Raw genomic sequence first — 57675 nt, 5'->3', positions numbered from 1 at the left:
ACAAATACATATCTATCAACAAGTGAATCTAAAAATCAAGTGAATGAATAATCTGATGAACAGAATAAACTGGTGAATATAATAGAATCAGGGGGATATAAAGGGAGTGTGGGGGGGTGGGAAGAGACTGGACAAAAATCGTACTCCTATAGATGAGGACAGTTGGGGGGTAAGGGCAGAGGGTGGGGTGCGAACTGGGTGGAGGGGAGCTATAGGAGGAAAAAAGAGGAACAACTGTAATAATCTAAACAATAGAGAGTTAATTTTAAAAGAAAATAATATACCCCATTCTATTTTATTTCATTGAGATCCACTATAATGTGTTTTTAATAGGTTGTTACAGTTGATAAAACATTGATTTAGGCCATGACTGAGACTGAGGGAAATGTGGTGATTAGGACACATATATCAATGAATTTGAAAACACTTAGATAAGAAGAACATGTAAGTATTTATACAGGGTGCATAAAAGTCTGACAGTGTAACTTGAAGCTACTTTACTGTTACTGGCATTATTACACTAAGAATTTCATATTCTTTCAGGGGCTTTTGCCACTAGAGTCATCAAATACAATAATGTAACAAAGACAAATATGTTCAAATTCTAGCTCAACATTTTTTGGCATCTATTTTTCTCTTATTGCCTGATCCCAAATTGATGTCCAGGAAATAAATTATGTCAAGGATGTATACGGGCTAAGTTAACTCTCAATAGTGCAATAGTACTCATTATAAATCCCATTCCATCACAACATTACTCAGCACTCTATAGCAAGTATAGAGCAAACATGTGTAAATAGAGTCATAAAGACCAAATTAGGATATTGGGATTTTACTCACAATTTAGAGATGTTTATAGTCTAAGGTTTCATCTAGTCATCTTGAGTTATTTTTATGTACTTTGCATTTTATGAAATACAGTGCCTACACTTTAGGACTCAGAAAGTACCCAAGTAAACCTGGTGCTCTTGTCACCATAATGATGAGGATAAACTTTAGCTCAAAACAAGTCCTTCAATCCTATCTGTAACCTGAGAGCAAAATTAAAGGCAAATATCAAATCTGTATTAAACAAGGTCACTGAGGAATTCTTGGTTTAACCATTTAAGCTCTCATGATTGAAAGTCAGCAGTAACACCTTGTGAAAACAAGAACAACATAGAATTTCAGCCCCATGCTCGGTGCATTAATAAAGATTCTGGATGAAAAATGACAAGGTATTGAAGTATAAAGGTGTTTGAAATAAATGTATGTTCATGACTTCAACCTTCAGGCTATGGTTTTAGGTATCCTATTTCAATTCTCATTATTTCTTCTTTTTAAGCATGCTCATAAACACAGTCTGATATTTTTCCCAGTAGGGAAAGCTTTGTGTTTTAGCAGTGTAAGGGTCAATTCAGTTTCAGTGGAGGAGATATTCAAATAGTATTTGAATTAATGGACTCTAAAGGAAAGTTACATACACACGGAGGGTAAAATAATGTGTTACTGAAAGAAATGTGGAATAAATGGTAAGAACAGTTATATGAGTCCTCTGCGAATTTGATGGGTAAGTTTAGATTAAGAACGGAAGCCATGCTAAACTACTTAAGATGTAGGAGCTGTGATAGTTGAGAATGAGAATGCCATGCAGATCATAGCCTTAGTTTGATGGCTTATAATTGAAGATGAGGTGTAAAGGTAAAATAAACTGAATAGGTTGTATAGGTTGTCCACATACTTGCTAAACACAGTCAGAATGTAGATAAAATAGCAGAGAAGAAATTTATAAATGAGACTTCAAATTCTTCAAGGTTTGTGCAGATTTGATTTGGGAGTTGCTGTCAGAATAAGAAAGACAGGGACATAGTGGTTAAATGAGATGGCCACCAGGTTAGTGGTTCAGAAGTGTCCTTGGTAATCAAACAAATTGGGACCAGACATCTGGTCAGTAGGTCAAGGGAAATTTAAGACTGGAAATCTTCCTCTTCTGGGTTTCACATTGTTGACACATAAGTTTTAGGAGAAATACGTAGGAATAAGGAGGTTTCCATGAAAAAGTGTAAGTAGAGAGGCAGTTGTTGCTTCTCATGAAAGGAAGTAAGAGGAAAATTATGAGAGAGAGAGAGAGAGAGAGAGAGAGAGAGAGAGAGAGAGAGAGAGAGAGACCAGGGACACTGAATGAAAGTAGAAGAAGAAGTAAGCAGAAACATATAAAGCATCCAGGACATGGTAGTTCTACTCTTAAATTTTTGAGCAACCTCTATACTGTTTTCCACAGAGTCTGCACCAATTTGCATTTTCACCAACAGTGCATGAGTGTTCCCACTTAATCTAAATATTGCTTAACTAAGCATATTTTGCTATAAAAATCCTTTGATCTATAAACCTTTGTGATGTATCAATTTTAGTACGTATTATACTTTTAATGAAAACTTTAAAAAATAACACGTTGTACCCAAAGTCTTGGACATTGTGGAAAAAGAAAGTGTTTTAAAACAAAATCTCCTGAAACCTCTTCCCTGTGTGTTTCATGGGAAAGCTTTACTGCTCCAATCTCATGCCTTCTTTTGGGTATGTTATAAACAAAACAAAAACTTCATTTGTGATTTTAATACAAAGATATGTTTTATTAGGGTAGGCAGAGACTTTTGTTTGTTTTATGCCATCATGTATACATTATTTTCAATATTAAAATGAAAGGTATTAAAAAATAAATGGGGGAGAAACCAAGATGGCGGCATAGGTAAACACGGGAAAAATGCTGCCTCCCACAACAACTTCAAAAATACAATGAAAAGACAGAACTAACATTATCCAGAACTACAGGAAGGCTGGATGAGTGGAAAATCTACAAATAGAAGGAAACAGAAAAGCACACTGAGACTCAGAGGAGCTGTGAAAGTTAAGTGCAGAGAAACGGAGGCTCCAGTGCAGAAAGAGGCTGGCACCTGAGGACGACGCGACTGTCTTTTTGAATCAGGAGGGAGTCGCAGGCTCCCGACTGCTCTGAACTCCAGTTCCGGGAAGTCTCTGGGGACCCAGGACTCACATGGGGAGAAACTGGACATTCTGGCAGCAGGCAGAACTCGGAACTTGAGGGTGGCTTTTCCTCAGAGGTGCTTGCAGCAATTACCAGGACACTGAGACTCAGGACCCCTTAGGGCAGGTCTGAGGATCAGCCATAGCTGTTTGCTCCACCCTGTTGATTCCCTGAGACCCCGCTCCACCCAGGCTGCAGCAGAGGCTTTTGCATATGAATGCCCTGGCCCTTTGCAATCTGAAAATTACCTAACAAATTTCAGCTGGGCCAGACAGACCCAGAACTTCCAAATGAAGGCCCAAGGCCCCACAGCAGCTTCCATTTCTTCACAGCTGGGCCTCATCTGGGCACCTCCAAACACCAAAAAAGGAAGGGGAATCTGCAGATCTCTTCATAGCTCCTTCTGGGTAGCCTCAGGCAGAGGCTAAATTAGAACCTCCTTAGAGATCCAAGAGCCAGTGTTCCCAGTGGTCAGAGAGGGACCATCAAGATTACAACTCCTCAGATCCATAAGGGACACACTCAGGGGGCAGACTCAGTGAGCACCAAAGCCCCACTGAAACAAGTCTTGCCCCAGAAGGGTGTCTTCAGCACAGAAGTTCTCCCACTGCAGACACAGCTGATTCTCACAGCCAATTGACCTGGAGGTCAATTCCTCCCAGTGAAACCTACAACAATCAAGGCTTAACTACAACAAGACTACAACAAGACTGTACACAAAGCCCTCAAAGGGGTGCACCAAGAGTGTCCACCTCAGGTATTTGGGGAGGCTGAGCCACTGGGCCCTATAGGACACCTAGTACACAAAGCCACTCTACCAACACAGGGAAGCATAAAAAATGCAGAGACAAAGAAACAGGTCACAAATGACAGAAATGGAGAAAAGCAAACGACCTGATATAGAGTTCAAAACCACGGTTATAAGGTTTTTCCAGAATTTTTTAGTGAGACCCTGGAGGTTATGAAAAAAGACCAACTAGAAATTAAGCATACACTGACTGAAATAAAGAATAATATACAGAGATCCAACAGCAGACAAGAAGATCCCAAGAATCAACTTAAAGATTTGAAATGCAAAGAAACTAAAAATACCCAACCGGAAAAGCAACAAGAAAAAAGAATCTGAAAATATGAAGATAGTGTAAGGAGCCTCTGGGACAACTTCAAGCATACCAACATCTGAATGATAGGGGTGCCAGAAGAAGAGAGAGGGCAAGACATTGAAAACCTATTTCAAGAAATAATGACAGAAAACTTCCCCTACCTGGTGAAAGAAATAGACTTACAAGTCCAGGAAGCACAGACAACCCCAAACTAAAAGAATCCAAAGAGGACCACACCAAGACACATCATAATTAAAATGCCAAGAGCAAATGACAAAGAGAGAGTCATAAAAGCATCAAGAGAAAAAAAGTCAGTTACCTACAAGGGAATACCCATGCGACTGTCAGCTGATTTCGCAACAGAAACTTTGCAGGCCAAAAGGGAGTGGCAAGAAATATTCAAAGTGATGAATAGCAAGAACCTACAACCAAGATTACTTCATCCAGCAAAGCTATCATTCAGAATTGAAGGTCAGATAAAGAGCTTCACAGATAAGAAAAAGCTAAAGGAGTTCATCACCACCAAACCAGCATTATATGAAATGCTGAAAGGTATTCTTTAAGAAGAGGAAGAAGGAAAAGGTAAAGATAAAAATTATGAAAAGCAAATACATATCTATCAACAAGTGAATCTAAAAATCAAGTGAATAAAAAATCTGATGAACAGAATAAACTGGTGAATATAAAAGAACCAGGGGCATGGAAAGGGAGTGGACTGACAATTCTTGGGGCAAAAGGGGTGTGGGAGTGCAGGAAAAGACTGGACAAAAATCATACACCTATGGATGAGGACAGTGGGAGGGGTAAGTGTAGAGGCTGGGGTGGGAACTGGGTGGAGGAGAGCTATGGGGGAAAAAAAGAGGAACAACTGTAATAATCTGAACAATCAAAATTTAATTAAAATAAATAAATAAATAAATAAATAAATGGAAGAACTAAGAAAAAATAGTAAAACAATAATAAAAGTTCTTTCAGAGAGTGAAAGTAAATCTAAATTTAGACATATAGTTGGAACTGCGATAGAAAGTGCAGAGGGGGAACTTGTGGATATTCAAAAGCAAATGCCTCTTTCAGTTATCAGGATTTGAACCTAATTAATAGCACTGATATTTTGAAGTAAAATTAAGATTGACTTGGGGAAGTAGTTATTTATAAAATGTAATTTTTCTCATGATTTTAAGATCATTTTTGTTTTATTTAAATAGAGGAAACTAACCATCATAGAGTACTCTGGCAATTAATAAATCTTATTTGTTCTAAATTCAATAATATTAACAGAAGATATTAATAGCACTGTTATTTACCACAAATCAGTACAATTACCACACAGTGACTTAGTAATGTACTTATATAATGGAAATTTCATCAGGAAAATTAGAAGGAAACAGAAGCTTTAGTATATAACTATCATCAAGTGTGTGAACACTAAGCAAAATGTGAAATGAAAATTCAATAATTTCCACACTATTTGTCTTATGAATATGCTTACCTCAAATCATAGCTGCCTAATCAATATATTAATCTAAACTTTTTCATTGGTTTATTATACTAATAATATTATTTAAAAACTTTTAAATTCTTATTTTCCTTTTTTTATTGTCTAAAGTTTTACATATGTCTCCTTTTTACTCAATTGACTCCCCTCCCCCCCAGCCATTCCCACCTGGGGTAAGCCCCCATCACCCCAGTGTCTGTGTCCATTGGTTATGCTGATATGCATGCATACAAGTCCTTGGGTTGTTCTCTAATCCCCCCCTCCCCTACCATTTGTCTCTGGATCTATTCTTGTTCAGTCATGCCCTATTAACAGCTCCAGTCTTTACAAAGATAGTAGCTTTAAGTCTGCACATTGTTACTATATACAGCTGGGGTGGGCAAAAGTAGGTTTACAATTGTTAGTAATGGAGTTTATTTTTACTATTATTATTGTTCTAGAGGCCTGGTGAACAAAAATTTGTGCACTGGCAGGGGCGGGGGGTGTCCCTCAGCCCCACTTGTGCCCTCTCACAGTCTGTGACTCCTCGGCAGATAATGACCTGCTGGCTTAGGCCTGCTCCCGGGTGGCAGAGGGCAGGCCCAATCCCTAGGTGCAGCCCCTGGTCGGGCTCAGAGCAGGGCTGATTGGGGAGTTGGGGCGCCACCCACTGTCATGCACAGAGCAGGGCGGATTGGGGAGTTGGGGCGCCACCCACTGTCATGCACAGAGCAGGGCGGATCGGGAGGTTGGGATGCCACCCCCAGTCACGCTCAGGGTAGAGCCCATTGGGGGGTTGGGACGCCGCCCCCTGTCACACTCAAGGCAGGGTCGATGGGGAGGTTGCAGTGCCACCCCCTGTCACGCACAGAGCAGGACCGATCAGGGGGTTGGGGCGCTGCCCCATGTCACGCACAGTTCAGGGCCAATCAAGGGGTTGGGGAGCTCCCCCCTGTCATGCACAGAGTAGGGCTGATAGGGGAGTTGGGGCACTGCCCCCTGTCACACACAGAGAAGGGCGGATCAGGAGGTTGGGGTGCCGCCCACTGTCATCCACAGAGCAGGGCTGATCAGGGGGTTGGAGCACTCCCCCCTGTCACACTCAGGGCAGGGCCGATGGGGAGGTTGCGGCTCCACCCCGTCACACACAGAGCAGGGCCTATGGGGGGGTTGGGGCACCACACCCTGTCACACAGAGCAGGGCCGATCACGGGGTTGGGGAGCTCCCCAGTATCAGGCATACAGCAGGGGTGATCAGGGGGTTGGGGCGCCTTCCCCTGTCATGAACAGATCAGGGCAGATAGGAGGTTGTGGCCCCGCCCCCTGTCACACACAGAGCCGCAGGGTGATCAGGAGGTTTGGGCGCTGCCCCCTGTCACGCTGCTCCAGGGGCCAGGAGGCCTCATGGCTCCACTGATCCCAGTGCTGGGAGGCCTTGTGGCTCCGCTGATCCCAGGGCGTGAGGCCTCCCAGCTCTACTGATCCCAGTGCTGGGAGGCATATTACCCTTTTACTATATAGGATAGAGGCCTGGTGCACAGGTGGGGGCTGGCTGGTTTGCCCTGAAGGGTGTCCCAGATCAGGGTGGGGGTCCCACTTGGGTGCCTGGCCAGCCTGGATGAGGGGATAATGGCTGTTTGCAGGTGGTCACACCCCCTTCAGCGTGGGGGTCCCCACTGGGGTGCCTGGCCAGTCTGGGTGAGGGGCTGAGGGCCGTTTTCAGGCTGGCAGGTGACTGAAGCTCCCAACCACTCCTTTTTTTCTTTTTTTCTTTTATTCTGGGATTTATTTAACTTCTATGGCTGTCACTGGAGCTGAGAGCCGGCTTTAGCTCTGAGGCCAGCTCCAGCTTGAGGCCTCGGCTGCTGAAAGCAGGTATCTGGGTTTTTTTTAGCTTCTATAATTGCAACATTTTCTCTTAGAGAGCAGCTCAGAGGACGGCAAGGCAGGCAGGGAACCTTGGCTTCCTCCATCACTGGAACAAGCAAGCTGCCTGTTCGCTTCAGCTTCCTGGCTGCTGGCCGCCATCTTGGTTGGCAGTTAATTTGCATTTTGCACTGATTAGCCAATGGGAAGTGTGTCGGAGGTATGGTTAATTACCATGTTTATCTATTGTTAGATATGATTAGTTTCCATTCCAATGACTGTAAACCTACTTTTGCCCCATCTCTATATATAATATGATAATTATAATTTCATACATGCACATATATGAAACAGCACTGTCAGGCTCAGAGATACTCTCTCAGATGCCAAGCATGCTACCCTAAGGATTTAGAGTGTCAGATCTTTGAGTCCTTCACCAACTCCCATAGGTTTTAGTGCCAGGTTGGCTAACCTTCTCAGCTTAAAGTCTTAGATCCAGTGGTCTTATTCCAATGGCTAAGGTCCCAACAATCCCATCCCTTCCCTTTAATCCCCAGTCCTAGGAGCAATAGCTACATCTTCTTGCTAACAACTCATGGTTCTCTCAGTGGTGTGGTTTCATTTATGGCAGAACTCAATTGGTACAGCCTTAGCCTAGTATAATGGAGAACACAGAAAGGAATCTGACACCAGAAGCTTTTAATTTTAATTTTAATTTATTTTTTACATCTCTGCCCTGTAACATCTTCTGGACATAATTTACTCTTGGACAGAATTACTTCAAAATCTGGAAATACAGAAAATACACTTGCCACTCAACTCCTTTGTACTTTTCTTAATAAAATTTTGTTGTTTCAAAAAAATACAATTCTCTGTAGGACATATAAATCTTCACAAGCATGTTTTCTCTGGTAGGAAAAGAAAATAAAAACTAGAAAATCCAAATTGATTTCAAAATATATTTCAAAAAAATCCAAATTATATTTCAAAAATCCACTATATTTTTAAGGACATCAAAAAGCTGAGTGTGCAATGTGTAAATGAACTAAAAATATGAAAAAGGGCCCAGACCAGCAGAGGCAGCAGCTGGAGCAGCCAGCCACAGCCTGTGCCCTCTCCTGTCTGCCCATGTCTATTGTTCTGACCCCTAGCATCCCACCCTTCCCCTTCCCTCCTTTCCCTTTTCCCCTCAGTCGCCTGGCACCTGCAGTTTTGAGCTTTCAATCTCCCACCTACAGTGACCACAGACTTGACCACTCAAAGTCCAGCTCCCCAGAATACTGCTCAACATGGACACCAGTGTGATTGAAAGTGGATTAAACATCACTCTCACCATCCATCTACTTATGCATGGAAAGGAAGTTGGCAGTATCATTGGAAAGAAAGGAGAACCAGTTAAGAAGATGTGCAAGGAGAGTGGTGCACTTATCAACATCTCAGAAGGGAATTGTCCTGAGAGAATTATCACTTTGGCTGGATTCAGTACTGCCATCTTCAAAACCTTTGCTATAATCATTGACAAACTGGAAGAGGACATCAGCAGCTCTATGACTAATAGCACAGCTGCCAGTATACCCCCACCACCCTGAGGCTGGTGGTCCCTGCTAGTCAGTGTGGCTCTCTCATTGGGAAAGGAGGTTGCGAGATCAAGAAAATACCCGAGAGTACAGGGGCTCAAGTCCAGGTAGCAGGGGATATGCTCTCCAACTCAACTGAGCAGGCCATCACTACTGCTAGCAATCTGCAATCCATCATTGAGTGTGTGAAACAGATCTGCGTGATCATATTGGAGTCCCCTTCCACGCTCCAAAGGACATGACCATCCCATACTGGCCTAAGCCATCCAGTTCTCCAGTCATCTTTGCAGGTGGTCAAGCCAAGCTATAAACCCATAAATAGCCCTATCCCCTTGTGGACAGGGCTAAAGCTCAGCTTGGCCTTGCTCATGACAGTAGCAAGATTATTGTAGGGACCAGAGAGGAATCAACCTGTCTGTTCCCCTGGAAGTTAGGCCATAGAACTCATTCTGACTTGAATGACTTGTTGGATCTTGAAACAACCCTGTAACTTACCTCCAAACCATCCTAGTCATGGTCTAGTAGCCCTGCCTTTCCAGAGACCTTCTAGGAATCATGCTTGTCCATGTTCTCAGAGGATGGGCTGCAGACCTCAGCTTACCTGTGAATCTGGAAGAAACCCTATAACCTGGATCTTGCTCCCCAGGGAACAACTGAGAGGCATGTCTGTCTATGCACCTGGAAAAAGAAAGAATCCATGAATTTTTCATATACAAGCTATTTAATATTAGCCAGTTAGTAGAACAAAAAAGAAAAAAAAATGAAAGCATATAGGACCGTTGTAATAAAAGGTACATATTATGGGAGACTCAAAAGGAGAAGAGAGAGAGAAAGGAGTAGAAAGTTTATTTAGAGGAATAATGGCTGAAGCTTCCCAAACCTAGGGAAGTATATTAACATTCAGTTTCAAAGAGCTTTGAACAGCTGAAAACAAGATCATTCAAAAGATTACCCTGAGACTCATTATAATCAAATTGTCAAAAATCAGAAACAAGGGGAGAATTTTGAAAGAAGCAAAAAATAAGGGATTCATCACATACAAGGGAAATCCCATGGTCATTTGCAGATTTCTCAGCAGAAATCTTGCAGGCCAGGAGGGAGTGGGATGATATGTTAAAAGTGCTGAATGAAAAAACTGCCAAAGAAGAATGATCTACCTGGGAAAAATTGCCCAGAAATGAAGGAGCGATAACAATAATCCAAAACAAAAACAAAAAAACAACAACAAAGACAGTTTATCACTACAAGAACTGCCTTACAAATAATGGTAAAGTTGAAACAAAAGGATGCTAAGTAAAACAGAAAACATATGAAAGTATAGTTAGTATTCACCAGCAATGGTAAATATGTGGTGAAATTCAGAATAGGTTAATATTGTAATGGTGAACTATGAATCAGTTTTAACTATTATAAAAGTTAAAAATCCAAAGTATAAAAATAATTATAGCTACAATATTTATTTTATTTTTTTCTACCTGGAGAATATTTTGGCTATTCTCAAAGAGAAAAAAAAAACAGCTAATTTTATGGGCAAAATACTACAGGGTGCATGCAAAATAATTGTGTCAAATAGAAACATCAAGGTTTACCTCATTCTCCAGAGATCTAAGAGAATTTTTACAAAGAGCTGATGACATTTTAAATTCAAACCTATCCAAGTTTCAAAACAGCTAAATCAGCCTTGATCTAAAGTTCTATTATTATCTGTAATGAAAAAAATACAATCAACACTTGAAAAATTGCTATAAATGCTTGCTACATGAAATTGTTACAAAAGACTCAAGTTCTTGGTTTTATTTCTGCCATGACATATCCCACTTTGGTACGTTCTTACCTTGTCACATACTCTCAGAAAATTAGAGTATTGTTCATAGTTATATACTCAGGGGATAAGGTTTCATTTCTAAATGAGAAATACAGTCCTAGCCAGTTTGGCTCAGTGTATAGAGCGTCAGCCTGCACATCAAAGGGTGCCAGGTTTGTTTCTGGTCAAGGGCACTTAACTGGATTGCAGGCCCCTCCCAGGCCTGGCCCTGTGTCAGAGCACTGGCAGAGCCCTGCACAAGCACTGGTGCTCTGAGTTGTTCTGGGTGGCTGTGAGTCTATGTATTCTTCAAAATTCTCCTATCCAACTACACCAAGGCGAGTTCCTGCTTGAACCCTGTCCACTGTACTAACTGTTGGGAACTTAGTCCAAGTTCCTCCTTTATCCTCTGCTCACTAGTAACAGGTGTGGGGTCTGAGCCCCTCTGCCTGGGGCTGGTCCTCCTAGGACGCCAGGTCTTACACAGAGAAGCAATGAGAGGTTGTGGGTATAGAAGAATAAGTCTTTATTGCTGAAGCCAGTGACCTTATAGCCATCAGACAAGAACAATTCTCACAGCAAAGTCCATGCAGGCAGGCAGCCAGACACCGGCTGGTGAACATATATCTTTCCCATTAAGCAGCATCAGTCTCTGTACCCACAGCTATTAACTGAGCAGCCTCATGCTGCCTCCTAGACTCACCGCCTCACATCGTAGTGGTATCTGAGCTCTCTGGCTCCGCAGCTTCTACTGTCTCTCCTGCCCAGCTGCTCTCTCTAGCAGACTTCTTCACACAATCCATCCTAGCTGCAATCGATCCATATTCCTGCAGACTTCTCACTCCATCCTCAGCCAACTAGACTGGTCAGTAGCCTACTTTTATACCATTTAGACAAAGAAGGCTTCTTGGCAATAGTCACATCAGCCATATTGCCTACTGAAGGGCACAGTATACCATGTGTCCTTGCACCCGCTTATGGTATCGTGGCCTGATTAGGATTCCCAGGCTCAGAGTCCTTGAACATTCCATTTAGGCTCATGCCCAGAGTGGCCTTTGACCATTCTGGTGTATTAATAACACGGCCTCTGTGCTCCCACCGGCCTTGACCATCAGGGACCTGTCATCATTCTGACACCCTGGCTGGGGCTTGTGCAGGAGGCAATCAATCAATGTATTTCTCTCACATCGATGTTTCTCTCTGTTTTTCCCTCTCTCTCATGTATTCCCCCTAAAAATATCAGCAGATAAGGATAAAAAATAAAAAAGGAACAAAGATGAATAATACTCTATATTATATGTAACTATGACAGTGAATGAATATATTGAAGGAGACACCAGAAAAATGTCAAGTGCAGAAGAACTCGGCCTAAAATTACTATTTCAGATGTTCTTAATAATGAATAATGTTTTAAACTCCAGGACATCCTATGTAGTAAAAGCCTAATATGCTAAGTGTCCAACCATTCATTCGACCATTCAACTGTTCCACCAGTGACTGTGATGCACACTGACCACCAGGGGGAAGACACTCTGACAAGTAGGTTAGCTTGCTGCTGGGGTCAGGGAGATTGGGACTGGGCGAGACAGACCAGACACATCCTGGAGCTCTCCCATGGTCCATCCCCTGCCAGCCAAACTCCCGTGGCCCCTCTCCCATGAGTTGGCCCCTATTGGCCACGATCTGGACTGGGCAAGATGGCCCCCATTAACCTCAGTCACCGGCCAGGCCAAGGGCCCCCCACCTGTGCATGAATTCATGCCTCTATAGTCACATCAGGTTTGAAATGTTTCCTCATTGTTGTTTTAAGTGGAATATTTTGAATTATTAGTGACTTTAAACATTTTTTATATGTCTCTTGGCCATCTGTAAGTCCACTTTGGATAAGTGTCCATTTAGGTCCCTTGTTAATTTTTAATTGGATTGTCTGTCTTCCTTTTGTTATGTTGTATGACTTCCATATATATTTTTTGGAAATTAACCCCTTATCAGATGTATCATTGGCAATTATGTTCTGCCATGCAGTTATTCCCTTTTCACTTTGATGATGGTTTCTTTGGCTGGGCAGAAGCATTTTATTTTGATGCAGTCCCATTTGTTTATTTTCTCCTTAATTTCCTTTGTTTTAGGAGATGTAACCACAAACATCTTGCTACCAGAGATGACTGATATTTTGATACCTATGGTTTCTTCTAAGATTTTTATGGTTTCATGACTTACATTTAAGTCCTTTAGCCATTTTGAGTTTATTCTTTTGTTTGGTGTAAATGGGTGGTCTAGTTCCATTTTTTTATATGTACCTGTCCAATTTTCCCAACACCATTTATTGAAGAAACTGTCTTGACTCCATTGCATGCTCTTGCCTCCTTTGTCAAATATTAATTGAGCATAATGGCTTGGGTCGATTTCTGGGTTCTCTGTTCTGTTCTCTTGATCTATATGCCTGTTCTTGGGTCAATACCAGGTTGTTTTAAGTATAGTGGCTTTGTAGTATAACTTGATATCTGGTATTGTGATTCTTCCAACTTTGTTCTTCTTTCTCAAGATTGCTGAGCCTATTCGAGGTTTTTTTTGTTTCCATATAAATTTTTGAAGAGTTTATTCTAGGTCTGTGTGTTGGTATTATAAAACAGAATGCATTGGATATATAGATTGCTTTGAGTAGTATGGACATTTTAATGTTTACACTACCAACCCATGAACATGGTATATTCTTTCACTTGTTTATATCTTCCTCTATCTCTATTTTCAACATCCTGTAGTTTTCAGAATACAGGTCTTTTACGTCCTTGCTTAAATTTATTCCAAAGTATCTTAAATTTTTGTTGCAATGGTAAATGGCATTGTTTTGTTTTTTTTTAGTTTCTCTTTCTGAGAGTTCATTATCGGTGCATAAACATTCCATGAATTTCTGAGTGTTAATTTTGTATATTGCGATGTTGCTGAATTCATTTATTAAATCTAGTAGTTTTTGATGGAGTCTTTTGCCGGGGTCCAGCCCCAGCGGTCCAGGGGTTCCCAAAGGTGTGGACAGAGTCGGTGAAGAATGAGGGATATGGAAACAGCATTCAGATGATCAGCATAGTCAGGTTCTCTCTGTATTCTCCTGTTACATCTGTATTTATACCATTTGATCCTATAAGCATGCCTCTATAGTCACATCAAGATATGTTTTGGGTCCTCCCTTGACCTTCTACAGTTCCTTGTTTCATGTCCATAGTTTCTTATCTGACCTTTGCCAAAAATCCCATCTTCATCTAGTTCTGTTGATTTTAATCCTATCCATTCTATTCCAAAGGTTAGGGCTAGTTTGTTATCTCCATTTCAAGGTCAATACTCTACTGTTCTGTTAAACTACAAGGAAGTAACTGAAGGAGATTATCCTAAGTAATGATTATGTAGCTTAAGCGTGATTGTTCATAGTTAAGATAATTAGCTACCCACCTGGCACTTAGTTAAGGGGTTTTACTGATTTATTCCCTTCCTTAGTCCTGTTAATCCCTAACTCCAGGAAAAAATCCCCACCTGGGGAAACAACATTTCTATGGGAGGTGGCCCTGGCTAGAATACATAGCACTAAGAAGGGGAGCAAACATATTAAGAACAGTATGCCAGGTCCCTTAAAATATATGCTGTGCAGATGTTTCTTCCCTGCAGCGACTGTGTCAAGCAACAAGGATGGACCGGCCTCCAGCAGTCTTTAGGGATTTCTATGTAAAATATAATGTCATCTGTGAAAAATGACAGTTTTACTTCCTCCTTTCCAATTTGGATACCTTTTATTTCTTCTTCTTGTCTGATCACCATAGATAAGTCATCCAGTACTATGTGGAACAAGAGTGGTGAAAGTGGACATCTCTGTCTTGTTCCTGTTCTTAGGAGAAATGGTTTTAGTTTCTGGCCATTGAGTATGATGTTGTCTGTAGGTTTGTAATGTACATGGCTTTTATAATGTTGAGGTATGATCCCTCTATTCCTACTTTGTTAAGAGTTTTTATCGAAAATGACTGTTGGTTTTTGTTGAATGCTATTTCTGGATCTACTGATATGATCATTTAATTTTTGTCTTGCAATCAGTTTATGTGTTGTATCACAATTATTGATTTGTGAATATTATGCCAGCCTTACGTTCTCAGAATACATCCCACAAGGTCAGTGGTTCTTAACCTTCCTAATGCCATGACCCTTTAATACAATTCCTCATGTTGTGGTGACCCCCAATTTCATTGTTAAAAACTGAACAAAATTAAAGCATAGTGATTAATCACAAAAACAATATGTAATTATATATGTGTTTTCCATGGTCTTAGGCAACCCCTGTGAAAGGGTCGTTCCACCGCCAATGGGGTCAGGACTGACAGGTTGAGAACCGCTGCACTAGGTTATGATGTATGGTCTTTTTAATGTATTGCTGGATCTGATTTGCTAACATTTTGTTAAAAATTTTAGCATCTATGTTCATCAGGATGTTGGCCAGTAATTCTCTTTCTCTGGAGTGTCTTTATCTGTTTTTGGAATTAGGATAATGCTAGCCTCATAGAAAGAGCTTGGAAGTGTTCCTTCCTCTTGAATTTTTTGGAATTGTTTGAGGATAGATGTTACTTCTTCATTGAATGTTTGGTAAACTTGAGTACCTCAGAACATGTTCTAATTTGGGAATAAGCTCATTGCAGACAAAAGACATACTTAGTTAAGATTAGGTAATACTAGAATGGGGGGTGGGGAGAACTAATTCAATATAAAAAGTGGAAAATTTAGGCAAGGAAAAAGAATCGTGTCCAAACTGAATCATGCCGCACAGGGCCAGGAACAACTGGGAGTCAAAAGAGAAGCCCAGAATAAGTCCTTCCCTGGTATCTTCAGAGATTATGACATTTGGGACACTGATTTTGGAATTCTATCCTCTGGAATATTCAGGCAATCCATCTCTATGAAATCACTCATCTTGTGGTACTTTATTATAGTAGCCCTAGGAAAACACAAGGGAGAATTTAACATAGTCGTAGTTTTCAGTAGATTCTTTAGAAACTAGTTGTGATTAAAGCCAGAGAAAAAGTGAAAAATTCCATGACGGAATAAATGAAAATTTGTAATGGACTTACTAAACTGGAGGGAAAATAGAAAGACACTGACAGGTATCCAGCAGGCAAACATTACCAACCACCCTGTCCCAGAGGTAGGATACTGAATATGGGTCTGCCCATGTTGGCGATTTTAAACTGCCAGCTAGTCAAATTACGTATTAAATGTATTCCCACTCTACTGTTTACTCACCTCTCTCCTAAATATGCTTTTCCTACTGGAAGTGGTTTTCTTCACAAATGAGTCATATTTATGTGCAGATATGAAATGTCTCTGTTAATTCATTGACATTATAGAGAAAGTTAATGATGATTAATGATGTCTGGAATCCTTGTAAAACATTCAAAATTGGGTTAAACCTTTTTCGGGAACTTGATATACTTGAACAACAGAATAGTTCATTGTTGAGGAAATAATCTGAGACAAAGGCAACAGTGTAATCAACATTATTGAAGCTAAAATGTTTATACTGTAAGAAGCAGATAGAATGGGACAAGTCACATTTATTCCTATTGAAAAATAGTTAAAATGAAAGTTTAATGAAGATGGTGGAGTCACAATGAGGAGGAACTTTAAGCAGTTGCCATGGCTTGTAGAACTGGGAAAGTCTTGCTGCTAGGTAACTACATCCAGAATATATCAATCCAGAGACAAAAAGGAGGTGATCTCAAATGAAAATACAAACTATCAATGGGTATGGCTATAGCTAGAAAGCACCATGGAACCATTAAAGTTTCTGCTGGTAAGTACCTCAAGAATTTCATGTAAAGGAAAGAAGCAGTTAGATTTGTGTATGCATGAATATAAACAAACACACACACACACACACACACAAGAATCTTTACCAAGTATTCACCTCTTTAGGGGTTTCTATGACACTTATGATTTCCTATTCGAGTACCTTTTACTTGGTTGAAAGGTACAAAATGGTGCTTTAACTGAGAGTTACTCATATTTTCTAAAACTGTGACTTAATACATTGTGCACCAGTATTTATTGCTAACTTTACCCAGTGGCCAGATAAGTTTCTATTGAACAAATATAGAAAATGTGTTACAAAGTATCATACTTTAAAAAGATATTAGCTTGTAAGAACATGTAATCAATAACTTCAAAATGCAATGGGTATTTAATTTTAAGGCATGTCTTTAACATTTAGGTAAAACACTGTAATATGAAAAGATGAGAATGCTCGTGATCTGCCTGCAATGTGTTCAGCTATCAATAAGAGTGAGAAGGGAGGTGTTAATTAAGGTACAGAGGTTGGTCAATTTGACAAAACTTTGGGGATATAAAAAAGAATTTTTCAATGTCTTTTACATATTGTATTATGTACCATAATGTCCAGTCAACAATAGGCAATGTTGGTATTTGAATGGTAGCATAGTTTATATGGATATTACTTATATGTGTTTATATCTTACTAGAGGCCCAGTGCATGAAATTCATGCATGGGGAGTGGGGGGTTGTCCCTCAGCCCTTGCTGCACCCTCTCCAATCCAGGATCCCTGGGGGGATGTCTGATTGCCAGTTTAGACCTGATCTTTGCAGAATCAGGCCTAAACCGGCAATCAAACATCCCTCTCACAATCCAGGACCACTGACCCCTAAGCACTCGCCTGGCTGCCTGCCTGATTACCCCTAACCCCTCTGCCTGCCTACCTAATTTCCCCCAATCACCTCTGCCTGCCTGATCACCCTACTCACCTCTGCCTGTCTTACTGATCACCCCTTACTGTTCCCCTGCCTGCCTAATCACCCCTAACCACCTCTGCCTGCCTGCCTAATGGCCCCTAAATGATCCCCTGCTGGCCTGTTTGCCCCTAACTGCTCCCCTGCCAGCCTGATCGCCCCTAACTGTGCCCCTGTTGGCCTGATTGAGTTTAACCACCTCTGCCTCGGCCCCACACCCGGGACCCAGGCTTCCCTCCTTCTGGATGGCCTCAGGTACCTAAACCCGGGTCAGCTTCACCCAGGCACAAATTTGTCAAGAAAGACATCCAGAAGGTCATCTGGAAGACATTCAGTCTAATTAGCACATTACCCTTTTATTAGTATAGATTATATTCTTAAGAACAACATTTTTAGCACGATGTAAAATGTAACAAAATCAAACTAGAAGGGCAGCAATTGGAGATGGGAGTGCACTGAAGATAAAATAAAATACCTTCAGAAATGCCAAGGAAATCAAAAGGATGGAGGAAAGCTTTGTAGGGGGTAATATTTTCTCATGAAACAATAACATCTGAATCCCCACAGTTTTAGGATGGCAAGGTAATTCTCAACTTCAGCCTTCATATAAGTGTATTTATATCATAAGCAAAAATACATATCTTATATGAGAAATACAAACTATTTGCCTCAAAATTGCAAATATTTGTGCAAATGAGAAATCTGGTACAAGCCTTTCTGACAATACTGATTTATTACTTTCTTCCATGAATTAAAAAAAACATGCATAATGTGCTGACACTGTACTACACATTGGGAAAACATAATTGAATGAAAAATGCCTAATTAAGGAAATTTCATCTCCTGGATTATGTATTCATTTATTATATCATCATTTAACTTACCTTGACATCTTTACTCTGAAATCAATTTTCCAATTATGTATAAAGTCTTCCTTTCTATGTTCACACTTTTTCATGGAAAACTATTTTTTCCCCACTTAATTCTACTGAACCTACATGTTAGAAATTTGAAGGCCAATTGATACTTTGACCCTTGCAATTTGGCACAATTAGATGTAAAACGGAACACAGGAAGGAGTTAGGACAAGAAACAATTTGTGGTATGGACGTAGACAGTAGTAGGCAAAAGCAGTGATAATAAATAAAGCAGTGATAATAACTAATACACAGTAAAACGTATGTAACTACTAATTTGGTTGAGGGAGTGTCTGCTAAGGCCAAAATTCCACTACATAACAAAGTTAATATTCTAAATGTTTATGTAAAAAATTTGACAATTTTATTAGTTTACTTCTTTTTGCTTATATAGACACATTTGTGTAATTAAAATTAAGTATGTATGAAAAGTTTAATTTCACAGAAAAGTTTTCTTTATGCAGTATTTTAATTGTAAATTTATACTGAATAGGTCTAATGCATGCATTCATCAGTCACCATGAGTTAACAAATGCACACAACTGGGTTATGGCTTAGTGCATGTTGGAACATTGGCTGGCATGCATTAAAACTCCTGCAGAAAGTCAGCCACATGCCAATAGAACCAAGTACCTCATGTAATATAGTGAAATCATTTGCTAATCATTCATCAAACACTGTTTACCACCAGTGACTCCTGGATTTCAATATGTAGACTATCTACTTATATAAAAACCATGGGTGGTGTTCATCACATACAGATGAACTGCGACCGAGCAGAAGGAATTCAGTCCTACAGGGGTTGTCTTGGCAATGGCTGCGCCCTCCCCCAAGCTGTTTCCTGTAAAGGTAGAGTTTGAGGCAGGAACCCTCCCTGGGAGTGTGGAGGCAGATCTTTCTAAAGTGTGCTGTGCAAGCATGGGGTGAACCTGAGTGGGGCGGCTGAACGGCTTAGAAAAAACAGACAAGAGAATGAAAGCTGGGTCTCTGTGGGACGCTGTTTCTCTGAGAGACAGCCACCACGCCTACAGCCATGCCTTTAGTTTATAGCAGATCTACCAGGCAAAGTAAGGGTGTGACCAAGATGTTTGCAATCATTCTCCTGGGTTTCAATCCTACTCAACTACATGCACCTGAACTCTATCAAGCCCACATTACTCAGGCACGTGGGGCCACGTGTTCGGACCATAGGTTCAAGCTTACAACTACAGCTGTTGGCTATAATTGTGCCGGGAGGGCCCTGCCCGCCAAGCTGGGACTTGCACGTGGCAATGAGAGGACTGTGCCCTCTCATCAGTCCAAGGCTTGAACCTATCCAAAACACTGTAGCAGCTCCCCACAATAAAGTTTTAATTCTGTTTCTTTGTTACTAATGTTGTGGCCCCACCCCATAACAAAGAAACAAAGGAAAATTTCCCCATCGAATTTCTGAATAGTATTACTCCTTCAGGAATGCCTTGTCATGAATAAAATTGAAAGTGAGTGCAATCATCATGCTATTGAGAAATCTCAATAGTAAATGGGGTCTTTGTAATGGTACCAGATTTATTATCAAATGATTATGACCTAACATTATCGAAGCTGAAGTATTAACAGGATCTGCAGAGAGAGAAGCTGTTCTGATTCGAAGAATTAATTTGTCCCCATCTGACACTGGCCTCCCATTTAAATTGATTTGACGACGGTTTCCCGCGATGCCAGCATTTGTGATGACTATTAATAAATCACAAGGACAGACTCTAGACAGAGTAGGCATATTCCTACCTGAACCCATGTGTTTTTGCACATGGTCAGTTAGTTATATGTTGCTTTCTCTCGAGTTTGAAGAGCATGTGATGTTACAGTTAAAGTTCTAAGTACTTCATCACAAGGGAAATTAGTCAAGCACTCTGAAAGCGTTTTCACTCTTAATGTGGTATACAGGGAGATATTAGAATAAGTTTAATCACTTTATCAGTTATTGTTTGCATCACTGTTATTTTCATATCATGTATTTGTTGTTTTCATATCATGTTTTCTTGTTTTTATATCATGCCTCTGTTGTTATATCATTTTGTTACTGTTTATTTATTAATAAATTTATATATGATTTTCATATACATTTTACTAATTTCCTTTCATCTCTCACGGTTCTATTATAGAGAAAGAGCAAATAGCAATATTAAAATATCCCTGCTAATTAGTTCTCTTTTTTAAAAGAATATATTTTATTGATTTTTTATAGAGAGTTAGAAACATCAATGAGAGAGAAACATCAATCAGCTGCCTCCTGCACACTCCCCACTAGGGATGTGCCTGCAACCAAGGTACATGCCCTTAACCGGAATCGAACCTGGGACCCTTGAGTCTGCAGGCCGATGCTCTACTGAGCCAAACTGGGTAGGGCAATTAATTCCCTTTTAATGTGCACGAATTTCATGCACCGGGATACTAGTAGTTTTGGATATGTAATATTCATTTCTTTTCTTGAAATTACTATAGTGTTTTTTCCCAATATAAGGCCTATTCAATAAAATTGTTAAAAATAACAGTGAGCCGAAACCGGTTTGGCTCAGTGGATAGAGCATCGGCCTGCAGACTGAAAGGTCCCAGGTTCGATTCCGGTCAAGGGCATGTACCTGGGTTGCCAGCACATCTCCAGTAGGGGGTGTGCAGGAGGCAGCTGGTCGATGTTTCTCTCTCATAGATGTTTCTGACTCTCTATCTCTCTCCCTTCCTCTCTGTAAAAAATCAATAAAATATATTTAAAAATAAAACAAAAACAGTGAATTAGTAACAAACCTTAACCTATTAAGTATAAGCAAATTTTGGTTTAAAGCATTTAAAAATTAACACGGTACTAATGTTCACATATGACATATAAACCAGAAATTTTCTCTATTAAATCTGAAATCTATAAAATCAAGGTCTGCAAAATTGAGGGTTTACTGCATTTATCTACTCTGTTATCTGATGGGAAACCTTGATTTTAATTGCTTATTGGTACAATTAGATTTCCTTATTATTTTAAATAATAAGTTATTTGGTCACATTCCACAAGAAAAAATTTTAAAACACTTCCATTGTATTATTCTTTTTCTTATTGTCTTTAATATACAGGGGGGCAAAAGTCGGTTTACAGTTGTTATTGCAAAACACAGAGTTTATTCTCATGTAGGTATATCAAGATTTAATTGTACTCTCATTCTCCCACATCCACATCATAATACAACTAAACAAAAGAACACCAATCATTCCAAAACACATGAAATCGAGCTTAACAGAAGTCCTACAACTAAGGTTATAAAGAAAAAGCCACTGAGACACATAGGAGAGAAAGAGACACTGAACAGGCTGGTTGAAAAGACTGGTCCCACATGCACATGTGGCAGATAAAACTTCCCTAACCTCTTAAAGGAAATAAAATACATATCCAGGAAGCACAGAATCCACAAGATGAACCCAAAGAAGCTTGCTACATAATAAAATAGCAAGTGGTTAAAGATGGAGAATTTTAAAAGAAGCAAAATAAAAGCAGTTAGTTACCTACAAGGGAAATCCCATAAGACTGTCAGAAGATTTATTAACAAAAACTTTGCATGACAAGTGGATTGGCAAGAAATATTTAAACTTATGAAAAGCAAGAACAACATCATTTAGATTTCAAGGATATATAAACAGCTTTCAGTAAAAGAAAAAGCTAAAAGAGTTTATTACCACCAAACCAGTGTAACATGAAATATTAAAGAACAAGAAGAAAAAATATATATATGAACAAAAAATGGCAATAAAGACCAAGTGAGCAGCACCTGGGCCATCTTGTCCCCACTCTACCAGCAGAGCAGCACACATGCTGGCCTGCTGAATATCCACATGGAACTATACCTGGCCTGGCCTGCCACCCTGACCAAGTGGAGCAGCAGCTGGTCTGGACTGCCAACCTCACCAGTGGAGTAGCACTTGGCCTGGCCCACTTCCCACCCAGAAATGCAGCAGGTCCCAACCCACCACACTCCCTACACAAGCAGAGCACCAGGCCCACTCCATCACCTTAACATGTAATTTGCCAAAACACAGGGACCTGCTGACCTAATTCAATTCACCCAAACCGGTGCCTCTAAACAACTGGCCCCACCTCCTTGAAGTGGTGTGCGTGGCCTTACCACCATGACCCAAAGCCACCAAACACATGGAACTGTCACTGTGACACACTATGCCTGTCCCAAAGTAACTGGACCTGCCACAACAATTTGATTCACCTAACCTGGTTTCATAAGATCAGACCCACAGCTGGACTTGGTGCAACCAGTTACTTCGGGACACCTGAGCCCACTTCTGTGACCCTGCCTGCCTCACCCCATGGCCCAGACTACCAGACTGTTAAAATAGGAAGACAGCCCTAACCGGTTTGGCTCAGTGGATAGAGCGTCAGCCTGAGGAATGAAAGGTCCCAGGTTCGATTCCGGTCAAGGGCATGTACCTTGGTTGTGGGCACATCCCCAGTAGGGGGTGTGCAGTAGGCAGCTGATCGATGTGTCTCTCTCATCAATGTTTCTAACTCTATCCCTCTCCCTTCCTCTCTGTAAAATATCAATAAAATATATTAAAAATAAATAAATAAAAATAAATAGGGAGACAAAGAAATGACCACCAAATGAGAGAAGAGGAGGAATCAACAGAAAATAACTAAATGAAATAGAGGCAAGCAATACATTAGATAAAGAATTCAAAGTAATGGGTACAAGGGTGCTCAAACAATTGAATGATAACTTTAAGAAACTTAATGAAAATTATAAGAAACTTAATAAGAAGTACACCAGCATGAAAAATGAGATTGTAACAATAAATAAGAATCAAGTGGAAATGAAGAATGGCATAAATGAAATAAAGAATAACATGAAAGAATTCAATAGCAAAGTGAAGAAGCTGAAAAACAAATCAGTGAATTAGAGGACAAAGTGGGGAAAAACACCCATTCAGACCAACAATTGAAAAAAAAGTTAAAAAGCAGGAGGAGAGTTTAAGGGAGTTTGGGCCAACATGAAACAAAAAAACATCCACTTATTGAGGGGGCAAGAAGGGGAAAAACCTGAGCAAGGAATAGAGAACCTTTTTGAAAAAATAATGACAGAAAACTTCCCTGACCTGGTGAAGAAAAAAGTCACACAAGTCAGGGAAACACAGAAAGTCACAATAAAGATGCATCCAAAAGACCCACAACAAGACACATCATAATTAAAATGGCAAATGTTAAAAACCAACAATCTTTTTCTTCATATCTTTATTGTTGATAGTATTACAGATATCCCTCCCACTTTTCCCCCATTTTCCTCCTCCACCTGTATTCCGCCCTACCCCAGGCATTAACCATCCTATTGTCTGTGTCCATGGGTAATGAATATAAGTTATTTGGTGAATCTCTTCCTGATCACCCTCCCCACACTCCTCTGAGACTCATCAGTCTGTTCCATGTTTCTATTCCATTTTATTCATCAGTTTATTTTGGTCATTAGATTCATTCTTTGTTTTGATTTTTTGATTCAATGATTTATAGATATGTACTTATTGCCATTTATTGTTCATATTTTTTATCTTTATACTTCTTCTTAAAAAATACCCTTTAACATTTCTTGTAATACTAATTTGGTGGTGATGTACTCCTCTAGCTTTTTCTTGTCTGTGAAGGTCTTTATCTGATCTTAAATTCTAAATGATAACTTTTATGGGTAGAGTAATTTTGGTTCTGGGTCCTTGCTTTTCATCACTTTAAATATATTTTGCCATTCCCTTCTGGCCTGCAAAGTTTCTGTTGAGAAATCAGTTGACAGTCGTATGGGAACTCCCTATTGGTAACAAATTGCTTTTCTGCTACTGCTTTTAGGATTCTCTCTTTGTCTTTAAACTTTTGCATTTTAACTACAATATGTCATATAGAGGGCTTCTTTAGGTTCATCTTATTTGGGACTATCTGCGCTTCCTAGACTTGTATGTCTATTGCTTTAACCAGTGGGGGACATTTTCTGTCATTATGTTTTTCTTTAAATAGGTTTTAAATTTGTTCTCATTTTGACATCCCATGATGAGAATGTTGGTATTCTTGAAGTTGTCCCAAAGGCTCCTTACACTATCTTCATATTTTCTGGATTCTTTTTTCTTTTTGCTCTTCTTATTGGATGATTCTTGTTTTTTCCTTCCTCATTATTTAAATCACTGATTTGATTTTCAAAATCCTCTATTCTACTGTTGATTCCCTGTAAATTATCCTTCATTTCAGTTAGTGTATCCTTCATTTCTTACAGGTCCTTTTTCATGTCTTTGATATTCTCATTGATTTCCTTGAAATTCTCACCATGTCCCTTGACATTCTCACTAAGATCCTTGAAGCTCTCATTAAGTCCCTTGAGCATTCTTATAACCATTGTTTTGAACTCTGTATCTAGTAGTTTGGTGCTTTATATTTTATTTAGTTCTTTTCCTGGAGATTTCTTCCCTTCTTTCATTAGTGACATGTTTGTTTCTTTCCACATTCTGGCTATTTCTATGTATTCTGTAGAGCTGCTATGTCTCCTGAAATTGGTAGACTGGTATTGTACAGTAGCTGTCCTATAGGACTCAGTGACTCAGCCTCTCTAGTAACCTAATCTGGGAATTCTAGGTACAGCCCTGTGGGATCACTTTGCTGAGCCTTGTTTTCTAATGGTGTCACTGGGTGGAATTGGCCCCCAGGCCAACTAGCTGTGAGGACTAGGTACAACTGCAGTACAAGAGTTGCTTTGCAGGAAACACCCTTATGGAGCAGAACTTGCTTCAGTGGAGCTTTGATGCTCAACAGTCCACCCCTTTGTCACTCATGGATATGGAAGTGTTGTAATCTGGTATGGTATGAAGCTCTCCACAAGGTGCACTGGCATTGGAGCTTCCCTTAAGTTGAAAAGTCAGCCATAGCCTGTGACCTGCCTAGGGTTACCCAGCACAAGCTACAGAATGATTTGGAGATGGCTATTGCTTGTGTTGGCCCAGAAGGTCCCCAGGAGAGGCCATGCTGTGAACCTTGGCAAGCTGTTGCTTGTGATAGGCATCAAGCCACTTGTCAAGAGGTATGGGTAAGTCTGATTCCAGCTGCCGTTTATGTGAGAGCTTTAAGGAAAATTTGAAATCTGAGCCAAACATGCCATTCATATGGAAAAGCCACTGCAAACAGCTTGGGTGGGGCATGATCTCAGTGAATCACCAGGGTGGGGCAAGCAGTATGGGCCAAGATGATGGAGACTCAGGTATTGTGCCTGGGGGCGGGGGGGGGGAGACCCCAGCACTTTTTTCTAGGACAAAGCTGCCCCCAAGTTCTTGCCTAATGCCATAAAAGTAAGTTTCTCCTTGTATGTCTCTGGATCATATCAATTTCCTGCACCAACACTGGGGCTCAGAGAGAAGGATCCAAGTAAGTTCATGTGTGGAATCTTTCAGAGGGACTCAAGCAGCTCCATGTCACTCAGCCACAATTCCCACTGGTTTTTACAGCCTGAAGTTATGGGGACTTCTCTTTCAGGCTCTAAAACCATGGACTGGGGGCCTTTTGTGTGGCTGGCATCCATGCTCCACACAGGAGGTTTCTTCAGCCAAGATAACACTCCCAATTAAAAACACAGGATATGTGGGTGTCAAACTAGCCCATTCCATTCTTCCTACCCTCTACCAGTCTCAATGTGCTCTCTTACTTTAACTCTCTAGTTGTAGGACTTCCATTCTGAAAGATATCATGAGATTCTGAATGATGCTTCTTCCATATCTTAGTTGTAATTTTGATGTGGTGCAGTAACAGCATTTACTCCATGTTGGTTCCTGAATTCTTCCAACACAGAAGGAATCTTAAAGACTGTAAGAGAGACAGAAAGTTACCTACCAAGGGAGCTCCCAGGATACTGTGAGCAGATTTCTCAGTAGAAAGACTTCAGCCCAGAGAAGGTGGCATGAAGTATACAGAGGAATAAATCCAAGACTACTAAACCCAGTAAGGCTATCACTCAATGTTGAAGGTAAAATTAGAAGCTTTGCAGTAAAAAATAAAAAACACACACATGCAACACTAAAAGTATTAATTACCACCAAAACAGCAATGCAAGATATGCTAAAGGGAGTGTTGTAACAAGAAGAAATGGAGAGAGAGGGAGGAACACAGACATAAAGAATAACAATTGCAACAAATATGTACCTATCAATAATAACCTTAAATGCAAATGTCTTAAATGCTCCAATCTGAAGACATAGGCTAGATAAATGGAAAAGATGAAAAGGTGCTCAGCAAAATATCAGAAATCTCACGTAGAAAAATTTTCATTGATACAATGCCTAAGGCAGGGGTGGAAAACATGTGGCTCACGGGCAGTATAAGGCTTGTGAAATCATTTGGTCTGGCCCTACCAAGGCAACCGCTGACAGGACTCAAAATTCAATAAATCTAGGAGCATTTTCATAGCAACATAAATTTATTATAAGTGAATTATATTAAGCGAATGAGGTTATATATATCTAATTGTCCCTTGGCAGAAAAAAAGGCTCCCCAAACCTGTCTTAGGGCAAAAGAAACAAAGGAAAAAATATACAAATGGTACTACATCAAAATAAAAGATCTGTACTGCAGCAGATGAGTGGATTAGAAAACGATGGTACATCTACACAATGGAATACTACACTGCTATAAAAAAGAAGAAATTCCTACCATTTGCAGCAGCATGGATGGAACTGGAGAGCATTATGCTAAGTGAAATAATCCAGGCAGTGAAAAAAAAAAAAACCAGATGATCTCACTCATCGATTTAAAGGCACAAGACACTGGGGGTTGGGGTAAGGGCATGTGCCTTGGGGTAGGGGAAGTCAATGGGGAAAAATGGAGACATATGTACTATTATTTGTAATATTTCAAACAAGAAAATAAAATTTTAAAAAATAAGAAAATTAAGGAAGAAGCAAAACAGAAACAAACTCATACATACAGAGAATATTTTCAGGGTTGCCAGGTGGGAGGAGGACTGAGAACTTTGGTAAAAATTGGTGAAGGGATTAAGAAGTACAAGTGGTAGTAACAGAATAGTTATAGGAATATGAAGTACAGCAGAGCAATTACAGTTAATAATATTCTAACAACTATGCAGGTATTTTATTAGATAGGGCCTAGATTCATTGGGATAATTACTTAGTAAGTTATATAAGGTCTATTCACTAGGTGTACTCCTAACAACAATATATAATATTGTATGTCAAGTGTAACTGAAAAATTAAAAAGAATATTTTAAAAAATAACAAAAATAAAAAATTGAAAAGAAAGTCTATATATTAATATTTATACCAAGTCAATAAATATAAATAGGGACTCCTTCTCAAACATGATATATGTTCACCTTTCCAATAAGTCCATTTGTTTTATAAATTTATTGTGAAAATCTTCACTCATGTTCATGTAGTTAAACAACAGTATCATTAAAACCTATGTACCATTCATCTAGGTTCAAAAGGTGTCAGTCTATGACCAATCATCATGTTTTTATACAGTCACACACTGCCTTGCATTTCTCCTTCTTTAAAATGTTTTCATTGATCTTTAGAGACAGAGGAAGGGAAAAGGAGAGAGAGAAAGAAATAACAATGAGAGAAATATTGATCAGCTACCTCATGCACACCCCTACTGAGGATTGAACCCACAACCCAGACGTTGAACCAGTTGTCCTCTTGGTGTATGGGATGACACTCAACCAACTTAGCCACATGAACCAGGTTGCCTTAAAATTTCTTAAGGGCAAATGCATGCAGTATTCTGAGTCATGTCTTTAGCCAAACACCAATCCATATTAACTCTTATGTTTCTCTTCCTCCTCCACATTGGCCTTCCTCTAACCCTGTCTTTACTCTTTATTTTCTCTTCCAGTGTGCTACTCTGATGGTATGAGCCTGCCAGAGAACATATTCAAAGTCAATGCTGAATACCCAGCTCTGAGGGAACAGTGATGCTTCCTGCCCGTCCTATTTTGCTCTCACCAATGGCTGTGTGTGGTGGCTCCATAATGGCAGTGAGTGAGGCCCTGGAGTGTGTGAGGAACACTCTCCTGCCACTCTGGCTGGGGGTGATTCTGTTCCCATATGGATGGTTCCAGGTTGTGCTCTCCCAACGCCATGGTGCCCCAGAAGTGGTGATTCCCTTGAAGGTAACAGGCACTGGCATTGGCATGAAGATAGGAGACTGGCTCTCTTACAGAATGTATTTTGGGGGCCAGAGGCACATTATCCACATGAAGGTCAACAAGCATTTTCTATCCAGACACTTCCGAGTGGTTACCTACTCGGACCAGGGCGCTCTCCTTGAGGACCAGCCTTTTGTAAAGAATGACTGCTACTATCATGGGTATGTGGAGGGGGACTCAGAATCCCTGGTTGCTATCAGTACCTGTTTGGGCGGTTTACAGGGCATATTACAGACAAATGACATTGTTTATGAAATAGAGCCCAAGAGACTTTCTACCACATTTGAACATCTCCTGTATAGGATAAAGAGTGAAGAGACACAGTTGCCACCCATTAAATGTGGATTAACAGATGAAGAAATAGAAAGACAACTGAACTTTCCAGAGAGTGCTAATTTCACTTTGATGCAGAGTGGGTATGAAGGCTGGTGGACTCATAGGCGGCTTCTTGAACTGGCAGTGGTGGTCGACCACAATCGCTTTCTTCATCACCAAAGTAACACCACAGCTGTGCAGTATGAAGTACTACTTGTAGTCAATGCAGTAGATAATGTTTTGCATTCACTGGATGTTGATGTGGTTTTAATGGGAATTGAGGTCTGGACTGAAAAAAACCCAGTACCAATAGATACCATAGAGGGTCTCCTGAAGGAATTTTGCAAATGGAAGAAAACTACCTTGAATAACCGCATTCCCAATGATGTTGCACATCTTTTTGTAAAGCATAGCTATGGTACCACTGCTGGATTAGCCTATATAAAAACCGTATGTAAAAGCTATGCTAGTTGTGGAGTTGATAGTTTCATGAATGATAATGTGTATTCTTTTGCATACATTGTGTCACATGAGATTGGTCATAATTTGGGTATGGATCATGATGGACCAACTTGTACATGTGGACATAAAACCTGCATAATGTATGAAGGTAATGAAAGTGCAACTAGATTCAGCAACTGCAGCTATGCTGACTTCATGAACATGATGGGCACCATAGCAAGGAAAAATTGTTTGTACATTTCATCAAATACAGGAAACATCTTCACACTTGCACGGTGTGGGAACAGTGTGGTTGAAGAAGGAGAAGAGTGTGACTGTGGCGCTTTACATTTGTGTATGAAAGATCCGTGCTGTGAGTCCAACTGCACTCTCAGCGCTGGGGCTGCTTGTGCTTTTGGGCTTTGTTGCAAAGACTGTCAGATCCTGCCCACAGGTGGAGTTTGTAGACAAGAGGAAAATGACTGTGATCTCCCAGAGTGGTGCAATGGGACATCCCACCATTGTCCAGAGGATGTGTATGTGCAGAATGGGATGCCATGCAAGGGTGGTGGCTCCTGCTATGAAAAGAGATGCAATAACCGTGAAGAGCAGTGTAGGAATATTTTTGGCAAAGAGGCCAAGAGTGCAAATCAGAGTTGCTACACAGAAATTAACACTCAAGGTGACCGTTTCGGGAACTGTGGTTTCAAGCACTCTACATATGTAAAATGTGACATCTCAGATACCTTGTGCGGGAGGATTCAGTGTGACAATGTAACAGAACTTCCCCTTCTGAGAAATCATTCTACTGTGCATTGGACTCAGTTCAATGGCGCCACCTGCTGGGGTACCGACTACCACTTCGGGATGACAGAACCTGACATTGGTGATGTGAAAGATGGGACAGAGTGTGGGGCAGAACATGTCTGCATCACAAGGAAGTGTGTCCATAGGTCACTTCTGGTAAATTATTGCTCACCTGAGATGTGCAGTATGAAAGGAGTCTGCAACAACAGACAGCACTGCCATTGCAACTATGAGTCAGATCCTCCCAACTGCATAAAAGAAGGCAGTGGAGGTAGTATAGATAGTGGGCCACCCCCACGGAAAAAAATTAGGAAAAAAACCCATTACCTGCAACTACTTTGGTTGATTCCTTTTATCCTTTTATTATGCTCGTCAGTTTTGTGTTTTCTGACACGAAGAGGAACAGATAAGAGTGAAGAGCCAAATGTGTCACCTTCAGCTGAGTAAGAAGAACAAAATGTCAAGATTTTACTTAAGGAAAAAGAGCAAAATGTTGCAATTCCATCTTAGGAAGAACAACGAAATGTTCTACTGCATTTTAGAAAGAAAAGCAACAATTTACAATTTCAAAAAAGAAACCAAATCATATCCAATTTCCCATGTACTAAGTTTTATTCTCCTGGCTGTAGAAATGTTACAGAAAGTGCCACAGACCATTGACCTAATCGCTCCAAATTTTTATTATGTCAGATCATAAAACACTGGCCATTAAACAATTATTGAAGTATCCTAATTCCTAGAATATTGCTATTTTAGATTATTTTAAAGTGTTAGTGTTCAATTGTTCGTGCTACTAATCTCTTTGTGTTTCCTGAGCAAAGGTACAGCCAATGGATAATGTGTATTTGTGTGTTTTTTATTGTGTCTCTATCCTTACCATCCTTGCCACTCGTACTCTTTGTCACACAGAAAGTGCAAACATACAAATTAAATGTCTTCCTTGCCAGTCCTCTCATGATTAGTTTCTGTAATAGTTGGCAACTGGAGGGAGCCTGGAAACCTCGAAAAATGTTTGATAAAAACTCATGCCAGTCTTGCCTCATTAGCTGCTCTAACCTTTACAAGGATAGTAACTTTCAGTCTGCACATTATTACTACATATAATACAGGAGTGGACAAAAGTAGGATTACAGTTTTCAGTCCGCAGAAGTTTATTTATTATCATTTATTTATTACTGGAGACCTAGTGCATGAATTTTTGCACAGGTAGGGACAGGCTGGCCATCATGGCCAATCTGGGCCATCTTTCAGCCCCTACGGGGGCGATCAGGGAAGCTGGTATGGGGGGCGAGGGGGGCACGGGAGGGACTGTATGAGGCTGGTGACTGGTGGCTGGTGGAGGGGAAGGGGACGATTGGGGCCAGTGGCCAGAGGGGAGGGACCATGGGAGATTGGCTGTGGGAGCACGCTGACCATGCTGCTCCCCTGCTAGCCTAATTGCCCCCAACTGCCCTCCCCTCTGGCCTGATCATCCCTAAGGCTTTTATTAGTATAGACTAGAGGCCCGTTGTAGGAAGATTCCTGCAAGAATAGGGCTTCCTGAGACCAGAGCGAAGCAGAGAAGGGAGTGAAGCTTGCCTTGCTCCCTCACTTCGCCACTTTGCCCTCAGCTCCCTCCCTTCCCTGCTGCCTCAGCTCCCTCCCTTACCTGCCGCCTCAGCTCCCTCCCTTCTCTGCTGCCCCGGCTCCCTCCCTTACCTGCCACCTCAGCTCCCTCCCTTCTTCTCAGCCTCGACTCCCTCCCGTGTGCTCTGCTTTGCCTCCCTCCCGTGTCCTCTGCCTCGCTCCCTCCCTTCTCTGCCACTTCGCTCCTTCCTGTGTCTGCTGCCTCAGCTCCACTCCCGTCTCTGCTATCTCCAATCCGTTACCTTCTCTGCCACTTGGTTCCCTTCTACAGTGCTTGGCTTCCTTCTACACTGTCTTCAGTCTTCACTGGGCGCTTGTGTATGCAAATTAACCGCCATCTTTGTTGGGTTAATTTGCATACTCTTCTGATTTACTGGTGGGAGTAGCGAAGGTACAGTCAATTAGCATCTTCATCTTTTATTAGTGTAGATATGACCCTTCACAGAAAATTTCAATAATCATGCTTTACAATAAGGGCTTGATGATTGAATCATTGGGGCCAGACACCAAGATTTCCTTTCTTTGAATAGCAGAGGGAATAATTATCTTGACTTTAAGTTGCCCTGAACATCAAATGAGATCATGACTTAGAAAAGTATAAAAGCACCATATAAAGACAACTGTCTATTTCATGTACTGAAAAGATAATAAAGTGGTAAAATGAAAAACACTATTTTTCTTCTCCCCCTTCCTTCCTTTACAGCCTCTATTTAAGCTTTGATATTTATAAAGATTTCACTCCTATTTTCATTTCTTTACATTCAATATTATTTTGTATTAGTTTCAGGGTTTATATTAGTTACAGAATAGTGGTTAGACAATCATATATTTTACAAAGTGTTCCCTGATATTTCCAGTACCCACGTGGCATCATACTTTCATTACAATACTATTGACTATTGACTATATTCCCTAGTAACGTGACAGTAGTTTAGAGGTTCCTTCCAATCTTTCTTTTCTGTTGCTCGTCCTTCCTTTCCTTTCTCACTTCTTTCCTCATTTTCTTTATATAGTATCTCCATTGGCCCTCCAAGCTCAGCCAAGGCACTGGGACACACTTAATCCATTTTACAGACCAGGAAACTGAGGCCAATTCCAGTTGGCTGCGGAACTGGACTCAGAGTGCAGGGAGCCCTCACAGCCATGCTCTCTGCCCTTCCTAAGGGGCAGCCACGGGCAAACAGAATAAACGTCCCATCAGGCCTCTGAGCCTCTTTCTCAAGCACCTCTTCATCGCCCCACCTCCACATTCTTTCCTCTCCCCCACCCCTGCCCCCATTCTTTACTGCCCCCCACCCCTTCTCCAGAGCAGGCAGTAGGAGTTGCCACCTCTGAAGTGCAAAGGCGGCCCTGGCCCGGTGCGGTTAGCGACCGGAGTTTATCTGAATCATGTCAGTCATTTGGGCACCCAGCAATACGGCACCTCTCCACTGAGGTGGCATCGCCTCTCAACCCCCGCCTCAGGGCTGCCATCTGCGCCCCTCCACCCTAGCATCCTGCCATGCCCTTTGTTCCCTGCCAGGCCGACCTCCATCCTGGGGCCATTGCAGAACCTCGCTCTCTGCTCTCCACAGGAGATGCAGATCCCTGCCTGCCAGCCGCAGCCCCATCCAGTACACCAGCCTCTCCAGGTTTTTGCCTTTGATCTGTGGCATTGGTGACAGCACACTCCTAGCAAGCCTGGTACCCAGAGGGGCACTGGGGCAGTTCTTTGTCCAGAACATTAGACATTGCAGTTGCATTTGCAGATGGCGCCCAGAGCCTGCTGGGGAAGGCAGCGCCTGTGTGGGGTGTCCTCACAGAGGCTAAGGTGCAGAGCCGCGCTGTGCACCTCTTGGGCCACCCGCCTCCTGCCTGGCCACTTCACCAAAGCTGAAACGCTTGCGCAGGAGCCACGCCTCAGGCAAACCCGCAGTCGGGCCTCGCGACTCTGCTAGGTCTCCAGCCACACCTGGGTCACCTCCTTTTTTCCCCATTCGGCCTTATCCATCCCTCTCTCCTGCAGTGCTTGCGCTCCAGGCCCCAAAGAAAAGGACCAAGGCCAAGAAGGACAAAGCCCAAAGGAAGTGAGTCTTGGACCCCCACATCCCATTCTCTGGATTTCCTCCCGCACCTTCTCTGTGTCACAGCTTGAACGGGCACCCTGCGGCCCAGCCACATGGCCTCCGGGCGCCTGGTAGAGTCAGTCTCCGTGAAGCTGTGGATCTGTGGCCAGAGGCCCGGCCTGGTCTCAGCAACCCCATGCCTGCTGCAGAGTCCTGTTGAAGGAGGACCGGAGCCCGTGGGTCATTAGCTCCCTAACTCCAGAGGAGGCACCACAGGCTCACGTCCCAGCCCCAGGCCCAGCTCTCCCCGCCCACCGCCCCTCCAGCGGTGGTGACCTTACAGACTACTGGCCTAATTTGCATATCCCTCTCTTGTTATATAGGATTGATATTCAGAGTGGCTTTCCATACAGCTAGTATTTTGTCAGAAGATGTGCTTAATCCCCTAGAGCCAGTGAGACTTCAGTCTTTTGTTGATAAATAATGATTATGGCTTGGGAAAATTTCAAGTCAGCCAGATAAGACACTTTCATTGTTATTGAGTGGGTGTACCCTAGCACATGTGAATAGACTTCTAACACACAATGATGATTAAGACCCAGGAGCAATCTTGTTGGTTCTTTCTTTCCCTGGTCTCTTGTGAAATTTCTAGTGGTCTTCCATTCGCCTTGTTGCTATTAGGTTCAGGAGTTGACAGCCAACTCTTAAATGTTGAAAACTCTCCACTATTTTCAACAATACCTTGTTTGACCTTCTCCATTCTGTGTAACAATATGGTCAGTCTGCTCAGACAGAGCCCTTTCTATGATGGGAATCTCTCCAAACAGAATACCTGTACCACTGCATAAGAGCTGTAGGGGGTAGACAGTATATCTTATCACAGCAGCATGCCCACTCTACAGGTTGATGTAAGAGAAAGTACATAGATCATGGTCCTCTTAGCTTGCCCTTCCTGGCACAAAACAAATGCTCAACAAGCAGGGTGGTTTAAGCAAAACTAGGGACTCAATATTCTAGACCCATTGTACCTGAGGCATAACTCTTACCTTTTGAGTGACAGCTGCTCCTACGTAATGTATAATTCCCAAAACAGGATCTAGGGAAGCAATACATAAGTTTGAGGTTGCACACTTGTTGGATGAACCAGGGTGCTAGTCTGGAAACTTACATGAATCCCCTTTTCTTGAACATATCAATCCAGAACACAGAAAGCAACAGTGACCTAGGAAATGAGATTAAGTCATAAATCGAGTGCCACACTTTCTACTTTTACAAATTTTAAAAGATATAATTGGACAGCTGTGTCTCTTATATAGCCTTCGATTAATTTCCAAAGATATTAATTTTTAAACTTTTTACCAATTAATTGGTGTTTCTAAGGAGAGAGTCTTCTAACTCCACACAATCAATCTAGAACTCACCTGACAGTGTGAGGAAGAAAAAAATACTATCAACATCCAGTCATATTATAAAGTTATGGCTATGAAGACAGTAGAGGATGACCAGTGACATAGAATAGAGAGGTCAAATGGGCTTTCAGTAGCTTCCGTTGGTCAACTAATATCCACATGAAAATGATGTATCTTTAACTCTGTCTCACACTATACATGAAGGCCAATTCCAGATTGATTTCAGTTTTCGGTGTCACAGGTATGTCAAAAAACTATCAAATGAAAACATAAAAAAGTTAATTAATGACCATGGAGTAGGCAAGTTTACTTGACTGGAAACAAAATCTTAATGCAAAAAACATTATTTGATCAATAGAACTTTAAAAATAAGGGTGTCTACTCCTCAAAAATATCATTAACAAGTAAAAGTCTCTTGAATATTTGGAGACTATATTTGCAAAATGCATATATACAAAAAAGTTGTATGCAGAATATATGTAATACTCCCTCAACACCATATTGTTAGAGAAAGGGAGCACTCATTAAATTTGGAAATTGGCCAAAGAATTCAGTCCCTTCTCAAAGAGGACAGCCAGTAAACATATGAAAGGGTGACCACATTTTTAGTCTTCAAAAAACACATATTAAAACTGTGATTTCGTAACACCAGAATGACTAAAGTAAAAGTCGTGACTGAACATATCTATATGTATGCAAAGTTATGGAGAGTCAAAATTCAAATACAATACATTGGTGTTGGGTGTATAGACTGGTAGAAACACATTGGAAAACTGCTTGTAGTGTTTCCTGTACCTGAGCATATCATATACTCTGAGCAATTGCAATCTGACTTATAAGCTAGATAGAAATGTTACCAAATTTTCATTGAATGACAAGTACTAAAATGTGCATATTAATACTAATCATAATGCCCCCAAACTAAATATCAATAATTGTACATCATCACTAGTCTGGTGAAATAACTTGTGGTAACTTGACATGCTGGAATGAGATGCAATGCTCTAAAAATACATGTCACAACATGGATGAGTTTACACACAAAATATTGAGTGAAATAAGTGAGCTACAGCATAGTACATATAGGATAATCCCATTTACAAGAAGCACAGGACAGGTGAAACTAATCCAAGCTGTTAAAACTCAGGATAAGACTTATTCTTAGAGGGCACACAAAGTATGCATGTAATATTCAGGTAGAAATTTTTTAAATAAGTACCATAAAATACAGAAATCTTGATTAGTGTAAACATGTAAGTTTTGAAAATAAGACCTTCTGAAAGCATTTCCTGGGTGCTGTCTGGCTGTGCATAACTGCTTAACCCTTTTCCTTATTTTGGTTTAGAAAGAAGTAATGCAGTCTGGCTTCTCAAATATATGGTTCAAGCCAAAATACATTGTTAATTACAGTAGCTGGAGCTTTTGTTTATTTTTCTCAGAGTATTTTTATTTTTTCAAGAGTTTAAAGAATATATTTGAACCACATAAACAACCCAAAAGGTATTACAGAAGGAAAAGTAATGTAACAATTTATGTAAGTACCTAACATATGATAAGCATGCTCTTACATCTAAAATAAAAAAAGGTAGCATTGGTACTATATATATATATATTTGTGCATTAAAGAATTCTCTAATATAAAACATTTAAAATGTGGAGGATACTTTTTCAAGATACAGAAACAATTGTTAAGATAGACACACTCACAATTCTTATAAAAACATGCTGACAGAAGGTAAAATTCACCTGAGCACTCACTTCTCAGATGTGCAAAAGCTATGAAGTTGTTAATCACTGGATATTGGCTCCCAATTTGCACGGTTTAAGTTTCAGCACTGATTGGCATGAATTATGAATTACACAATTAATTACTGCTATATTCAGTATTTTAGCCAAGGGTCCATACAGAATGCATCTATTTAATATGAATACTTAAAACAGCAACATAATCTATAATAATTAAGGTGTAATATGATAATTAAACCAGATGTCCTTCCTGATGTCCTTCCAGACAACATTCCAGATGAAGCCTCAGGGGGCCCAGGCAGAGGCTGACCGCTGCTGTGGGTGGAGGCCAAGGCCAAGGTAGAGTTAGCCACAGCTGCAAAAGCAAGGATCGAGGCAGCCACCACAGCAGCGTGGGCCAAGCCCCTTGCATGAATTTTATGCATCAGGCCTCTAGTCCTATCATCATCCTCCTATGTAATAATAGAGAAACATGGTAATTAACCGTAACTTCGCTACCCTTCCCATTGGCTAATCAGGGTGATTTGCAAAGTAACTGCCAGCTAAGATGGCGATTACCCTCCAACAAAGATGGAGGTTAATTTGCATATGTAGGTACATTGCTGGGAGGTGAAAGGGAAAGGACAGAAGAAGCCCCCTGCTACTGATGGTGATCAGAAACCCAGGGGGGAGCTAAGAGCTGGGGGGCAGGGCAAAGGCGGCCTTGGGGGCTGCCTTTGCCCTGCCTCCCAGCCGTGATCGGAGAAAAGGGTGCCTTTGCTACCCTGGCCAGTGATAGCAGGAAGCAGGGGTGGAGCCGGCAATGGGAACTGGGCAGGGGCGGAGCTGGCAGTCTGGGGAGCTAGGGGTCCCTTGCCCAGGCCTAAAGCCTTGGCCAGAGGCATTAGGCCTGGGCAGGGGCGGTGCCAGCAATCACCGGTAGCAGGGGCAGAGTCGGCGATGGTGGGAGCTCTGGGTCCCCTGCCCAGGCCTAACAACTCTGCCGGAGGCCTCAGGCCTGGGCAAGGGGCTGATCTGGCAATCCGAGGGTGATGAGGGTCAAATCCTCTGGCCAAGGCGTCAGGCCTTGGTAGGGGTGGGGAGCCAGCAATCGGAGGGGGCTGGGGGTCCCTTGCCCAGGCCTGACACCTGGGCCAGAGGCATCAGGCCTTGGTGGGGGGCAGAGCCAGGGATTGGGGGAATATGAGGGTCCCCTGTCCAGGCCAAAAGCCTGGGTCAGAGGCATCAGGCCTGGGCGGGGGGTGGAGCAGGCGATCAGAGGGAGATGGGGGTTCCCTGTCCAAGCCTGACACCTCTGGCGGAGGCGTCAGGCCTGGGCAAGGGGCCGATCCGGCAATAGGAGGGTGATGTGGGTCGATGCCTCTGGCCGAGGCATCAGGCCTGGGTGAGGGTGGAGCCAGTGATCAGGGGGAGAGGGGTGTCCCCTGCCCAGGCCTGAATCCTGGGCCAGAGGCATCAAGCCTGGGCCAGGGGCGGGGCTGGCAGTTGGAGGGGTCTGCGGGTCCCCTGCCCAGGCCTGATGCCTAAGCCCGAGGTGTCAGGCCTGGGCGGGGGGAAGAGCCAGTGATTGGGGGAAATGAGGGTCCCCTGCCCAGGCCTGACACCTCTGACAGAGGCGCCAGGCCTGGGCAAGGGGCCGATCCTGTGATTGGAGGGTGATGGGGGTCAATGCCTTCTGGCTGAGGCGTCAGGCCTGGGTGGGGGGTGGAGCCGTCAATCGGAGGGGTGTGCGGGTCCCCTGCTCAGTTCTGATACCTGGGCCAGAGGCGTCAATCCTGAGGCAGGGGTGGGTGGGGTGCCAAGGCAGCGATTGGTGTGAACTACAGAGGAAGCACCTTTTCTGACTGCTCATTGGTTAAGCTCCCTGTATGCCACTGATAATATTCTTAGTAACTTGGGTAATAAGAATCCAAAATGGTGATCTAGGGTTTTTCACCACACTCCTGGTGAAAAAAACGAAGGTCTGCTGCTGGAGGGCTAAGAAATGTCATATCCTGCCATAGCCACTTTGGCTCAGTGGATAATGCCTCGGCCTGCCGATGGCAGGGTCTGGGTTCAATTCTGACTAAGGGCATGTACCTAGGTTGCAGGCTCCTCCCTGGCCGGGGCCCAGGTCAGGGCTCATGCAGGCGGCAACCAATCAAAGTGTTCCTCTCATTTTGATGTTTCTCTCTGTCTTTCCCTTTCTCTTTCACAGTCTCTAAAAATCAATGGAAACATATTCTCAGGTGAGGATAAAAAAAATAATAATGAGAATATTATTATACTAGAGGCCGGTGCACAAAAATTTGCGCACTCTGGGGGAGGAAGGGGGTCCCTCAACTCGGCCTGTGCCCTCAGCCTGGCCTGTGCCCTCTCGCAGTCTGGGACCCCTCGGGAGATAACGACCTGCTGGCTTAGGCCTGCTCCCGGGTGGCAGAGGGCAGGCCCAATCCCTAGGTGCAGCCCCTGGTCGGGCTCAGAGCAGGGCTGATTGGGGAGTTGGGGCGCCGCCCCCTGTCATGCACAGAGCAGGGCAGATCGGGAGGTTGCGATGCCACCCTCAGTCACGCTCAGGGTAGGGCCGATTGGGGGGTTGGGGCACTGTCCCCTGTCACACTCAAGGCAGGGTCGATGGGGAGGTTGCGGTACCACCCTGTCAGGCACAGAGTAGGGCCAATCAGGGGATTGGGGCGCTGCCCCCTGTCACTCACAGAGCAGGGCCCTTCAGGGGGGTTGGGGCTCCGTACCCTATCACGCACAGAGCATGGCCGATCTGGGGGTTGAGGAGCTCCCCCCTGTCACTCACAGAGCAGGGCGGTTCAGGGGGTTGGGGCACCACCCTCTATCACCCACAGAGCAGGGCCGATCAGGGGGTTATGGCTCTACCCCATCACACACAGAGCAGGGCCCGTGGGGGGGATAGGGGCACAGGTTGGGGCTCTGCACCCTGTCACGCACAGAGCAGGGCTGATCAGGGGGTTGGGGCACCTTCCCCTGTCACAAACAGAGCAGGGCCGATAGGGAGGTTGTGGCCCCGCCCCCTGTCACACACAGAGCCGAAGGGCGATCAGGGGGTTTCGGCACTGCCCCCAGTCACGCTGATCCCGGTGCTGGGAGGCATATAACCCTTTTACTATATAGGATAGAGGCCTGGTGCATGGGTGGGGCCGGCTGGTTTGCCCTGAAGGGTGTCCTGGATCAGGGTGGGCGTCCCCACTGGGGTGCCTGGCTAGCCTGGGTGAGGGGCCAATGGCTGTTTGCAGCTGGTCACACACCCTTCAGGGTGGGGTCCCCACTGGGGTGCCTGGCCAGTCTGGGTGAGGGCTGAGGGCTGTTTTCAGACTGGCAGGTGACTGAAGCTCCCAACCGCTCCTTTTTTTCTTTTTTTTTAATTCTGGGCCAGCTTTAGCTCTGGCTCCAGCTCTGAGGCCTCCGCTGCTGAAAGCAGGTTTCTGGCCTTCGTTTACCTTCTGTATTTGAAACAATGTTGCGATCCTGTTGGCTGAAGCCCTGCCAACTAAAGCAGATTTCTGGGGTTTTGTTTAGCTCAGGGGTGGGCAAACTTTTTGACTTGAGGGCCACAATGGGTTCTTAAACTGGACGGGAGGACCCGAACAAAAGCATGGATGGAGTGTTTGTGTGAACTAATATAAATTCAAAGTAAACATCATTACATAAAAGGGTACGGTCTTTTTTGGTTTTAGTTTTATTCATTTCAAACGGGCCGGGATCCAGCCCACAGGCTGTAGTTTGCCCATGGCTGGTAGCTTCTATATTTGTAACATAGTTGCTGAGAGTTGCAGCTCAGAGGCCGGCAGCAGCAGGCGTGGAACATTGGAGTCCTCTGTCACTGAAGCAAGCAAGCCTCATGTTCGCTTCCAGCTGCCTGGCTGCAGGCCGCCATCTTGGCTGGCAGTTAATTTGCATATTGCCCTGATTAGCCAATGGGAAGGGTAGCGGTCGTATGCTAATTACTATGTTTCTCTTTTATTAGATAGGATGAAAGACACATCTTGAAAATGCCTAAAGAAAGTTGTCATTTTTTCATGGTGACGGGACTGGAGTCCGTGTTGATGAAAAAACCTTGCTGGCTGTGGTGACTGGCAGGGGCTGCAGCAGTGGGGTTATGGGGCTGGTCCCTTCCCCTGATCAGCCGGTCACCTCCCACAAAGGGAGGCCAGACTGCGGCTTAGGCACGCTCCCCAAGGGGAGCAGGGAGCGGGCCTAAGCCATCAATAGAACATCCCCTGAGGGCTCCCAGTATGTGAGAGGGGGCAGGCTGGGCTGAGGGACAATCCCCCCTCCAGTGCACAAATTTTGTGCACCGGGCCCCTAGTCCTATATAATAAAAGGGTAATATGCAAATTGACCCTAACAGCAGAACGACTGGGAATGACTGGTCAGTATGACACACACTGACCACCAGGGGGCAGACACTCCATGCAGGAGCTGCCCCCCGGTGGTCAGTGCACTCTCACAGGGCGAGATCTGCTCAGCCACAAGCCAGGCTGACGGCTGCCAGCACAGTGTTGGTGGCAGGAGCCTCTCCCCCCTCCTCAGCAGCGTTAAGGATATCTGACTGCAGCTTAGGAATGCTCCCCGCTGGCAGGTGGGCATCCCCCGAGGGCTCCCAGGCTGCCAGCTTAGGCCCGATCCCCTGGGGAGCAGGCCTAAGCCAGCATGTGGACATCCCCCGAGGGGTCCCAGACTACAAGAGGTACAGGCCAGGCTGAAGAACCCCCCCCCCCGAGTGCACAAATTTTTGTGCACCATGCCTCTAGTAATAATAAAAGGGTAATATGCAAATTGACCCTAACAGTAGAACGACCAGAACAACCACTTCACCCGTCACTATGAATTGCACTGACCACCTCTTGGTCCCTTCCCCAGCTGGCAGGCTCCCATCCCCCAATGGAGAATGGGAAATGAGAGGTGGGTGGCAGGAAACGAAGCCTCTGCCCCGCCAGTCGCCCCCCACACACAGGGCAATCGGAGGCAAGGGCAGGGCTGGCAAGCAGGTGGTACGGCCACGTCTTGGTCCCCCCAATCATCCAATGGTAAATGGGGGAACAGAGGTGGGTGGCAGGGGATGTGGTGGTGCCAGTCCAAGGCCCCCCGCACCCTGTCACCCCATACACAGAAGTCAACCAACGGCAGAAGCAGGGCTGGCAAGTGGGTGGGAATGGCTGACCTCGCAGTCCCTTCCCCAAACCCGCAGGCTCTGATCACCCATGGCATACCAGTTTCCATTAGTGGAAAGAAGATAACAATAGAACAGCCTGGAAACAGCAAGTCTTTTTCCTTATTGATTCTTTATTGTTGGGCTCTAGAGAAATAATGGCCAGGTTCCCTGTTGTGTCTGTCCCTCAGAGCCCCATCTCTCCTCCTCTGCTCAGCCCTGATGATCATTGGGTGTCCCAGAGCAAGAGGGAGAGAAAAGCCAGACTTAGCAACACCACCCACCTGAGGGTTGGGGTAGCAGAGGGACGTGGTGATGATATACAGACTTTGGAGTCACACAGACTCTGCCAGTTAGGCCTGTGTAACCTCTCTGAGCCTCGGTTTCTTCATCTATAAAATGGGTATGATAATAGTACCAGCCTCAATGGAATGTTACAGGGTGTGCTTAAGATTATGCATGTAAGGCTCTCAGCCTGGTGCTTGACAGGTACTAAGCACTCACTGTTGTCACTGTGATTATCTGACCGTTGCCCTCACTGGGCTTATGAACCCCATAAATGGCAATGTAGGCAGGTGTGGAAATTGCCTGTTTGGTGTCCTGGGGGCCCCTGGGAGAACTACTCAGATTCCGGATACTGGATTCCCAGGCAAGATGGCTCTGCAATATGCAACCCCAGAGGGTCACAAGCCCAGGTGGGTCCCAGCATATGTTCACTGGGTCTCTGGGGCAATACCCGCTGCCTTCCCTCTCTACCCAGCACTGTCCTGTCCTTCCTCAGTTGTCACTCATGCCAGGATTCCTGAGTCATCTGTGTGCACATCTGTTACCCAGCAGCCCCCACTCTGGTGCCTCCCACTTCTGCCCTGGACTTGGGCAAATCACTTAACCACTCTGTGCCTTTGTTTTCTCATCTGAAAGCTGGAAATAATAGTGCTGGTCTCCTGGGGTTGTTGATCAAACCAGGTCACCAGGTGAAGCACTTAGAAGAGTGCTGAGGCCTGTGTTAAGTGGCCACTCAGTGTCAGCTGTTCTGTTATTACTGATAAAAGGGGAATCTCCTATGAGTAGGGTTTCTACTAGGTGCCATTGTTCTGTGAAAACCCTGAATGAGAATCTTCAGCTCTTTCAGAAACTGTGAGCTCATTAGCATAAGAAACCACCTGTGAAGGACCTTTTGACTCCTATAAGCATTAACAACAAAGAGTTTTTTAAAAAGCCTGAGGCCCTGGCCTGAAGGTCTGTCCTGTATAGCAATAGGTTGCTGGTTAGGTTCCCTATCAGGACACATGCCCCAATTGTGGGCTCAGTGTTTCTTTCTCTCTTTCTTCCTCTCTCTCTCTCTTAAATAAATGAAAACAGATTTTAAAAAATAAAGTTAAAAGTGAAGCCATTTTAGTCCCATGGCTGCAAACTCCAGAAGAAAATATAACTCAACAAGAATAAGAGACTTTAAAAAAAAAAAAGAAATTATATCAATAAAAATAACATACAATTCCAATGAGGAAGAAAACGGGAAAATAAAGGAATCCATGTGGCTATAGGGGAAATTGCTTATGAACCTATATTTTAAAAGTCAAACTGGGAAAAATGTATTTACAGCAAATATTTGATAAATACTTAGTATCTTTAACATATAAGAGCTCACACAAATCCTATATAATAAACGCCTAATAAACAAATCAACCAAACAGCAGAACAACCAGAGGAACAACTGGTCTGTATGATGCACACTGACCACCAAGGGGCAGATGCTCAACGCAGGAGCTTTTACAGTTTTGAGTATGCAAAACAGAGTTTAATTTTTTATTTATTAATTATTGTATTATTTTCCATACAAATATCTGTAAACCTACTTTAGCGTCCCTTTGATATGAACTTACAACTTACTCTGACTGCCTTAAGAGATCATTCTTTCCTAAACTGCATAGTATTCCATTATGTGAATGTACCACAGCTTTTTTATCCACTCATCTACTGATAGGCACTTGGGCTGTTTCCAGATCTTAGGGGTTCTAAATCTTTCTGATTGGTAATTCGGGATCCTTAGAATATATTCTTATAAATGGAATACCTAGGTCAAATGGCAGTTCAATTTTTTAGAAATTTTTGAGGGAATCCCATACTGTTTTCCATAGGGGCTGCACCAGTCTGCATTCCCACCAGCAGTGTACAAGTGTTCCTCTTTCTCTTTTTTATTAACTCCTCCAATTTCCTATCTTGCCTTTCTCTAATAATTGCAATGCTTGCCATTTTATTCCATCTGTCAGATTTATCAGGCCCCCATACCTTATAAAATATTATTAACCTGGAAGTCTCTACATGCTTTGAGTACAACCTGAAAAATTATCTAATGGTTAATATTTTCTCAATCCCCAGATAAAACCTCCCAAATATCAGAAAATAAAGGATATAAATCAGGGCTCAACTATTTTCTCCGGAAACCATATAAATATTGCATTATTTTTCAACTTCTCCAAGATTATTTTTTCCTATATATTGGACTAATTGAATATAGATAATTGGTTCTTACTATAAACATTACCAAAGATTTTTAACACTTTATAAACCTTCATCACTACATACCTTAAATAATCAAATACACTTACTGTGTTTATCATATGAAAATATGTTTTGAATATAGTCAGGAGGTCTTTAAAGTACTTAGGTAATCCCCTTGGTTGCTCACATTTTAATCATGGCCAAATGCAGTTATTAATCTGCAACAATCTAAGAAACCAGATTTCACCTTTGAGTATTAGAGTGTTACTCCTGCCCAAAGTTAATAAACTAAAATATGCGGTATACAATTTCTTGATTGTCCCAAATACATGGAACAACAAAAATTAGAAACTCAGCAAATCGGTGACTAACATAGCCTTAAATAAATAAATAGTTTTCAAGTATGTACTGGTCATCAAGAAAAAACCCAAACCATAACTAATACATCTTTTATACCTGGTTAAAGACTTGTAAGCAAGATGAAATAAAGAATCAATTATGAAAAGAAAACCACATAGCGAAATTAAGTTAGCTAAACTAATCCTTAGTATATTCTTCTAATTAAGAGTAGAAAAGAAAAGAATAGAAAACTGGGTATTACCAAATTTTTCTCATAATGCATGTAATAGTCTCATAGATTTATGCCTCCTACTCATCTGATATGTAGGTAAATGAATGTTAATGCAGAAACATTAAATTAAGCCAAAGAAATTCAAAACTTCATGGTCAAATTTTGTTCTATAGGATCTATTTGTAAACAAAGCTGTGGAAAAATGAGAAAATCTAATGAGGGGAAATGAGAAAATGGAAGGTTAATGGCAAATTACTGGAAGACAATGCCAGATAAAATTTCCTATGTTCCACAGCTAAATTCTCAAGGACACTAAATAACTAAATTTGTTGCTATGGTTTATCCCAGGTAATCTGCTAAATGTCCAGATTAACATTTTCATCTTATAGCTAGTCAAATTAATAATTAATTTGATTCCTACACTCTGTTTTCTGAACCTCTCTCTTCCTCTAAACTTTATGTTTGTCTTTTCTTGCTAACAATTTAATATTGTTCTCCCTTTGAGATGAAGTAGCTTTGTATGCAGATATTTAATGTCTCTGAGATATTATTTGACTTGAGGTCTGGTGCAAGAAATTCGTGCATGGGGGCGGGGGAGGGGTGGTCCCCTCAGCCCAGCCTGCACCCTCTCCAATCCTGTCACTTCTGCCCAGCTGCTCTCTCTAGCAGACCTCTTCACACACTCCATCTTAACTGCTCTCTCTCCATACTCCAGCAGACTTCTCACTCCATCTTCAGCTGACTAGACTGGTCAGTAACCTACTTTTATACCATTTAGACAAAGAAGGCTTCGTGGCAATAGTCACATCAGCCATATTGCCTACTGAAGAACACAGTATACCATGTGTCCTTGCACCCGCTTATGGTATCGTGGCCTGATTAGGATTCCCAGGCTCAGAGTCCTTGAACATTCCATTTAGGCTCATGCCCAGAGCAGCCTTTGACCATTTTGGTGTATTGATAACATGGCCTCTGTGCTCCCACCGGCCTTGACTATCTGGGCACCTGGCATGGTTCTGACACCCCAGTTGGAGTTTTTGAAGGAGGCAACCAATCGATGTGTTTCTCTCACATCGATGTTTCTCTCTGTTTTTCCCTCTCTTATATTCTCCCTAAAAATATCAGCAGATAAGGATAAAAAATAAAAAAGGGAGAAAAAATGGATATAACTCTATATTATATGTTGCTATGACAGTGAATGAATATATTGAAAGAGACACCAGAAAAATGTAAAGCGCAGAAGAACTCGGCCTCAAATGACTATTTCAGATGTTCTAATAATAAATAATGTTTTAAACTCTAAGACATCCTATATAATAAAAGCATAATATGCTAAGTGTCCAACTATTCATTCGACCAACTGTTACACCAGTCGCTATGATGCACACTGACCAGCAGGGGGAAGACGCTATGACCAGTAGGTTAGCTTGCTGCTAGGGTCAAGGAGATTGAGACTGGGCCAGACAGATCAGACACGCCCTAGAGCCCTCCTGCAGTCCCTCTCTGGCCAGCCAACCTCCCGTGGTCCCTCCCCCACCCGCTGGCCCCCATTGGCCATGATCTGCACTGGGCAAAATGGCCCCCATCAACCCTTATCACCGGCCAGGCCTAGGGACCCCACCAATGCAAGAATTCATGCACCGGGCCTCTAGTAGACTAATAAAGTCACTGTTCCTCATAAGATTGTGCTTCTGATTATAAAACTGAACATCCAATCCTACTAGAGATTTGATGAGAGATACACACTAAAATATTTCCATAACTAGTGACTTTGAAAAGTAAACAGTTTCCTCCAAAAACTCTACAAATCAAAAAAAGATGATGCCTAGTATAGATTGCTTGCTCTCAAGATCTTTGAGTAAATATACATGATCTTGAAAATGGACATCCATTTGAGTTAGATTTAATATATATTTTCTTCTCTAGCTTATTTTCTTTTATTTCATTCCCATCATTTTTGGATCACTTTCCATTTTTTCTTATTTTTAAATTTATTTCTTTTTATTGTTGAGGATATTACAGGTGTCCCTCACTTTTTCCCACTGCCCCCTCTACCCTGTTCCTGCCCCACCCCAGACCTTCACCACAGTATTGTCGGTGTCCATGGGCTATGCATATATGCATATAAGTTCCCCAATTCATCGCTACTCACTTCCTACAACCAACTTCACTCAGAAATTTGTCAGTCTGTTCCATCCTTCTTTGTCTCTGCATCTATTTTGTTCATCAATGTATTTTGTTCATTAGATTCCACATATTAGTGAGATCATGTGACGCTTGTCTTTCTCTGACTTGCTTATTTCCCTTAGCTTAATATTCTCCAGGTCCCTCCACATTGTTTCAAATGGTAAAAGTTCTTTCTTTTTTCAGCTGCATAGTATTCCATTGTGTAGATATAACACAGGTGTTTTTAATCCACTCACCTGCTGATTGGCACTTAGGCTGTTTCCAAATCTTAGCTATGAACATCAGGTACATATAACCCTTCTGACTGATGTTTCTGATTTTCTGGACATATTCCTAGAAGTGGGATCACTGGGTCTAATGTGAGTTCCATATTTTATTTTTTTGAGGAAACTTCATACTGTTTTCACAGTGGCTGTTCAGTATCCATTCTGACCAGCAGTGTACTAGGTAGGGTTCCCTGGTCTCCACATCCATGCCAAAATTGTCCTCTGTTGATTTCTTTGTCCCCTGCTGGCCTCTCCTTTCCTCTCTGTAAAAAAAAAATACATTTAGAAAAAAGAAAAGAAAAGAAAAGAAAAGAAAAGAAAAGAAAAGAAAAGAAAAGAAAAGAAAAGAAAAGAAAAGAAAAGAAAAGAAAAGAAAAGAAAAGAAAAGAAAGAGCTTAGAAGTATTCCTTCCTCTTGAATTTTTTGGAATTCTTTGAGAGGATAGATGTTATTTCTTCTTTGAATGTTTGGTAAACTCTGAGTACCTCAGAATATATTCTCATTTGGTAATAAGCTCATTGCAGGCAAAAGACATAATTAGTTAAGATTAGATAATACTGGAATTGGGGAGGGGGGACTAATTCAATATATAAAGTGGAAAATTTAGGCAAGGGAAAAGAATAGTGTCCAAACTGAACCATGCTGCACAGGGCCAGGAACAACTGGGAGTCAAAAGAGAAGCCCAGAATAAATCCTTCCCCAGTATCTTCAGAGATTATGACGTTTTGGACACTGATTTTGGAATTCTATCCTATAGAATATTCAAGCAATCCATCTCTATGAAGCCACTCATCTTGTGGTGCTTTATTATAGTAGCCCTAGGGAAACACAGGGGAGAATTTAACACAGTCGCAGTTTTCAGTAGATTCTTTGGAAACTAGTTGTGATTAAAGCCAGAGAAACAGTGAAAAATTGCATGGCAGAATAAATGAAAATTTGTAATGGACTTACTAAATTGGAGGGAAAATAGAAAGACACTGACAGGTATCCAGCAGGCAAACATTACCAACCACCCTGTCCCAGAGGTAGGATACTGAATATGGGTCTGCCCATGTTGGCGATTTTAAACTGCCAGCTAGTCAAATTACGTATTAAATGTATTCCCACTCTACTGTTTACTCACCTCTCTCCTAAATATGCTTTTCCTACTGGAAGTGGTTTTCTTCACAAATGAGTCATATTTATGTGCAGATATGAAATGTCTCTGTTAATTCATTGACATTATAGAGAAAGTTACTGATGATTACTCATGTTAGGATTCTAATTCTGATGTAAAATATTCTAAATTGTGTTAAACCTTTTTCAGGAACTTGATATACTTGAAGAACAGTATATTTCATTGTTGAGGAAAAGATATGAGACAAAGACAACAGTATAATCAACATTATTAAAGCTAAAATGTTTATACTGTAGGAAGCATAGGGAATGGAGACAAGTTACATTTATTCCTGTTGAAAAGTAGTTAAAATTAAAGTCTAATGGAGATGGTGGAGTCACAATGAGGAGGAACTTTAAGCAGTTGCCATGGTCAGTAGAACTTGCTGCTAGGTAACTACATCCAGAATATATCAATCCAAAGACAAAATGGGGTGATCTCAAATGAAAATACAAACTATCAAAGAGTATGGCTATAGCTAGAAAGCACCATGGAACCATTAAAGTTTCTGCTGGTAAGTAACTCAAGAATTTCATGTAAAGGAAAGAAGCAGTTAGATTTATGTATGCATGAATATAAACAAACACACACACACACACACACAAGAATCTTTACCAAGTATTCACCCCTTGAGGGGTATCTTTGACACTTCCAATTTCCTATTCCAGTATCTTTTACTTGGTGGAAAGGTACAAACTTGTGATTTAATTGATAGTTACTCATAATTTGGAAAACTGTGACTTAACACATTGTGCACCAGTATTTACTGCTAGCTTTACCCAGTGGCCAGATAAGTTTCTATTGAACAAATACAGAAAATGTTTTACAAAGTATCATACTTTAAAAAGATATTAGCTTGTAAGAACATGTAATCAATAACTTCAAAATGCAATGGGTATTTAATTTTAAGGCATGTCTTTAACATTTAGGTAAAACACTGTAATATGAAAAGATGAGAGTGCTCATGATCCACCTGCAATGTGTTCAGCTATCAATAAGAGTGAGAAGGGAGGTGTTAATTAAGGTACAGAGGTTGGTCAATTTGACAAAACTGTGGGGATATAAAAAAGAATTTTTCAATGTCTTTTACATATTGTATTATGTACCATAATGTCCAGTCAACAATAGACAATGTTGGTACTTGAATAGTAACATGGGTTATATGGATACTACTTATATGTGTTTATATCTTACTAGAGGCCCAGTGCATGAAATTCATGCATGGGGAGTGGGGGGTTGTCCCTCAGCCCTTGCTGCACCCTCTCCAATCCAGGATCCCTGGGGGGATGTCTGATTGCCATTTTAGACCTGATCCTTGCAGAATCAGGCCTAAACCAGCAATCAAACATCCCTCTCGCAATCCAGGACCACTGACTCCTAACCGCTCACCAGACTGCCTGGCTGCCTGCCTGATTACCCTTAACCCCTCTGCCTGCCTGCCTGATTGCCCCTAATCACCTCTGCCTGCCTGATCACCGCTATTCACCTCTGCCTGCCTGCCTAACGGCCCCTAAATGATCCCCTGCTGGCCTCTTTCCCTCTAACTGTGCCCCTGCTGGCCTGATTGCCCCTAACCTCCTCTGCCTTGACCCCCACACCCTGGACCCAGGCTTCCCTCCTTCTGGTCGGCCTCAGGCACCTGAGACCCTGGTCGGCTTTGCCCAGGCTCGAATTTGTCAAGAAGGACATCCAGAAGGACATCTGGAAGACATTCAGTCTAATTAGCACATTACCCTTTTATTAGTAGAGATTATATTCTTAGGAAGAACATTTTTAGCATGATGTAAAATGTAACAAAATCAAACTAGAAGGGCAGCAATTGGAGATGGGAGTGCACTGAAGATAAAATAAAATACCTTCAGAAATGCCAAGGAGATCAAAAGGATGGAGGAAAGCTTTGTAGGGGGCAATATTTTCTCATGAAACAATAACATCTGAATCCCCACAGTTTTAGGATGGCAAGGTAATTCTCAACTTCAGCCTTCATATAAGTGTATTTATATCACAAGCAAAAATACATATCTTATATGAGAAATACAAACTATTTGCCTCAAAATTGCAAATATTTGTGCAAATGAGAAATCTGGTACAAGCCTTTCTGACAATACTGATTTATTACTTTCTTCCATGAATAAAAAAAAACAACCATGCATAATGTGCTGACACTGTACTACACATTGGGAAAACATAATTGAATGCAAAATGCCTAATTAAGGAACTTTCAACTCCTGGATTATGTATTCTTTTATTATGTCGTCATTTAACTTACATTGACATCTTTATTCTGAAATCAATTTTCCCATTATTTATAAAGTCTTCCTTTCTATGTTCACACTTTTTCATGGAAAACTATTTTTTCCCACTTAATTCCACTGAACTAAGAAATTTGAAGGCCAATTGATACTTGACCCTTGCAATTTGGCACAATTAGATGTAAAATGGAACACAGGAAGGAGTTAGGACTCGAAACAATTTGTGGTATGGACATAGACAGGAGTAGGCAAAAGTACATTAATACTAATAATAAATAAAGCAATGATAATAACTAATATAAAGTAAAACTTATATAACTACTAATTTGGCTGCTAAGGCCAAAATTCCACTACATAATAAAGTAAATATTCTGAATGTGTATGTTAAAAATTTGACAATTTTATTCGTTTACTTCTTTTTGCTTATATAGACACATTTGTGTAATTAAAATTAAGTATGTATGGAAAGTTCAATTTCACAGAAAAGTTTTCTTTATGCATTATTTTAATTGTAAATTTATACTGAATAGGTCTAATCAATACATGCATTCATCAGTCACCATGAGTTAACAAATGCACACAACTGGGGTATGGCTTAGTGCATTTTGGAACATTGGCTGGTGTGTATTAAAACTCCTGCAGAAAGTCAGCCACATGCCAATAGGACCAAGTACCCCATGTAATATAGTGGAATCATGTGCTAACCATTCACCAAACACTGTTTATTACCAGTGACTCCTGATTTTAAATATGTAGACTATAGTTGTAGATATGTGATATTCAGTTCTTTTAATGAAATTACTATAGTGTTTTTCCCCAATATATGGCCTATTCACTAAAATTGTTAAAAATAAAAGTGAATTAGTAACACACCTTAAGTATAAGCAAATTCTGGTTTAGAGCATTCAAAAATTAACATGGTATTAATGATCACATATGACATATGAACCAGAAATTTTCTCTATTATATCTGAAATCTATAAAATCAAGGTCTGCAAAATCGAGGGTTTACTGTACCGCATTTACCTACTAGGTCATCTTGATGGGAAGCCTTGGTTTTAATTGCTTATTTGTACAATTGGATTTCCTTTCTATTTTAAATAATAAGTTATTTGGTCACATTCCTCAAGAAAAAATTTTTTAAAACACTTCCATTGTATTATTATTTTTCTTATTGTCTTTAATATACGGGGGGGAGGGGGGCAAAAGTCAGATTACAGCTGTGAGTGCAAAACACAGACTTTATTCTCATGTAGGTATATCAAGATTTAATTGTACTCTCATTTGCCCGCATCCACATCATAATATAACTAAACAAAAGAACACCAATCATTCGAAACCACCTGAAATCTAGCTTAACAAAAATCCTACAATTAAGGATATAAAGAAGAAGCCACTGAGACTGGTAGGAGAGAAAGAGACACTGAACAGGCTGCTCAAACACACTGTTCCCACATGCACATGTGGCAGATAAAACTTCCCTAACCTCTGAATGGAATAGGATACATGTCCAAGAAGCACAGAGTCCCCAACAAGATGAACCCAAAGAAGCCCACTACATAATTAAATAGCAAGTGTTTAAAGACAGAGAATCTTAAAAGAAGCAAAATAAAAGCAGTTAGTTACCTACATGGGAGCTCCCATAAGACTGTCAGAAGATTTCTCAACAAAAACTTTGCATGACAAGTGGATTGGCAAGAAATATTTAAACTTATGAAAAGCAAGAACAACATCATTTAGATTTGAAGGATATATAAACAGCTTCCAGGAAAAGAAAAAAAATTAAAAGATTTCATTGCCACCAAACCAGTGTTACATAAAATGTTAAATAACAAGAAGAAAAATATATATATATGAACAAAAGATGGCAATAAAGACCAAGTGAGCAGCACCCGGCCCATCTTGTCCCCACTCTACCAGCAAAGCAGCACCCATCCTGGCCTGCTAAATATACACATGGAACTGTACCCTGCCTGGCCTGCCACCCTGACCAAGTGGAGCAGCCGCTGGTTTGGCCTACCACCCTCACCAGTGGAGTAGCACTTGGCCTGGCCCACGTCCCACCCAGAAGTGCAGCAGTTCCTATCCCACCACACTCCCTACACTAGCAGAGAACCAGGCCCACTCCATCACCTTAACATGTAATTTGCCAAAACACAGGGACCTGCTGCCCCAATTCAATACACCCAACACAGTGCTCTAAACAACTGACCCCACCTCCTTGAAGTGGTGTGCGTGGCCTTACCACCGTGACCCAAAGCCACCAAACACATGGACCTGTCACTGTGACACACTATGCTTGACCCAGAGTAACTGGACCTGCCACAACAACTTGACCCACCTAACCTGGTTTCATAAGATCAGACCCACAGCTTGACTTGGTGCAACCAGTTACTTCAGGACACCTGAGCCCACTTCTGTGACCCTGCCTGCCTCACCCCATGGCCCAGACTACCAGACTGTTAAAATAGGGAGACAAAGAAACAACCACCAAATGAAAGAAGAGGAGGAATCACCAGAAAATAACTGAATGAAATGGAGGCAAGCAATATATTAGATAAAGAATTCAAACTAATGGGTATAAGGGTGCTCAAACAATTGAATGATAACTTTAAGAAACTTAATGAAAATTATAAGAAACTTAATAAGAAGTACACCAACATGAAAGATGATGTTGTAACAATAAATAAGAATCAAGTTGAAATGTAGAATGGCATAAATGAAATAAAGAATAACCTGAACGAATTCAATAGCAAAGTGAAGAAGCTGAGAAACAAATCAGTGAATTAGAGGACAAAGTGGGGGAAAACACCCATTCAGACCAACAATTGAAAAAAAAGTTAAAAAGCAGGAGGAGAGTTTAAGGGAGTTTTGGCCAACGTGAAACAAAAGAACACCCGCTTATTGGGGATACCAGAAGGAGGAGAATCTGAGCAAGGAATAGAGAACCTTTTCGAAAAAATAATGACAGAAAACTTCTCTGACCTGGTGAAGAAAAAAGTCACACAAATCAGGGAAATACAGAAAGTCACAATAAATATGCATCCAAAAGGCCCACAACAAGACACATCATAATTAAAATGGCAAATGTTAAAAACCAAGAATCTTTTTTTTCATATCCTTATTGTTGATAGTATTACAGATATCCCTCCCATTTTTTTCCCCCATTTCCCTCCTCCACCTGTATCTGCCCTGCCTTAGGCATTCACCATCCTATTGTCTGTGTCCATGGGTAATGAATATAAGTTATTTGGTGAATCTCTTCCTGCTCACCCTCCCCACACTCCTCTGAGATTCATCAGTCAGTTCCATGTTTCTATGCCTCTGGTTTCATTTTATTCACCTGTTTATTTTGGCCATTAGTTTCCTTGTTTCTTTATTTTAATTTTTAGCTTCAATGATTGATAGATATGTATTTATTGCCATTTATTGTTCATATTTTTTATCTTTATACTTCTTCTTAAAAAGACCCTTTACCATTTCTTGTAATACTGGTTTGGTGGTGATGTACTCCTCTAGCTTTTTCTTGTCTGTGAAGGTCTTTATCTGATCTTAAATTCTAAATGATAGCTTTTATGGGTAGAGTAATCTTGGTTCTGGGTCCTTGCTTTTCATCACTTTGAATATATTTTGCCATTCCCTTCTGGCCTGCAAAGTTTCTGTTGAGAAATCAGTTGACAGTCATATGGGAACTCCCTTCTAGGTAACAAATTGCTTTTCTGCTACTGCTTTTAGGATTCTCTCTTTGTCTTTAAACGTTTGCATTTTAATTACAATATATCATATAGTGGGCTTCTTTGGGTTCATCTTACTTGGGACTCTCTGTGCTTCCTGGACTTGTATGTCTATTTCTTTAGCCAGTGGGGGACATTTTCTGTCATTATGTTTTTCTTTAAATAGGTTTTAAATTTGTTCTCATTTCGACATCCTATGATGAGAATGTTGGTATTCTTGAAGTTGTCCCAAAGGCTCCTTACACTATCGTCATATTTTCTGGATTCTTTTTCCTCTTTGCTCTTCTGATTGGATGGGTTTTTTTGCTTCCTCATATTCTAAATCACTGATTTGATTTTCAGAATCCTTTATTCTACTGTTGATTCCCTGTAAATTATCATTCATTTCAGTTAGTGTATCCTTCATTTCTTACAGGTACTTTTTCATGTCTTTGATGTTCTCATTGATTTCCTTGAAATTCTCACTATGTTCCTTGACATTCTCACCAAGATCCTTGAAGCTCTTATTAAGTTCCTTGAGCATCTTTATAACCATTGTTTTGAACTCTGTATATAGTAGTTTGCTTCCTTCTATTTTATTTAGTTCTTTTCCTGGGCATTTCTTCCCTTCTTTCATTTGTGACATGTTTGTTTGCACATCTTGGCTGTTTCTGTGTATTCTGTGGAACTGCTATGTCTCCTGAAATTGGTAGACTGGTGTTGTATAGTAGCTGTCCTATAGGACCCAGTGACTCAGCATCCCTTGTAAAGCCTCTCCTAATGTGGGAATTCTAGGTACACCCCTGTGTGATCTCTTTGCACTGTCATTTTAGTTGAGCCTTGATTTCTAATGGTGTCACTGGGAGGAATTGACCCCCAGGCCAACTTGCTGTGAGGACTAGCTACAACTACAGTACAAGAGTTGCTTTGCAGGAAACACCCCTATGGAGCAGAACTTGCTTCAGTGGAGCTTTGATGCTCAACAGTCCACCCCTTTGTCACTCATGGATATGGAAGTGTTGTAATCTGGTATGGTATGAAGCTCTCTATAAGGTGCACTGACATTGGAGCTTGCCTTAAGTTGAAAAGTCAGCCATACCTGTGACTTGCCTAGGGTTACCCAGCACAAGCTACAGAATGATTTGGAGATGGCTATTGCTTGTGTTGGCCCAGGAGGTCCCCAGGAGAGGCCACGCTGTGAACCTTGGAAAGCTGCTGCTTGTGCTAGGCATCAAGCCACTTGTCAGGAGGTATTGTAAGTCTGATTCCACCTTCCGTTTATGTGAGAGCTTTAAGGAAAATTTGGAATCTGAGCCAAACATGCCATTCATGTGGAAAAGCCACTGCAAACAGCTTGGGTGGGGCATGATCTCAGTGAATCACCAGTTTGGTGCAAGCAGTATGGGCCAAGATGATGGAGACTGAGTTAATTTGCCTGGTGTGGGGGGAGGCTCCAGCACTTTTTTCTAGGACAAAGCTGCCCCCAAGTTCTTGCCCTAATGCCATACAAGTAAGTTTCTCCTTGCATGTCCCTGGATCATATCAGGTTCCTACACCAACACTAGAGCTCAGGGAGAGGGATCCAAGTACGTTCATGTGTGGGATCTTTCAGAGGAACTGCCTGGGACTCCAGCAGCTCCATGTCACTCAGCCACAATTCCCACTGGTTTTTACAGCCTGAAGTTATGGGGACTTCTCTTCAAGGCTCTAAAACCATGGACTGGGGGCCTGGTGTGTGGCTGGGACCCATGCTCAACACAGGACGTTTCTTCAGCCAAGATAACACTCCCAATTAAAAACACACAACTCATGGGTATCAAACTAGCCCATTCCATTCTTCCATTCCTCTACCAGTCTCAATGTGCTTTCTTCTTTAACTCTCTAGTTGTAGGACTTCCATTCAGAAAGATATCAGGAGATTCTGAATGATGGTGGTTCTGTATTTTAGTTGTAATTTTGATGTGGTGCAGTCCCAGCATTTACTCCATCTTGGTTCCTGAATTCTTCCAACACAGAAGGAGTCTTAAAGACTATAAGAGAGACAGAAAGTTACCTACCAAGGGAGCTCCCAGGATACTGTGAGCAGATTTCTCAGTAGAAAGACTTCAGCCCAGAGAGGGTGGCATGAAGTATACAGAGGAATAAATCCAAGACTACTAAACCCAGTAAGGCTATCACTCAATGTTGAAGGTGAAATTAGAAGCTTTGCAGTAAAAAAACACACACTTACACACAACACTAAAAGTATTAATTACCACCAAAACAGCAATGGAAGGTATGCTAAAGGGAGTGTTGTAACAAGAAGAAATGGAGAGCAAGGGAGGAACACAGACATAAAGAATAACAATTGCAACAAATATGTACCTATCAATAATAACCTTAAATGCAAATGTCTTAAATGCTGCAATCTGAAGACATAGGCTAGCTGAATGGAAAAGATGAAAAGGTGCTCAGCAAAATATCAGACATCTTACCTAGAAAAGTTTTCATTGATACAATGTATAAGGCAGGGATAGGGAACATGTGGCTCACGGGCAGTATAAGGCTTGTGAAATCATTTGGTCTGGCCCTACCAAGGCAACCACTGACAGGACTCAAAATTCAATAAATCTAGGAGCTTTTTCATAGCAACATAAATTTATTATAAGTGAATTATATTAAGCAAATGAGGTTATATATATATATCCAAGTGTCCCTTGACAGAATAAATTTTACCCAAATCTGGCTTAG

The 57675-nt window shown here is 41.7% G+C and overlaps 1 protein-coding gene and 1 pseudogene across 1 annotated transcript; both read left to right on the top strand.

The window, feature by feature from the left end:
* Positions 1-8650: 8650 nt before the first annotated feature.
* Positions 8651-9352, top strand: LOC132236104 (poly(rC)-binding protein 2-like; annotated as a pseudogene).
* Positions 9353-28514: 19162 nt separating this feature from the next.
* LOC132234244 (disintegrin and metalloproteinase domain-containing protein 20-like) lies at positions 28515-30758 on the top strand. The gene has a single exon (XM_059695286.1). It carries the CDS (start codon positions 28515-28517, stop codon positions 30756-30758), a length of 2244 nt encoding a protein of 747 aa, XP_059551269.1.
* Positions 30759-57675: the final 26917 nt, after the last annotated feature.

This window comes from Myotis daubentonii, chromosome 5 (assembly GCF_963259705.1).
Source record: "Myotis daubentonii chromosome 5, mMyoDau2.1, whole genome shotgun sequence".
NCBI classification, from domain to species: Eukaryota; Metazoa; Chordata; class Mammalia; order Chiroptera; family Vespertilionidae; genus Myotis; species Myotis daubentonii.
Note: the sequence above shows the minus strand (reverse complement) of the source record. Positions and strands in the feature narration are given on the sequence as shown.

Excerpts from the sequence above, each read along its gene's own strand:
- LOC132234244 (XM_059695286.1), top strand. The coding sequence starts at position 28,515 with ATGCTTCCTGCCCGTCCTATTTTGCTCTCACCAATGGCTGTGTGTGGT.